This window comes from Triticum aestivum, chromosome 4B, assembly GCF_018294505.1.
Source record: "Triticum aestivum cultivar Chinese Spring chromosome 4B, IWGSC CS RefSeq v2.1, whole genome shotgun sequence".
Taxonomy (NCBI): domain Eukaryota; kingdom Viridiplantae; phylum Streptophyta; class Magnoliopsida; order Poales; family Poaceae; genus Triticum; species Triticum aestivum.
In genome coordinates, this window is record NC_057804.1 from 610,350,120 (window position 1) to 610,422,208 (window position 72,089).

The 72,089-nt window shown below is 47.9% G+C and overlaps 1 long non-coding RNA gene across 2 annotated transcripts; it reads left to right on the top strand.

Moving 5' to 3' along the window:
* Positions 1–29,533: 29,533 nt before the first annotated feature.
* Positions 29,534–32,697, top strand: LOC123093557 (uncharacterized). 2 transcript variants are annotated; one of them, XR_006445404.1, is made up of 5 exons: positions 29,534–29,739; positions 29,815–31,525; positions 31,622–31,848; positions 32,089–32,148; positions 32,236–32,697. It is a non-coding gene; the product is annotated as an uncharacterized lncRNA (long non-coding RNA). The 2 variants fall into 2 exon arrangements; XR_006445405.1 differs by lacking the exon at positions 32,089–32,148.
* Positions 32,698–72,089: the final 39,392 nt, after the last annotated feature.

The window sequence follows — 72,089 nt, forward strand, 5'->3', positions numbered from 1 at the left end:
GTTGGTTGCGAGTAGCTATCGTTTTGTGCAGGTACGAGGGACTTGTGCGTGGCCTCCTACTGGATTGATACCTTGGTTCTCAAAAACTAAAGGAAATACTTATGCTACTTTACTGCATCATCCTCTCCTCTTCAGGGAAATCCAACGCAATGCTCAAGAGGTAGCAGACGCTTGGAGGACGTTATTGGCCACAACAGTTACCCCGAAAACTGAAGATCGGCTTAACGCAGAGGTCACTAAGTTACAGGATCAGATAACGCAGACCAAAGAGGACTTGGCGGCTGAGGAGACCAGGATGGCTGAGGAACGGGCCGCTTTAGATGCTCGGGCGCAGAGGATTCAAGCCGATAATTATCGACTTTTGATGGATCAAAACACCTCGAACAAAGTATTGAGGAGGAAGCATCAGTCTCGCTTGCCGGGGGATTATAATGCAATGAACCTCTTCAGTACGCCAGGGGCAGGAACCAACAACCCGACAGTAGTAAACCGGACTGTCGTGCCAAGGATCGGAGCACCGGATCAACCTCAGATGATGGGTCCACCCCGACAGTAGTAAACCGGACTGTCGTGCCAATGAATAGACAGTAGTTCCTCGGGAGTGTCGTGTCTCATTCCAGCTCTCCGTAATGTGCGGCTTCCCAAGGATTTCAAGGGTCCACACAAGGTGCCTAATTATACTGCCGATCAGCCATCTGAGGCGTGGGTTGAAAGTTATGAGATGGCGATGGAGATGCTGGATGTGGATGAAGCGGCCTGTGCAAAATACTTCACAATGATGTTGGAAGGGACGGCCCGTACATGGTTGAAGAACCTACCAGCTAACTCCATCGAGTCATGGGACCAATTGAAGGCTCGGTTTATAGCAAATTTCAAGGATACATGCAAACAGCTATGTCCATTGTGGATCTGGATGCCTGTGTACAAGGAGAGAACGAGTCAACAACTCATTCGGTGCGCCAGGTTCCAGAAGTTTTGCATTCGTCGGACCGGATTAACGCCAGCCAAGCAATCATAACACTGGAGCGTAACTGCCGGTTTAAGTCATTAAAGATGAAGTTGGGATGGCTCAAGCGTCACTGCAACGACATGGGGACCCTTATGGCAGCCTTGGTCAAATATGCCGATTCTGATAATACCAGGGATCCCGATTCTGATGGGGAGAAACTAGAGAAGGGAAAGAAGAACGGCGGTGCAAAGGGACATCAGCACAACCAAGGGGGCCATGGGAATAATGGTAAGCGCAAAGCAGATAATTCAGATTTTGTGGCTAACACTAATTCACAGTGTCGCAAAGGTAAACCGCCCCAGCGCGGTGGCGGTATGAATCTGGAACGACTATTAAACCAGCCCTGTCCAAAGCATGGGACCAAGGAGGTTCCAGCAACACATCTTTGGAAGGATTGTTTCATTATGAAGGAGTTCAAAAACTCTGATCTCTTCCGGTATGATCAGGGTCCATTAGGCGGTTCAGGTCCAGGTTTTCATGGTGGCAGCGGTTCAAACTCTGGATTTCCGAATAATCAGGGCAACCAAAACAACCAAGGTGGTAATAACCAACAGAATAATCAAGGGAATCAACAGCAGTCAGGTTATCAGAGTCACCCAAAGCAGTTGAATGGCGGGCAGTATCATGTTCACTACTAGTTTGTGCAAGCACGATCAAAAGCTTCACGAGAGGGCAGTTAATGCTGTTGAACCGGCAGTGCCACATTATTTGCGGTGGTCCGAGCAGCCCATTTTGTGGAGCAGAGAGGATCATCCGCCCCGGGTTGACAATTCGGGTCATCTGGCTTTGGTGGTGGCACCTCAGGTGGGAGGTTATAAATTTACCAAAGTAATGATGGATGGAGGGAGCAGTATCAACATCATGTATTATGAGACCTTCCGTCGCATGGGGTTGACAGAGAAGAGTCTTAAACTGTCAAACACTGTTTTTCATGGTGTAGTACCAGGAAAATCGGCGTATCCTGTTGGCAAGATCGCTTTGGAGGTTGTGTTTGGAGATGAGCACGATTCCAGGTCTGAAACATTGACCTTTGAAGTGGTGAAAATCCAGAGCCCATATCATGCACTGTTTGGACGACCGGCTTACACGAAGTTCATGGCAAGGCCCTGCTACATTTATTTACAGCTCAAGATGCCGGGTCATAAGGGGACCATCACAGTCCAGGGAAGACATAAGATCGCTTTGGATTGCGAGGAAGGTGATGCGGCCTACGCTAAATCGGTTTGTGCTACAGAGGAGTTGAAGTTCTATAAGGACAATGTTGATCCGACAGACATGACCCCTCTGAAGAAGCCCACCACTGAGCATGATCCGACCCTGAAGTTCAAACCGGCTGATGAGACTAAACTTGTTGATTTTGTTCCTGGCGATTCATCCAAGCAGTTTAGCATCAGCACTAATCTGGATCCGAAATAGGAAAGCGCGCTCATCGAGTTCATCCGTGAGAACCGGGACATTTTTTCATGGAAGCCTTCTGACATGCCAGGTGTACCAAGGGAACTCGCTGAGAACACTCTCAATATTGATCCCAAGTTCAAACTGGTCAAGCAGTTTCTTCGCCGCTTTAACGAAGAAAGACGCAAGGCTATTAGTGAGGAGGTAGCCCGGCTGTTGGTTGCTGGGTTTATCGTTGAAGTGTTTCACCCTGAGTGGTTGGCTAATCCGGTGCTCGTCCTTAAGAAAAACGACACTTGGCGCATGTGTGTGGACTACACAGATTTGAACAAAGCTTGTCCAGCAGATCCTTTTGCTCTCCCACGCATTGATCAGATTATTGATGTGACGGCGGGTTGTGAGCGTTTAAGTTTCTTGGATGCCTATTCAGGTTATCATTAGATCAAAATGGCGGTTAAGGACCAGGAGAAGACAGCCTTCATCACTCCCTTTGGAGCCTTCTGCTACGTTTCTATGCCCTTTGGGCTCAAGAGTGCCCAGGCGACTTATCAGCGTTGTGTGCAGAATTGTCTTCACACTCAGATTGGGCGCAATGTTCATGCTTACGTGGATGACATTGTAGTAAAATCTAGGAAGAAGGAGACATTGATAGATGATCTCAAGGAGACCTTTGAAAATCTTCGGGTGTATAAGATGATGCTCAATCCGGACAAGTGTGTTTTGGTGTTCTGGCAGGAAAGCTTCTAGGATTTCTGGTGTCCAACAGAGGCATTGAGGCTAATCCGGAAAAGATCAAAGCGATTACGTCTTTGGCTAAACCGGTGTGCATTAATGATGTTCAGCGTCTGGCGGGTCGAATTGCAGCCCTAAGCCGGTTTATTAGCCACTTGGGAGAGAAGGCGATCCCTCTATATCAGAGGTTAAAGAAAACGAACACTTTCATCTGGAGTGATGTGGCTGATGCGGCGTTTGAAGACTTGAAGCGGCAATTGACTGAACCGCCAGTTCTTGCTGCTCCGGTTGACAAGGAGCCTTTGTTATTGTACGTGGCTGCTAATGCCCGTGCCGTCAGTGTGGCCATTGTGGTTGAGCGCAAGGAGGCTGGGAAGCAATATCCGGTTCAACGGCCGGTTTACTATATGAGTGAAGTGCTTATCGAGTCAAAGCAACGATATCCGCATTGGCAGAAGCTGGTATATGGGTTTTTATGGCAAGTCGGAAGCTCAAGCAATAATTTCTAGGCCACCCCATCACAGTGGTTAGTTCTGCTCCTTTGGGTGATATCATTCAGAACAGGGACGCAACTGGCCGCGTTGCAAAATGGGCAATTGAGCTTGGTCCACATGGGTTGAAGTATATGCCTCGAACAACCATCAAGTCTCAGGCGCTTGTTGACTTAATCAATGATTGGACCGAGTTACAGGCACCAGAGGACAAACCGGATAACACATATTGGACTATTCACTTTGATGGATCCAGGCAATTGGAAGGCTCGGGGGCTGGAGTTGTCCTTACTTCCCTCGAGGTGATAAAATTTGTTATGTTCTCCGTTTAATGTTTCCCTGTACTAACAATGCAGCTGAGTACGAGGCTTTACTCCACGGTCTCAGAGTGTCCAAGGAAATGAATTTAAGCCGTGTATGATGTTTTGGAGATTCTGATCTGGTGGCCCAGCAAGTTTCTGGCACTTGGGATTCTAGGGATCCACTCATGGCGGCTTACAGATGTGAGGTGGATATTGTAGCTGGTCATTTGAAAGGTTATCAGGTTGAGCACATTGACCGGCGCAAAAATGAGGCAACAGATGCTTTAAACCGGTTGGGATCTCAGCGTAAACCGATACCACCCAATACCTTTTTAGATATCTTGCATAACCCATCTGTTAAGTTGCCTACAGAGGAGGATTTAGCTGTTCCTGATCCGGAGGCCCAATTGGTAGCCGCTTTACATGTAATTCCAGATTGGACGGTTCCATATTTGGAATATATGAACTTGGGCGAGCTACCAGACGATGAGGTCCTAGCCAGACAGATAGTCTGGCGATCAAAATCCATGGTTATTCACAATGGCGAGTTACACCACTGCAGCGTTTCAGGCGTATTCCAGCGTTGTGTTTCTCCTGAAGAAGGCCAAGAGATTCTATGGGAAATGCATGAAGGGGATTGTGGTCACCATGCCGGTTCAAAGTCCTTGGTGGATAAAGCTTTTCGTCATGGGCTCTATTGGTTGACAGCTCATGTTGATGCTGAGGATCTGGTAAAGCGGTGTGACGCTTGTCAGAATTTTTCATGCCAAGCTCATGTTCTGGCTCAATAGCTACGGATGATTCCCATCACTTGGCCATTTGCTACCTAGGGGCTTGATATGGTGGGACCTTTTAAGCGCTCCAAGGATAAGAAGACCCACATGTTGGTGGCGGTTGACAAGTTCACTAAATGGGTTGAAGCGGAGCCCGTAAGCAAGTGTGATGCAGCTATGGCGGTTCAATTTCTCAAGAAGATTATCTTCCATTTTGGCTTTCCACACAGCATCATCACAGATAATGGCACAAACCTTTCTAAAGGTGAGATGGAGGACTTCTGTCAGAGAGAGCACATCCGGCTTGATATAGCATCCGTGGCGCACCCCCAATCCAATGGTCAAGCTGAGAGAGCCAATCTAGAAATCTTGAAGGGTACCAAGCCTAGGCTCATGGTTCCTTTAAAGCGGACGTCGGGTTGTTGGGTGGAAGAATTACCTTCTGTGTTATGGAGCATCAACACCACCCCCAACAGATCAACGGGTTACACACCTTTCTTTATGGTGTACGGGGCAGAGGCGGTCCTCCCAAGTGATATTCATCATGATTCGTCCCGGGTTGCCAATTATGTTAAAACGGACAATGAGCAAGCACGCCAGGAGGCGTTGGACCTGTAAGATGAAAAACGGGACATGGCTTTGGCTCGCTCGGCGGTTTATCAGCAAGACCTGCGGCGTTATCACAGCCGCCGGGTTAAAACAAGAACCTTTCAAGAAGGCGACTTGGTGCTCCGGCTCATCCAGGATCAGACCGATATGCACAAGTTATCCCCACCTTGGGAAGGGCCCTTTGTGGTCTGCAAGAATCTGCACAACGGATCATACTACCTCATTGACATTCGAGACAACTCACGCAGTTCTGAGGAGGAGACCCGGCGGCCGTGGAACATAGCTCTCCTTCGGCCTTACTACACTTGAGCCATAGGCTTCTCTTATGTACATATTTTGACAACGTATATATTATGATCAATATAATAAACCGGCATCCTTGCTATAAGCAGGGCCTCTGCTGTTTTTCCTCAAATATCTTTTGGTTACATGGGGGCTTCAGCTGACAAAGTGGAGTACTACCTGTTAAACCGGCTATCATGCCACATTACAGCTTGGGAGCTTCACACCCAAGGGGCCAAAGAGAGTCTGGATGCTATGCACAGCTCAAACATAGGCACCCATTGAGCGCATCTCACAAATTTACTTGGGGGCTCTTTATGCACTGCAACAAAGAGTTTGAAAGGACCCTTGTAATATGCTATCAAGCACGGCTTGGAAGCTTGGTGTATCCACCTAAAACCCCGGGTTAACCTGCCTTCATCAAGTAAGCCACTCCTATCTAGGTAATCCTGGCACGACCCGCCGAATGTTTGACAAGTCAATCTTATACAGACCTTGAACTTGTGAAAGTTAAAACGACGATTGGTTAGTTGGAGGTCCATCTTAAAAGGCTTTGCAAAATGGTTTAACTCAGCGACCTGGTAGCCCATGAAAAGCCTCGAATTTGAGCCTGGCAGCCCTTGAAAAGCCTCGACTACATGGTTTTATTTGCTTTTGCCAAGTTTTTCCACTTCTATTGAAATTTATGTTAAACCGGTGTCAGTTGACCCGGTATGGCTTTTCAGTCATTATAATAACCCGGTGTTCGTTAACCCGGCTTGGCTTTCAACTACAAGTTGTCTGACCATATTAATTATCAAACCGGCATTACAAAACCCGGTCTGGCTTTGACTATATGTCGCCAAGTTGATCATCTGGTGTTCATCGTAACCCGACATGAGATATTACATACCAGCATTGCATGGTGAGAGTTATCAATACTCCAGATTTGGGTTTTCACCCTTACTAAAATCAAAGTTGGTAAACCAACTAAGTGATTTGATATCACAGACATCAGGAACGCATGAAATTATCAAAGTGTACTCAAGCACAACAAATATCATGGCGGATCAGCAAAGTCCTGCATCAGTGCCACAGATCAAAGTCTTTTAACTAGCCTATTACAGGCGCTTTGAGGCCCAAAATACTGATTGTTTTTACACAGAGCAAAGTCTGTGATGATAACCGGATTGCCGGTTCAAGACTCATCGCCAGCTTGACGTGATGTTGATGGATCCTCAGGCGTCGGTTCAACCTCCTCCTCCCCACCCAGTGGCTGGAAGTCAATGGTGGTCCAGTCAATCTGGGTTAAAGCTTGAAAGATAGCCTCTTCACTTATAAGATTCGACGGTTCAACTCAGGGGCATAAGTGTGCATACGAATTGGAGGAATAGGATTCTGCACTTCCTTCACAGCAGTGTCAACTCGATGGTTGTTGGCATCGTAGAAGGACCGATGAGAAGTCAAGTTCACTTCTTCAGCCAATTGACTTGCAAATGGATGCATCTCCTTAGTCAGGGCTTTGAGGGCGTCATTATCAAATGTTGATCCATTTTCTTGTTCATCCAGATAGCCCTTGGCGATATCAACTAGATCCAGGTCAGCCATCCATGATTTGGCACGAGTCAGTGCTAACAAAGCACCAGCCCTGGCAGCAGATCGCTTCAACTCCTCTATCTGAGCAGGAGTCATTGAGAGCCTAGCGAAAGTATTCTTGATCAAGATTGGGGTCGGTTTGTTATACGAAGCTACATAGATGACTCGTTGTGCGCCAGTATACAGTTGCTCAATCAATGTGTACGCTGCCTTCAACTTCATCTGCATATCTGCGCCTAGATGAGCAATGCGATTACCTGCAATGGTTTAGGAATTTAATGTTAAACCGGCGGAGTTGAAATACTTCAGAACAGGCTATTATAAAGTACTTACCAAAAATTGCAGCTTTCATGGTGTTCACTTGATGTTTCAGCCCAGTCAGCTCTTCTTCCACCGGTTTAAGAGCTGCTTCGGCGTCTTCAGCCCGCTTCAACAAAACAGCCTTTTCAGTTTCCTAGTTGGTGCGTTCAGTTTTGAAGCCATCCTTCAGTTGTTCCATGGTTGTCAAAGCGCCCTTCAGCTCCTCTTTGGCCTTAGAGGTCTCTTCTTGCTGGGACTTGATGTTTTCTTGAAGATCGGTGATTTGAGATTCTTTGGTATTTATATCGGTCTGCAAAAATCAAAAAAGGACGCTATTAAAATTTCTCTTAAAGTCCCAAGCACATAACAAGTTATACACTTGGCACTTGGGGGCTAATGCGGATTGCTTCCTAAAACGGAGATCTTAAAGTCCCAAGGCTCAAAACAAAGTATTAAGCTTGGCACTTGGGGGCTAATGCATAACTGATCAGTCAAATAACAGGTGAAGGCATTTAATAAGGACAGGGAGTCCCGGTTCATCTTATTAAGGTAAACCGGCCCTTGGGGGCTACTCAGTTGAAGTGTTCTGAATCTTTCAAGTCCCGGTTTATCTTCAAGAGATAAACCGGCCCTTGGGGGCTACAATGGAGGTGGTGTACAGAACAAGGCAAATTTAAAGTGTTTTGAAGATTACCTCATAGCGTTCCTTCATTAAGTTCACCAATCCGGCCTCATAATCCCGGCTTGTGTATAGGCGGTTTAAGTATCCGGAATGGAGCTCGTCGGCACCAAGGTTCATGAAGCTGGATAAATCTGCATTCTCTTTCCCCTTGCCCATAGCAGCAAATTCCTCCTTGGCAGTGTGCTTTGACAAGGCAACTGGGTTGCCAGGGATAGTGAAACCATGACCAGTGATAACAACATCATCATCGCCACCTTTTGAGGGGGTCGGCGGATTGACAGTATTCTTGGCCGGGTTTGGCACGTCTTCGCCCTTGGATGGACTTGGAGGATCAGCATGCGGACTGGCCGGGTTGACTTTTGGCAGTTCAACATAAGTATCCTGACTTTGAGGTGCAGGATCATCAATGGCAATATCAGCATCTCTATTAGCGCCTTCTGAAATTCTGTCCGACTCAACTTCTTCAGTAGGGATAGTGGTTTTTGCTTTCTTACTCAGACGGGCTTTGGCGCTGTAATATGAAAACAAGCGGTCAGTTGGTAAACCGGCGCAAGAAGACCAAGTTAAAGACGATATATTTACCCAGGGACGGTCTTGAGAGGAGGCATTTGAGTGGTGGATGAACCGCCAGATGAAGAATTGGAAGACACCTGGTAATTTGAATCAGACGGATTAAGTGGGTATCGGAAGCAACCCTTCAAAGGATAAAATTTCTTGGGAGAACAAGAAACCTCTGGACGACGCTTCCGGGTTGGTGTATCCGATAAACCGGAGGAAGTGATTTGCTTGCCACTGTGTCGGGTTATGCGACGACCTTCAGTTTGCTATGTCTTCAAAGAAAATTGCGGATCCAAATGAGCAAGCGGGTGAGAGTATTTTACTTTTCGAACGGCGCGGCAAAATCTTTGAACCGGGGCAAGGTCTATATCGGAGGAAAGAGAGATTACCTCTATATGGTCCGCATAACTGGCCTCCGCATCATCCTGGGAATAGTCATTGTCAATAAGGCGTATGAAAAATGAACGGGAGTCAAGTTCTACCGCTGGATCCGACTCATCAACATCTTCTGGCGGATCAGAAGACTCGGCGGTTTTCTTCTTGGCTGCTTTCCTTATGACTTTGCTTTTTGCACGAGGAGCCCTCACCGGTTTGTCTGAAGCTTTCCTCTTCCAGAAAGAATTTGTGGCCTGGAAAAATCAAACAAGGAGTTATCAGAATAATGTTAAAGCGGAGACGGATCAATAAAGGTAGAAAAAGTAAAAAACTTCTTACTGCTGGCAGTTTGTTGGAGGTGTAAAAAGGAGCCAACCGGTCTTGCTGCATTGAGAGATCGATTCATCTAGCATCTTCTTCACAGACTCAGTAACTTCATCATCAGTCATTTCCATCTCATGATACCACTGAGGGTCTTTGACGTTTCCGGTATACTCATGCATCAGACTGGAGCGGCGGCTTAAGGGAAGAATACCCCATGAAACCCAGGATCGAACAAGGTCAATGCCGGTTAAACCGTTTGCTAGAAAGGCCCGGAGCTTAGCAAGTTGAGGTGCGTAAGCTTGTCGTTCTTTGGCTGTGAGTCATGATGGCAGAGGATGGCTGTTGCTGAGCCGGTGAGCACGGTAACCCGGCAGAGGGTTTTCATCAGCAGGTGCAGTGTTCTGATAGTAAAACCAGGTTTGATTCCAGTCCTTTGGATGGCTGTGATGTTTGGCCTGAGGGAAATCAACTTCCTTCCTCTTCTGAATTGATACACCACCAAGTTCAGTATTGGGGCCATCAGAGAATTCGGTCCGGCGGTTTAAATGGAAAAAGTCTCTAAAGAGCTCGACAGTTGGTTCTTCTTGAAGGTAAACTTCGCAGAATACTTGAAAGTTGCATATATTGGACACATAATTTGGTCCAATGTCATGAGGATGGAGTTGGAAACTAGCAAGCACATCCCGGAAAAACTTTGAACCAGGGGGGCTAAAACCCCGGTCTAGATGCTGCATGAATACAATCACTTCCCAGGCTTGAGGTACTGGAGGGCACTCAGGGCCAGGAACTCGCTAATGGAGGACATCTTTTTTGGCTTAAGCGCCGGTTAAAACATACCCATTGAGCTGCGTTTCTGTGATCCAGGAAGGAACCCAGTTGCAAGCGGAGAATTGCTTGGTCATTTTGGAAGGCAAACTGAAAAAGAAGTGCGAAGGCCGGTTTACGATTCAAAGTTGATATGCAAAAACCGATGGTAAACCGGGGAGTTTAATTCAGGTATACACACATGTTAAACGGCTATTGCTACTCAAGTTGGAATGGTGGTTTAAGTGAGGGCTAATGGTACCAGGCGGGTTACAATTTTTCTACAAGTTAAACCGCTATGAGGGAAGCAACAGAGCTGAAATTCACTAAGTGCTGCAGAAATAAGTTTCACACGATGATGATATAATTTCGGATCTACCGTGGTTCAGTAAAGAAACTTTCTGAGTCCTACAATGGCGCTAAGCAGAACAGAGAAGGTCCAGATGGGATTTTTCAGAAATAGCAAGATGCTACAGTATGGCAGATTAAAACTATGGATCTAGCCGCAAAAGAAAACTATAAGGCCTAGCTAAAATCAGTAAAGAGGCTAAGGGAAAGGCAGAGAAGCACTGATGAACACTGACGAACACAAATGAACACGACGCCCTAATGAAGATCTAGGGTTAAGGGAAGAAAATTCACCGGGTTCTCAGGAGCAGCGGAGGAGAGTGCAGATCTCTAGAGCGTTTCAGGTTGATGCAGCGGCCTAGTCGGTGCAGAGTTGAAGGTCGACGGCGGCGGCGGTGCTTGAGCTTGTCGGGTCGTGAGGAGGAAGATGAGGCGAAGAGGCAAGGGGAGAGAACTGAAAGACCCCTCGGCTTTATTTATAAAGGAAGGGGATAAGTGGCAGGCGCGAGAATCGAGGAGGCTGAAGCGGCAAAAGAGGGCACTACTGTCGCCTCAATCTTCGGGATACCATTAATGAAAGGAATCTTTTTAATCTTTTTATACAGAGATGATGTCATGACAACCCACTGCTGTGTCCAGAGGATGACGTCACGACGGTTTAACAAAGTTTACAGGAGAAGACATCATGGCGGTTTACGAGAAATGTAAGAAGATGTCCACGGAATTTTTCTAAGTGTTGAAGATTGACATGAACTGGTTCAAATCAATCTGGGGCCTAATGTTGGGGATATAACTACTGAGTATAAACCGCCCAGGAGGGGCCGGTTCACCTCAACTACATTGAAGCCCATGAAGACTTAGAAGATGGCGCTTTACTGATGAAGCTTACGGCCCAGAGCCCGAGGGCGGATTAGGGCCCATAATTGTAAACCGCCATAGTTGTATAACTTGTATTGTAAGTTAGGAAGGTAGAGACTGAGCCAGACACTTGTATGAGCCAGCCTCGGGACTCCGTAAACCGGCCGGGCGTCAACCTGTGTATATATAGGGATGACCCGGCAGCGGTTCAGGACAAGAAACAACAACTCGAAAGCCAGTCATAGCGTGTTTGCTCCTTGGTAATCAAAACCCCAATAATTCCATCACAACTAGACGTAGGCTTTTACCTTCATCGTAAGGGGTCGAACTAGTATAAAACTCTCGTGTCCTTTGTCCGGTTTAACCCCTTTAAGCTAACCCGTCGCGATGGCTCCACGACTAAGTCCTTTCATGAGGACATCTGACGTGATATTTCCACGACAGGTGCGGTGGACCATGATGGCGGTCAAGGAGATCTGGAGCGGTGGACAAGCCAGTCGCTGAAGCGGCTCCGGTGAAGTGGTGAGTTGGCAGTTGGGGGTTCCAAGGTGCGGAAGGGGTAAAACAGGAATATCACACGGCATGGGGTAAAACAGGAATATCGCAGGGCTAAACTTTCGGGCGCGTGATATTTCTATGTGAGCGGGAAGTTTGAAAGCTTTTGGCGCCTAAAATTATAAGTATTTTGCTCTTGTACGGACGACTATGATATGATGGCCGACAATTTGTTTGTTTTGGATGCAAAAAATGTGCAAGTTTTGAAAATCAATGTCTCCAACTCGAAACTTAGATTGTCCATTCAATTCAAATATGGATCATTGAGCTACTACAAGCAAATACCATCATACGCTCCAATTCAAATGAAATTCCAAATGTGTTTATCCTAAATATGATGACAAAATAAAAAATGTGTATGTGTATGAATAAAGTGGATGATTATAAAGTTTGAACATGCTCGTATGTGTATATCTCTAGGTTTGATATATGAATTTGAAATCACGAAATCCCGGCTTAAAAAATGTACCTCCATCTAAATGAATTACAAAAGCTAATGAGGGAGTCGAATTCTAAAATTCCAATCTTAGATTTGTAATTCTGGTACATCAAGGTATATCATGCATGTTCAAAAGTATCATTATCTCATAGTACAAACTGTGAAACAAATTGATCAACCATGAGTGCACAATATCTCAATTACGCTAAAGTCCCTCAAATATAGACACCTCACTCTTTATCTGAAGTCAACCCCCCACCACACACACACACACATAGAGAAGTCGTTCTCTCCCCCAAACACCAACACACGAGCACATTAACACCCATCTCTCTTCTAAAGTCCGGACCCCAACACAGGTCTCTATCACTTTGTCTCTCGGGCATGCACACATCTCTTCCCTCACTCTCTAGGTCTCCCGCTATCTCTCTTACCCAAGCACACGCACTGTGTCGAGTGTATATTTCCCATACACACAAAACGTCGCCCCCAAACGTCTATCTCCCTAGTCATGTGGTTCTCGCGCACTCACCTCACACACCACCCCCACTTCAAACAAGCACACTTTGTCTCCTTGTGCACCACTCTCCTCTTTCTATCTCTCCCACATGCGGACCGCCCCAGCTCCTTACCTGTATACATATATGTCGTGACTCTTTGCATAGCTCCCTAATGTATAATCATTCTCGATTTCGCACATTGTTCTCTAAACCATCTATTCTAGATCTCTCATGAAGTCCCTATCACACACACGATGACTCGCTTCCCTTGCGTCTCCATTCATAGGCCAATTTCGTACAACATCAACATTGTCTCCCTATCTATACGCCATTTATGGACACAAACGACCCCTCTCGTCCCCTCTCTTCCTCTCTATCTCTCTCCGTCGCTAGATCTATCTTTCTCTCGCTCTCAGACCCCTCTCCAACACACACACTCGATGTCTCTTCCCAATAGTCTGCTCCCCCCGCCCGCACCTATGCTATCCCGCTACTACACATGTCACACCATTCCCCCTTCCCTTATACTAGGTTTACATCATCAGTGGTCTCTCTACTCCACATACACTCTCTCCCTCTCACACACAAACGCGTGCACAAACACACACAGACACGCACAAACACCCATTTATCTGGATCCTCATCTCTCCTCATGTCCGCATGTGTATCTCACACACTCACTCTCTAATTGTTTACATGTGTCTCCACGTTACACAACACAAAGCCCCCATGTACATGTCTTTCTCTATCGTCCACACACATAGACACAAAGAATCTGTTATCATTGCCTCAGTCTCTAACATATCACACACGCACATTGTCTCTCTCTCTCACACACACGCTCAACAAGGGTTCCCCGTGAATAACTTACCGTCTATTCATCAACAGTCGTGGCAGTACGGCGAACATGAGACGTGAAAAAGAATAAATCTACACGTGCTTAGACCACCTAGTATGACTACTAGGACTAGACCAAGCCAAAAAGTGCACCGCCGTCACCCCCTCCTTGTCGGCGACGGGAAAATCTTTGTTTTACACAGTCGAGAAGTCATTGTGCTAAGGCCCCACATGCCGAGGCGTTGAATAGAATGTAGATGCTAGTTCATGGAAGCAAGTATCGATAATACATTTGTATCTCCATACTTATATTTCTTCTCTTATAAAAAACCAAGTTGGTGATGATGGTACGTGTGCCATCTTGCAATATAAACCGTCCGATCTATATCTGACGGATGGAAATTAAACTAAAAGATACCCGCACCCCTCTCCACATTTGCAGACAAGGCCTTCCCTCGTTCATCCTTATCTCCAACAAACCTCATTGTTGAGCAATTAAGAAAGGAAGCCTCTGGAACAAACTGGCCTGGTGGCCGCTGCCGGCGTCGTCAATCCCCATGCCTCCGCGCAGTCCCCCACCAACCACCAACACACCCCACTCCTCTTCACCTTATCTCATATTTCTCGAGATATCATTAGTTTTTACACATGGGATTACTCCCGCAAGGGTCAATCACAACAAGTGTTTTATAAAAAAATGCATCTTGATGTTCCGTGCAATGCACAGATCTTGCTAGTACTCCTAAACAAGACTAAGTTGGTGATGCTGGTGTGTCTGCCATCCGTCGTTTCTGACCATTAGATCTACATCTAACGATTGTGAGGTAAGTTGTTGCTTTTTCTCTCCAACATCGCACTTGTCTACCCATTTGCAGAAAACCCCATAATTAGTATCTTAAAACCAACCACATCCCTCCCTGACCTCACCAAAACAGCCCAAGGAATATATTCTAATTGAAACATAATATATCTCTACTGACATATGTACATCAAAATTATAGTGTTTTGTACCAAGTTTGTGAATAAGTATTATTCTAATTATGATTCGTTGCAACGGACATGAACATTGCTAGTATTTCCAACCATGCATTTTTTCCTAGTATTCCATAGTTTCGAGTTTTCCATCAAGATATTAGTCACTCATGGTTGATATTTACTTTCAATCATGTACACATATGCGCTATGTAACTAGCCTTGCTTATTGGCTTCCAGAGCTTAACTTTCACTCCTACTTACAATATGTAGAGTATTTAACAAAAAACTACCACTTTCAACCAGCCCTAGGAAGAATCTATTGTACAAAAAATAGCAAAAACATACCCAAAATTTCTTAATCCACGCCAAAAACTACTACCTAGTACTCCTACCAATTAGGTTCGTTTAAACCCATTTATGACAGGGTTGGCCCACATGTCCGTGCTGACGAGGCAGCTTAAACCAACACATTTTGTTTGACCGTTGACACGAGGGACCCACATCTTACCTTCTATCCTGTTATTCCCCCTCAAATCATTATTTTTACTGAACATTACTTCAAACAGTACTGATGAGTGTTCGCCGGTGATGAGCGAGTTGGCCGCGGCTCCGCCGGACAGGCCGGACGCCACGCTGTCCTCCGCACGGGTTAGCAGACTGGCTCGAGCATGACTCACGAGTGAGCAAGCCACCGCGCTGGCCTTCGCTCGAGCCAGATGGCTCGCCTTAGCGCCGCGCGCGCGAGCAAGCCGCCGCGCTGCCATGCCAATCTAGCTAGCAAACCTTACAGACAAGCAGCTGGACGGAGCTATCTTGGCTAGCTAGCGACCGCGAGCGCCGGACGGAGCTGGCATCCGGGCTACCGCAACATGGGCTCCGCACCGCCGGCGGTTTTGACCACGACTTCTACCGGCGGCGGTAGCTGCGTCCCATGGCCGAGGATGACTAGGTGGACGGGCCGGAGGTAGGAGGTCACTCGAGGATTTTTGTTGGTAAGAGCATGTACAATGGTTGATAAGGTAGTCTTATCTTAAGTCTGCCACGTATGCAAGTGGTAGTAGTTTCTTGGCATTTTAGTGGTTTCTTGCATTATAGGGGTTTCTTGTAAGGAACAATGTAGGTACTACTAGCGACAAAAGGCGATTCTAGGTTGTGTTGTACTCCAACGAGTACTACTAGTGGTTGCGGGAGTGTATACCTCGTTTTGTGGGTTCGATCTCGGCCGAACGCACGGCGGCCTTTTTTTAAAATAATACTACTACACTTCACTGCGAGCCAATATTTTACACGGGTAGTTTGTGTTTTGAAGTCAAACGGACGTGCGACCCACAATCTGGGTGCCCTGGATAGCCTAGCCACGTGAACGGGTTTTCCTTCCCAGCATCCTGTGGCTCGCGTGCTCGCCTTAGCCGCACCTCGCTTGCAGGTTCCTCATCAGCTAGTAGCATATTTAAACTAGCGCCTCCCAATTAAGCCCGAGGAGCCGGAAAAGCCTGGCGGGGCATTGGGAACTGTGCAATATGGCTCTACACGTAAAGTGCTCTACTACTACTCTATAGCTTGTGGCGTTGCACGCATGGACTTCACTCCATTATCGGCTCTACTATAAAATAAATTCCTATTGATGTGTTTTTTTAAACGGAGGCAAAAGCTTTGCTTCATCTATTCATAAAGAAGGAACTACTAACAAAGTTCGACGAGATCCATTACACCTCCACAAATGGAAGCGAAAAGCCTAGTCTTGCTGTATCAAATAACTCAAATGTTCTGCCCCCGCAGTAACCGTCGCTGATAAACAGGCTACTAGTGTGTGCGTGAGAGGAGCGGCTGAGTAGGCCAGCTACCTGAGAGGAGCGGCTGAATAGAGCACCGAGAGTACCCACTAGGCCACTATGCAGGTGTACTTTCCCTGCATTGATAGTACAACGATGGTTCTAGAGAACAGTAGTACCCTCCACTTCCAACTCTAGCTCCTTGGCCCTGAGATTCAAGAGTTCAAAACGGGCGCACTATATTAGAACTAGACAAGAAGTACAGTACATCGCACTACTAGTTGAGAAAAGTAGTACTAGTACTGCTACAATACGAGTACGTACTCCTCCGTCACATAATGTAAGACGTTTTTTGACACTAGTTGGCGTGTACAAAAATGACAAAAACATACCCAAAATTTCTTAATCCACGCCAAAAACTAATACCTAGTGCCAAAAATTTCTTACTAGTGCTATTATTTATAGTATAATGCAATCCCATAACGTTCCATAATGCTAGTACTGGTAGTAAATAATAGCCTCACTCCTTCGCCGAGGAACGATCTATAGTTGGAAGGGACGAGGCCCTGCAGTTACTACGCTCTTATCTCCTCCTCGCCAGTTCCCCTCCCCCCGAAGAGAAGGTAGTTCGTCGCAGCTCCCATGGATTCGCCAGCCGGTTCTCCTCCTCGTCGGGGCTGGGAGACCTTGGACGACCATCCTCTTGGAGAAATCGCACGCTACTCCGACGTCCTCACCACTGCAAGACTCGATGCTTCCTGCACCAAATTTTTCAAGACGTAGCTTAAACAGGCTTGGGAAAAGGCCATTGCTTGTTGGTCTTCCACGTGTCCTGGAGGAGAAGGTTCTTCTATGGGACAATCCTTCGAATAGTCCACCGCTCCCTGGCCATGGTTGCACATTGACTCCACTAGAGTTGCCGACGTTGAGAGGTAGTCGGATTTTGTCCGATGAGCAGGTCAGTAATGGTGTTCGATCATGTAGTACTTAGTTATTCCATTTCCATCCCATAATTTCTCCGCTGCCGACCGTCTTATATATAGGTATGGGTCAGTGCCAACGAAGATTGGCTTGCATACCTCCGGCCGAATACCACCATCATTTTGCACAACATCCACAGCAGTGCGGCCGTTCCGGTAGACCCCTTCTCCACCATTGGGATTGGCCATCCGGACTGGCTGGGCTTGAATACGTATGATGATGCCTACATGAGATTAAAGAAGATAGCAATTGCGGACCTGTCGACAAAGCGACGCGGCTACGACGATTACTATCTCATCGTGGTGTTCGACATAAGGATTTCCATCAACGCAAGAGGCAGTAATGGCAGAGGCTGGCGCATGTTGGCGGCGGCAGATTTGTACCCCTACACGTTCGAAGACGCCGTGCGCCATCTAGGCCGCATCTTCGCGGTGACAAGCCAGGGGACTTGTTTCATCTGGTTGCCATCCTACGGTAGGGAGATTACAAACGGAATGCACAAACCATCATTTGCATCCCTAACGGTACTCCATTATTTTGCAGGGACCAGTCATCCCCCGATCAAAATAAGATTGCCGATCCTGGATGTGCATTTGCATCCACGATTCGGTCTAACCTGGAACCTTGTAGCTGACTTTGGCATATTGGGATCAACTATCTTAGCAGTCATTATCCATGGTACCACTGATGTGCAACATGGTCACACAATCTACCACGATCAGACCGTCACCGTCTACCCAGGTATTCCATTTTTTAACCCTCTCGCCTTCTCTTTCATTGTTGTACTAGTAGTATACTTAGTAGTACTAGTAGGAGTACTTTTTACCTTGGAGGACGCGTATAGCTAGCTAGGCCCGTGAAGACTTGAACCCACTAGCTTCCACCATTTTTGTTTTTCCATGTCTTACTATCTCATCCATGTAGCCAAGAGTGTGGCTATATATAATAAGCCGGTTATTTTACTTCTTCTATACCGGAGTAGTACTATTTGCTGCACAGTATTACTGACCGCCATATTTGAGCACAACATTATTATGCATGGACCTTGACTATGTACGTCACCATGTGTCCAGATCTGGGATGCCGCGTGTACCAGATGAATGGCATCGAGTTCGACCCCCGTGATGCTACGTGGGTGCCGAGGAACACTCTTGGAGAGTACTCGCTTTTCATCGGGGACAGCTACCCCATTGTGAAGCGGATGCCACCTTCCGTGCACGACACGAAAGGACTGCCGTGCATGAAGCAGGGTTGTGTATTCATTGCGCACCGCTGGATGAACGACATGCTGGGACACGCTATCCCTGATTTATGCCGCTTCAGCTTGGATGAGTCTCCATCGTGTGGAACCGGACTAGAAAGCTGCGAAAATGATTCCCGTTGCCCACCGCTATGGATCGTGCCATCCATGAAGAACACCTGGGACTGGAACCTGGAGGAGGACATGTAGGCCATCTATAACGTGTAAGTGGAGTACGGTAATTGTGAATGGTAGCGCTATGAGTATATGTGGACTAGTTGTGCACAAATTTATCACATGAATTGGAGATGAACTTGTGTGGCATACTGGCATTTGTCCTTTAGAATTTCTTTCTAGTAAATGTGTTATGTGTACGTGCAACTTGTGTGGTTGTTGCACGGGCTCCAACACGCTCTTTGAGAAAAAAAAGGTGGCACAGCTTTGGATATACGTGACATGGCGGCATCATACAGTAGCATCATTCGCTATAGTTGTAGTACACTCCTACTAGGACGACAACTCCTATAAAACCTTGTGCTTGGCTCTATGCCTCTTCAGGAGGTTCAACAGTTTGTACTCGTGTGAACCTTGCACTTGGCTCTTCGCCTCTTCGGAAGGTCCAACAATGATGATACTATAGTACAATATGCTTCTGGCAATCTGACATCGATTGAACTGCTGCACGTCCACCGCGAGGGTGAGGGCGAGGGTGAGGGAGAGGGAGAGGGCGATGTGGTCAAAACCCTCTCCTCGTCCTGCGAACCACCGCGCGCATGGGCGAGGGAGAGGCATAGTAAGCAAGCTTCTCCTCGTTCGGCGAGTTAACGGGACACATGAAAGCAGTACTAGTACTACTACCTACGTCCTGGTTTATAGGTCCCCTTTGTAGTTTGTGTCAAATTTTGACTAAAGATTTAACTAATAAAATGTTAATGCATGTCAAGAAAAATTATCCCATTGGATTCGTATTTGAACATAGTTCTCAAAAATGTAATATTTGGTGACATGCATGAACATTTTGTTAGTTTAATCTATGGTCAAAATTTGGCACTAAATACAATGAGGACCCATAAACCTAGACAGAGGTAGTAGTAGTAGTCCATACTGCGTCCTTTCCGATTAATATGGCTTAATTTGAAACGAGAAAAATACACTTGCGGTCAATGTATGTAATATATATATATATATATATATATATTTTTGCGGTGATTATACGATCACTAGCTCATCGTAGAGCACCGTATTGCACCCTACTGACCGGCCACATAGTTGACGTGGCACTTTGTTGACTGGTTAAATTGTCACCTGGTTTCTGGGTCCCACCTGTCAGTTGGCAGAGCAAAGAAATCAGTTAAACAAAACTTTACGCAGGCGCGACACGAGTCCAACCCTTGCGCGTGAACCGCCCTGGCTGTGTATGTGAGTGCATGCATGTGTACTCCCTCGGTCTTCCAACAAAGAGTGTACATCGGTTGTAAGGCTGGTCATAGTGGAGAGTAACATATACTAGTATCATGCATATGATACTAGTGTATGATACTACATCTATAGTGCATAGTATCATAAAGTAGTATCATAGATGGTCTCATTTATTGCCATGCATGACACATACTCCCTCCTTTCCGGTTTATAGGGCTTATCTCAAAATTTTAGTTTTTCCATTTTATAAGGCTCAATTTAGTTGTTTTCCATCACATGTTCAGATTCCAAGGTGCATTAAATCATTGCATGCAAGTATTAAGAGAAAATTGACCAATGCATGTACTTTATGCATGCATACATTGCAATTTTTTGAGGAAAACAAGAGCATTAATTAGGTGCTTTTGCAATACTACAAAAAGTATTCCACCACTCACCATCTACCTTGATTGGTGAGATTTTTGAATTGAGCCCTATAAACCGGAAAGGAGTGAGTAGTAGCATAACATTTATTGTGTTACAGTATATACCTATGTTTACTACTACTCTCTCTCTCTTCTTTAATTGTTTGCCACATAAGCATGTTTGCGAGTCCCAAGTACATGATACTAGTTATGTTACCCCCACTATGGACAGCCTAAAACAAAGAGTGTAGTATATGATGTACATCTACACTTTCAATGCATTTAGCCTTTAATCTAAATTGATATTGATTGACTAATGCACCAACTTGTGTTGTAGGTATAGGCTACATGTCTATCCTTAATTACAGCATGCAATGGCCTTCATTTAATCTTCTTCTCTCAATGGTCGCATGCACACATAAGTCTGATACTTTTGGGCGTTAATTATGCCCTGGTCAATGTGTAAATCTCTAAATGTAGTACAGTCTTTCACGGACGTAGGGAGTAGGTTGAGCACTTGTGTGTGAGCGTGTGTGTTGCGTCGTGTGCTGTGTGCCGCATGGGTGCGTGAGTGTTGCGTTCGTCCATGTGTACGTGTGAGTGTTGCATGTTGCATGCATGCATGCATGCATGCATGCATGGGGCTTACTCCCTCCCATTAACATGTTCATATTTCAAGCTTCCTCTGTTCCCTCCATATGGTGATACTCCCTATGTTCCCAAATACGGAGTAAAAGCCTCTCTCTGTTCCCAATATGGAGTATTTGTCTTTCTACAGATTTCAACAAGTGACTAGGTACAGAGCAAAATGAGTGAAGTGAGCGTCGAGGCATAGGGATACTATAGAAAGGAAGTCCTCGCGATCCATTATTCCCCATCTCGGTCAAAGAGAACTATTCAACTAGTCTTCGCAGTGAAGTAACAATACACGCTGCAGCAGATGTGACAATACACACTAATTAATAAGCTGAACCAGCGTGTTGGTGTTACTAAATCAGCCTTACCCAGTACTACCATCATGTTTGCCAGTAGAGCACGCTTCTGCAAATACGCCTACGCACCTCTGTCCTCCATTAACTGACATATGGGCCCTCTTGTGGTAGACCCACATGTCATCGGTGTAACTATTTACACTCCGAAGGACGGTATATCCTGGTAGTAGTACTAGTAGAATTTGGATTTAATGCACTTTCTTCCCTATCTTTCACTCTTCTTCCTCCTCTCTTCTTCTTCCGCCTCTCTTCCCCATCGTCGGCCGCACACCATTTACCCCCGCTCACTGCTCGCCTGCCCGCGCCATATTCCATGGTAGCTCACACGTACCATATCCCCCCGCTCACTGCTCGGGCACACGAGGAGAAGCTTCTTCGCTCGCCCGCCCGAATCCACTTCCCCACTGGCTCGCAGGCCCCGAAAACCCCAATGGCAGAACCGACTGACACGCAGAGCCGCGATTGGAATTCCCTCCACGATGTTCTCTTGGAGCAGATCTGTAGTCGTATGGACCTACTCAGCACCGTCCGTCTGGCCGCATGCTCGGTGTCTTTGTACCGTCTACTCGTCTGCAACCGACCGGCTCTTTTCAAGACACCCTGCTTGCTGATGCCCAATCCTCGCAGGTGGCCCAGACACCGACTTGACGATCCTACAGAGGTTGCTGTGGTGCCCCTCGACATGCTACCACTACCCGTCCACCTGTCCTTCATGCGCGGCCAATACTGGGCGGGCATGAAGGCCAACTGGATCGTCCTCATCCACCACTCTGGTAGTCCGTGGCGTCTCGTGGATATCTACACCCAGCGAGAGATCACCCTTCCATCGTTGGATACCGCCGCCGTCGAGCCTCGCGGCCTGCCGGACACTCCTGCCTACTACGCATGAGACGCGTCAAGCTTTTGGCTCGATCTCTGTTTGCAGAAAGTTGTAATCTGCGAAGTGCCCAAACCATCAGAAGACTACATGGATTACAAGCTCATTGCCTTATTCAACATGGGATTAGTCTATCTGGAATCCGGTCGCCATACATGGTTATAGATCATCATCAATCGTGTTGAGGCAACATTTCTGTCTGATGCTATAGTGCACGATGACATCGTTTACGTGGTCGACGCACAGATTGGCTGCCTATACTGGTGGAATCTATCGTCGTGTAATTGTTCTATCTCATCTCATCTTTACCTTATGAATACGACTGCCTGTTCATTTGTTACAAATTTAGAATACATAGCATTTCTATAACCACATCATTACTATATGTTCCTCTCATTTCCTAGATTTTTATGACCACACATGTTATTGTTAGAGTTGATATGAGAACAATTGGCATCTAATGATTGTTAGAATACATATTATGAGCATAACATCATGATTGCTATATGTTACTCTCATTTACAAGATTTTTATAACAACACATGTTATTGCTTAAAGTTGATATGAGAACAGTAGTAGTAAGTGCTATGGTAGAATAAGAGTAGGCGCTATCATAGCTATTTTCCTCTCATTGTTACATGATGTTTGAACCATGACATATTCCCCGAATATGAAAGTCATTGGCTTATTTTTTTAACTTGGGGTATGATTATGACCACAACATTGCAATTCTCTGTCTATGATATGTGTCACTGTTATAATAATCTTAATTCCACACATACTCTGAACATGATTGTTTATTTTTGTCCTTTTGGTCTCCAATTTGAATTGTTGCAGCAGACGCAAATGCGCTGGCCTTCATGATTCCAGGACCTGGAATCGTACCAGCCGGTGGGTGGTGGTTTATCGCTCGTTCAGCTAACGGCGGTCATTTGATGCTCATTCGCACGTACCAAATTGACCAAACCATTAAATCAAACCACATGCAATACAATGCGTGGGGCATTCGTGACATTGATGGCTATGGCTGCTTCATGTTCGAGAAAGATCCCAGCTCCGTTGGGCCAGGCGTATTCAACTGGAGGCAGGTTTACAGCCTCGGCAACCACTCCTTGTTCCTCGGGCTCAATTATCCGATCATCCAACCAATCATCGATCATATCACCGGCGATGATTACCGTGCTATGCAACTTCCATGCGAGGGGGGACTGTGTTTACACATCATACCATGGGTTTCATGAATCACCATATCCAGAGATTCGTCGACACAGATTGTTGCCAGATAATCTTAAGGGTGTGAAAGGCATCAAGCTTCCATGCGATGGATGGCTTTTGCAAACCCGACATGCGGCGATGTGGTTCATGCCAACAACAAATATGCACAACTTGGTTCGTGCTGATATCTAGACTGAGCCATGTATTCTGCTGCTGTAGCATGACTCTCTTTTGTTGGATATTATGTACTGTTGTTAGTTTGAAGCACTCATCTGGTTTGAAGGATAGTAGATACCTTCCTGGGATCAAGTACATCCTAAATCACCTGCGTAGGATGTACTGACAATGATGATGGAGATCCTATGCAGAAGCCATACACACACACACACACACACACACACAAACACAGACGGTCTATTCTGCTAATATTAGCAGAATAACTATTCTGCACACCACTTCCGCACTGCACGCTGAACGCAAGTGCACGTCATTTTTTGAACCAAGTGTGCTACAGTACTCACACGAGTGAACTTCTCGTCGAAAAAAAACTGCACGTGTTATTTTTTCGATACTGTTTTCGCTCTAATTCTTTAACTGTTTATCGGAATGAGGCGTGTAATATACCGTTGAAAAGCTATAGATTAGGCGCAACTTTGACATGTTGAACACTTTTAGAGATTCCACGCGGTTTAAGAGCAGTTTTGAAATTGGCGCGTCCCATGACGAGTGGCAGCGAGCGTTTTTTGGCGATTTCTTCTAAACCGCTCGTTGGAATGAAGCAAACGATATGCCGTTGGATAGATATCGTCGAGGCGCATCTTTTTCATATATAAATGTTTCTCTAATTTGTTACGGTTTAAGAGCAGTTTCAAATTTACTAAATCGTGGAACTTTGTTTTCCAATTTTTTTGAAATTTTCGGTACTGTCTTCACTTCAGTTTTTGAACTGTTTGTTTAAATGAGGCATGTGATACGCCGTTGGAAAGCTACGAACAAGACACAACTTTCATATGTTGAAATGGTTTTGAGATTCCTTACGGTTTTTAGTTAATTTTGAAAATCGTGCGGCTGACTTCGAGAGGCAGCGGCTGTTTTTTCGCGAATTTTTTGCAAACCGCTAGTCAGAATGATTCAAACAATACGCTGTTGGAAAGATATCGACGATACGCAACTCTTTCATGTAGAACACTCTCTCCAATTCTTTACGGTTTAAGAAGAATTTCGAATTTACCGAAATGCGGACACTTTGTTTTTCGCGACACCCAAATCGACGTGAGTACACTAGTGCAGAACCGGGCAATAGCACCGGTTCGTAAGGCCCTTTAGTGCCGGTTCCATAACCGGCACTAAAGTGTGGTCACTAAAGACCCCCCCCCCCTTTAGTACCGGTTCTGCATGAACCGGTGCTAAAGGGAAACCACGTGGCTCGAGCCAGCTTCGGGGGCCTGGAGCCCTTTAGTACCGGTTGGTAACACCAACCGGTACTATAAGGTTTGGGTTTTTTTAGTTTTATGGTTTCTTTTTCATTTAATTTTGTGTTTCCATTTTAATTCTTTTTCGTTTGCTGGTATTTTACGATACTTTACATTGTAAATGTTATGCATATATATATATATATATAAATAGAATTTCTAGTAGAACCAATCATCGAGTTCAACATGATTGTCATGATATTATAAGTGTTCATATATAACACCACAAAAGCAAATCACTTAAGTTCAGAATGAAGAACACGGACATGAAAGGCCAAGTACTAATTAAGAGCAGCATGAAGAACTAGCTAAATCACTCCTGCTAGCTACTCTCTCTCTGGTAAAATAGCATAGAACATGTATAGCTCTCCTGATTGATCATACTGGAGCATGCCTATGAACCTGTCTCCTAATCGTGGGCTGCGCTTCTCATTGCTGCCCCCTAGTACTTCTCTGCGATCATTAACAATTTTCCTCCAATCTTTCACTATTAAGCATTCATCGCTTCTAGAAATCCTGAATGCATTCATGTGCAATGCAGGATATCTTGGCCTTAAGCTAACAATTGACATCTGACCTTTAGTCTCGATCCCCTGAGGCACAACTGTCATCGGGAGTCCCTGTTGAAAAACATCGTATAGTACTTAATTAATATACTCAACAATGAAAGTTTTAAAAAAATATGTATGCAAAATATGCACTGAGGACAAATAGTAAATATCTTACCATCATTCCTAAATAGATGTGACCGTAGTTCAATACCATCACTATTGGTCGCACGTTTTGAGTACTAACATTTCCAAGTGCAGGAAAATTTTTTGTCTTGACAGTATGAAGATCCTCAAGCCATGAAACATAATGACTTATCTCCTCGCAGTTTAGTTCAGCTCCGGGACAGTAGAAGGTCCTGTCTACCAAGCGCCGGACATGTTTGGTTGAATGGAGATAAGCTGTCAATAGAAATTAGTTGTCAGTTATTTTTGAAATAAGCAATATCAAAGACAAAAATATATTTGAGAAGAACTCACATAATGGTAGAACTGGAGGCGTCTGCACATCGACCCATATGTCTCTATTACCTTCAATATCATCTTCCGGACGAATATCAAAGGTGATAACCATATCAGGCTCAAATGCATAAGCCTTGCATAGTGCTTGCCAAGTTTTGCATTCAAAATAGGTGTACGTGTGTGCATTGTATACTTTGACGTTGAAAGTATAACCATCATGCTCAGTTTTCAGGTAAGCTCTCTTTACCTCCATAGTTTCCATATCTTTAAAACCTATCTTATCCAAGACAAAAATTCTTGCATGGCATGGGATGCGCTAGTAGAATAGTGAAAATTAAAAATTATAAGTCAGGCAAATGAAGCATATATAAGTCATGCTTAATTACGAAAACAGACTTGTCCTTGTGACTTACTGTATCGAATTCGAAAGTCTCATCCAGCTTGATGCTGAATCGCCTACCATCAACAAGGAAATTTCTGCCGCACTGGCCGCGCTCGTCTTCACAGTATGTGCACATACCGAAATTTTTTCCGTCGTCAGACGACATTTCCTATGTTCATATTAGGCGAAACATTAAACACTTACTAATTCAATTAATTCAACTAATTCTATTAATTCAACTAAGCATTTACTAAAAATAAACTAGTTATATTAATTCAGTTAGTTCAACTAAGCATTTACTAAAAATAAACTAGTTATATTAATTCTATTAGTTCAACTAAGCATTTACTAAAAATAAACTAGTTCTATATATTAATTCAACTAGTTCAACTAAATATTTACTAAAAATAAACTAGTTCAAATATATATCTAACTATAATATTTTAATTAGATAATCAAATCTCAGATACGACAATTTTTTTACTAAAAATAAACTAGTTATATTAATTATTCAACTAGTTCAAATCTCATATACCTAAATAAATTAGTTCGATAATTTTCTTACTAAAAATAAACTAGTTATATTAATTATTCAACTAGTTCAAATCTCACATACCTAGCTAATTAATATCTAATTAAATTTTCTAAAAAACAGAAAACAGAAAATAGAAAATAAGTAAAAAATGTGTGTGTGTGTGTGTGTGTATGTGTGTAGTGTGTGTATATGTGTGTATGTGTGTGTACGCCGCCCCGTACGCCGCCGCCCCGTACGTACGAGCGGGGGCGCCAGCGTACGGGCCGAGGGCGGCGGCGTACGGGGCGGGGGCGCCGGTGCGCGGGTGCGAGAGACGACGTACGGGACCGCGGCGACGACGACGGACGGCGGCGGCGTTCGCGGCGGCGCGAGACGACGACGACGACGGGCGGAGGCGGGGACAGCGACGATGACGACAGACGACGGGCGACGGGCGGCGACGACGGGATCGAGCGGCGTGCGGCGATGTCAAGAGGTTGAAGACGAAAGTGGGGAGATGTAACTGAAATTTTCGTAAGTGCTATATATATAGGATCACCCTTTAGTACCGGTTGGTGGCACCAACCGGTACTAAAGGCCAACTTTGGCCAGGCCAAGAGGCGGGAAGAGCAGGCCTTTAGTACCGGTTGGTGCCACCAACCGGTACTAAAGGTTGATATGTAGTACCGGTTGGAGCCACCAACCGGTACTAAAGGCCTCGCGCTGCCACCCCGAAGTTTAACCCCACCTCGCCGGGCGAAGGGCAGCCGCATTGGTTTATAAACCCAGCCACGGCTACCTCTTTGAACTCCTCTATATAGCAGGCTTGTGGGCCTAAATTCTGCGTGCTGCCCTGTGAGTCTGCTGGGCCTTTAAGGCCTGTAATTGCACGCCTGTGGCCTAGCAGACCCACAGGGCAGCGCCCCAATTTTTTTTATAGTTTTTTTCTTTTCTGCTTTATTTTCTTCTATTTATTTCTGCGTAGTTTTTTGTATAGTTTTTTCTTTTCTGTTATATTTATTTTCTTCTATTTATTTCTGAGTAGTTTTTCATCTAGTTTGCCAAAATTCAACATTTTCAGAGTTCATTTTGTAGTGATTTTCAATTTCACGGTCATTTTATATAGTTTTTTTCTTTTCAGCTATAGTTTTTTTCCTGCTATTTTTTCTTTTCTGCAAAACGTGATGGTCAAAGTCTGGAGTTATAACCAAAGTTTAAAAAAAAGAAATGCCGATGTGCAATTAGTTTTTTCCATAACAGAAGAAGTCCGGAGTTGTAATAAGTTATTAAATATAAAAAAGAGGTGCAATGCTCGTTAATTTGCTTCAAGCCTTTCAGAATAGTGTAAACTGCACTGCGCATAGCTCCGTGCAGTCTACCATATTCGTAAAGGCTTGAAGCTAAGCAACGTGAGCATTGAGCCTCTTCTTCATCGTCTCTACACTCAGGGCTTATAAACCGCTCCTAATCCCTCTCTCTTCGCGAGGTGGGACTAAAAAACAGCTTACTAAGAAACTGTAGTACTGGTTCATCCATGAACCGGTACTAAAGGTGCTCGTGCGGCCCCAGCTAGCCTTACCTGACACAACCTCATTAGTACCAGTTCGTGGCACGAACCGGTGCTAAAGGTTCACCACGAACCGGTACTAAACAGCTCCTCCCGCCTAGCAGTTGGTGCATACTGAACGCAAAAAATATAAGAGCATTTAGATCATGATCTTACATTTCTTTACAGTCTAAATTGTCAATATGATCTTATAACATCAAAAATACTTTGATCATCAATGATCTTTGTGTGTACAATCTGAATTGTCAATATGAGTCATCAACGATTTATAAACCGATGAAGACTCATATTGCGGCCACAAATTCTACACATAGAGTTCAATGAAGACCAAGTGCTTGTGATAGTTTGAGAAATAACATATTTAAGGTGGTAAAAGGCTTGTTAGGGGAGCGATGTGGGACTAAAAACAGCTTGCCATAACCTCATTAGTACCGGTTCGTGGTACGAACCGGCACTAAATTGTGATGGTGGGGCCATAGCCTGACCGCAGGCTGACACAGCCTCTTTAGTACCGGTTCATGGCATGAACCGGTACTAAAGGTTCGCCACGAACCGGTGCTATTGATCGCCGCCACGAACCGGCACTAATGTACACATTAGTGCCGGCTGAAATTCAAACCGGCACTATTGTGCTTCACATTTGACCATTTTTCTACTAGTGGTACTTCATCCGACTAAAAACCGCACTGCATCGGATGAAAAACCGCACTGCATCAGACCAGTAAGAGAACTACATGGTTTCTTTTTTGTGGGACGTAAATTTTTGAAGACGAGGAAGAAAAACCGCACTGCTTTTAGACTGAACAGTGCACTGCATCACACAGTCAAGTGAACTTCATTCGGACGCGACATTTTTGAACTCGAGCTCATATGCGCTCGATATCTGGGCGGTTGAGTAGCCTCTCGGGATATGATGCATTAAATAATGGGGCGAGACTGGCGAGCGTCTGTAATTGTGGAAAAGAACAAATACATTGAACTGTGGGCCAGGACAGAGACGGAGGGACGGCGGTCGTGGACGTCAGGAACTCGAGCCGTGGCTCAGCTCGTCGGGCTCCTTCCTGATCCGTGGATCAGGATACTTGCTTTTCGTCAACTCTGGCGACGGCGGAGTAAATGCGAGATTGGGGGCGTGTGGGGGGAGGAGGGGTGGTACTCGTCTCCTACCTCGGTATGCTGGATTTGGTTTTCGTTTGATTTTGGATCCCATGGTATCGATCTGCAATTTCCCCCTCTTGCTGCGCAGATCCACAGTGCTTGAGGTTCCGATGGTGCCTTTCCATTACACAGTGAGCGATTTTATTGCCGGAATGGAGCAGCATCAGCCATTTGCCGATTCGTGTGCGGGCCTGCGGGGCGGAGGTGGGAGATCATAGGGAGGGTTCACCACATGCTTCCGAACAATCGGTAGGCGAGATGGACCCACTCCAGGATGGAGCCGCAGGTATGTTCGTACTCATCGCTGGAGTTGAAAATTAATGTTGCAAATCTGAAAAAACTATGTTCGTATGTGTGTGCTTGTCATTAATAGACTAGAGAACAGGTGGGATATCAGATGAGTCATGAGTGTGAGGTTTTACGGATCTAGTGCTTCGTACATTATTGAATGATTCATTCAGCACCTCGTTTTTGCAACACAGACATTCTCTCTTTCAGCCTGATTACACCATAAATTGTGAACTGTAAGAAAGAATGTCTCTCACGCAAAATTGATGGTGGAATCTGAAGAATCTGAGCTTGTATGTGTGTGGCTGCTTGAAAGTACAAGACTATAGTAGAGGGATTCACCAGATGATTGTGAACTGAATGCTTTGTTTGGCACCTCACATATTGTTACACTATGAATTTTGAACTGTAGGAAAGAATTTCTCTGTTGCAAAATCCATGTGTCCAAATCTGAAGATTCAGTATTTATATGTGTGCGATTGCTTGTAATTTTGACACTATGGTCACTATGTGTGTGGTTGCTTGTAATTTTGACACTACGGTACTGGGTGATTGATCAGACGTTTTACAGATTGACTGCTTGTCTAGAGTTGAATGATTCGATTAGTAGCTCCCATTGGTTAAAAAAATATAGAAGATTAGAGCCCTCATTTTGATAGTTCATGGAAAATTTGGTTACAGCAGAAAATGTGACATGTAAGATAGAATCTCGCTGTTAAGAACTTAAGATTCATGTTGCACTGCAATCTGTTTTGGATTACAGTTAGTAAGCCCTATGGAAGTTGTAAACATTAATGAACTTTTATAAAGCACCTATCCATAAGGGAATGGGAGAGATTAATTCCAGCAGTGTCACTGAAGGTGTGTTTGTTGTGGGTACCAGAATGAGACATGGTTCCTGTATTTGCAAAGAAAATGTTTCATGTGCATGGGATTCCATTTCAGATCTAAAATCACGAAGGAAAATAGGGTTGCATTACTCGAATGCCAAGGGAAACAATAACATATAGATTAGATAAATTAGTTGATCAAAGACAGAATGTTACATTAGTTGTACTGTGTCGGTGCCGGATGCAAGCTGAGTATTCCCAAAGGTATGATCGATGAAGAAGAACCGGCGAGTGAGTAGACAAGTGAGTGCGGAATGCAAATGGAGAAGGTGGAGACGATTAGGGAAGGGTACTTGTTAGAAGGAAGGCAAGGCAGGAATGACAGACATATATGTTGCCGCATGTATTGCATCTGCTGAATAGGTAGGAGCTCCTTACTCGGTGCATGGGTATGTCGACCATTCAAAACATGCCTCATGAGGTCTTGTCCTCCCTGGTCCGTGGACCAAGAAACATGCTTTCCATTCATTGCAACCTAAACTGAGTAATTTGCTGGTATGGTGCCTGGTGGAGTTGTCTTCTTCCTCGGGTGCCTGGATCTTTCCATTGGCGAGAGTGGTGACCTTGGCAGCGGACCTCCTGTGCGAGGGAGCTGGAGTTCTTGATACAGCCGATTAAGAGGTGTGGACGTGCGCCATTTTAGCAGTCGTGCATTAGACTTGTGCTTATGTTCGCCACTGTACCATCTAACTCCCAATCCCTGAATTGTTTAAGCAGAACAGAACACTGGTGTTGAAGCCTGGAGAGGTTAATGACAGCAAAATTCCAATGGAGTCGCTGCACTACCCGGTCGTCGAGCACCTGGCGCCTATGAGGGGGTTTAGTGCAGACGGATAGATCTGTGCGGCGGAGGGGGCGGCAGATGCTCAAATTAAAGATTTACCTCAAGTATCTGTGCAATTTATTGGCCAGATCGACCCTAAAGCTCCTGGATGGACGTACAGGTATGTCACTATTCGGAAGTAGTACACTCTTTGGAAACTCGGCATGCTACTCTTTGTACAAATAGATACATGCTAGAAATTCTCAGTGAACAAAATCATATGTAGCTTTCTACATTGCAAATGTGTTTCAGCATGAACAGATTATCATATTAGTATAACAGGTGTAGAGCTACTTTGCATTGAACAAATTGTCGTCGTACTAAAAAGATCATGAAGAGATTGCTGTTTGTGCCTTGACAGTGGGCTGCATTGTAAACCCAGGATGATGTGTGCATTGCCTGGTGTGTTACTAATGATCTGGTAAAAAATTGAGCAGTTTTGACTCAAAAAGGATGAGTACCGGCGAGAGATGCTGACCTTGCTCATTGTCCATGCATTGAATTTTAGGTTTAATTTCTGCAGCATGGGAAGCTGAAGCATACCACCAAAATCAATTTCTGTAACCAGCCACTTCTTGAATTGGTCCAACTCAGCTGAATAACTTTGACAACATGCTTAATGGAGATCCAGGGGCAGTGACTCCTTCATTGTTGATCGGTACACCATTATCAGAAAATGATGGATGTGGGTTGCGATCGATAACTGGGTCAGCAAATCCATCGCCATCTCAACCCCGAGAGTCCAACATGATCACTGTGAATCATAACAAAAAGGAGATCTCAGACTAAATGTCTCTGAGCATCGCTCCGACAGTGATTAGGAATCAGTATAAGTAAAATTAGTTTGTTGTCTAAAGCCACGTATTGTGCCATTTGCTGGGTCACCTGCGGCAGTTTCAAAATCTCTAGTATAATTACTGAATGGTGTACTTCAAAATTAGTTCTGACATATGCATATGCATTGCCAAAATTAGTTCGTACAGAAGATCTGCCAACTGGACGAAATCAATATAAATAAAATCCTTATTATTGCAGCACCAGCGTATAAGCTGTATCTAGCGGACCATACGAAATGCATAACAACATTGCTGATCATGAATGGCTGCAGATTTATAGATGTACGAAAAAATGGGGTGTGGGTGTGAGGAGAGATGCTTAAGTGCACAAATGACTGAAATAGAATCAATGGTGGTGCAGAAAAGAATGTCTGATATTCTAAAAATATATATATGCCTGATGCAGTTCGTGCTGGTAGTTGATCTGCGCTGGGAGCTGGCTAGGAAGCGCTGCGTGCGAAGAACTGGTGGGCAAGCAAATGAGATGAGTGAGGAAACGGAGAAGTATTGAGGAGATAAGGCCGCTAGAGCGTTGGGGATGGTATGGAATTGACGAGAATGTAGGTATACGCATGTTTGAGATGCCGCCTGTACATCATAAGCTGAATACTATACGAAAATAAAAAAACATTAAATGGAACAGGATGTGACAAATAAAATCAGTACATAGCCATTGCACGACAAACTACTACAATTAAGCCGTCATCTGACACGACTAATGTAGAGGTTGGTGTGTCCAAGCAAGGAATGAGCGGCAAGATTTCATCCGGAATGGCTGCCGAGGAAGAAGACATCGGCTATGTGGGCAGGTGTGTCGATCTGATTTTTCCAGTGGTCTGCATGGAAGTGGCGGATCTGATTTTAGCCGGTTAGGAACTGAGGTGAATCGGTTAAGAAGACAATGGGCAGGCGTAGTAAATGGGGTCCAATGCTCCAACGCCTCTGTTAGTCCAGAATCTTGACTTGGACGGCCCATATCGTCCACTGACAACCGGGCCGGTATAAAGTTGCCTGACGGAGTCACATTTGTTGTATGTCAGACGTGGGCCACAAGCCCAGAATAAAATTAAGGATACATAAATTATACATGGACCTATACGTGGTGGGCTGTGGATCTGGAAGCGCCTAGACGGGAGGGATAACGAGCACAGATATGCTCGAGCACAGGACAACACTTTCGACTTCATGATTTCTTTTGTCGAACGTAAATTTTTCTCAGACGAGTTTTTTTTATGAACAAGAGTGGACCGCAGAGACAAGGACAAGTGAACCGCAAACATATATCATAGTGAACCACATTACTATTTTTGTTGTTTCGCTAATTTTTTTGCGCTTTCATGTTCGGCACAAGTGGACAGCATCACTCTCAAAAGTGAACCACATCCGAAAACCAAACGCACTCTAGGTGTTGATTTTAGTCGAGTGAGTTTTGAAACACACGAAATAAATTACACTTCATACAAAGGGGCAATGAGCTGCTACACACAAGTTTAGTGAGCTACTTTTTTTGTCTTCAAACAATTTTGTCAAAGAAGACGAGTGCACTACACGCATATACGCTCTCAACTGCAAGCACATGTCCTCTTCTGCACGCACATGCTCTCTCAATTGCAGCCACTCATGAGATGAAGTGCACTGCATGCGGCACAGTGGTGTTGACCCCGACTTTTCTTCTCGCGTTTGAACCTTGGAAGAAGAATAGCTAGCGCCACTTTGCATGGGGGTTCCCTTGACTTTGGCCATCGACACAATGGCGGGGGTGGTGCTCGTCGTCTGGTGCTCCACGACCATTGTTGAGCACTGCACAAACCCACGCGCCGCACTGCACGCACATGCTGCGGACCGCCCGACCTGAGCTGTAAGAAACGGAAAAACGAGCGGACACCGGAAGCGCACTGCACTGGGCAACCGCACAAGATGAAGTGCACATCCAAAATCTGCAAAAACAAAAAGCAAAAAAAGGCCTTCTGTGAACTGCACCGGCAGAAACTCATGTCCCCGGGGTGCAGTCGCCGTCGTTGACCTTTCTTTGCGCCTTTTGACAAATACACATAATTTTTGTGAAACTAACTGCAGCAAACACGCCAATTTTGCAATGAATTGACAGAAAACACTGTGGGCAGGGTAGCGAGCGGCCAAGATGGAACTTAGCCAAGTTGCAAGGAGAGGAGCTGGATCCGGCCGTGATGTGCGAGGTCAGAGGAGGGGGGTAGCGAACTGCATGGTTGAGGGTAGGAAACTGCTGCGCGCCTGGATCCACACCGGAGATACGAGGCAGCCAGGAAGGCGGCCCCTGCAAGGAGAAGAAGGGCGAAGGAGCTCGGGTGGTTCCTGGCAGCCACGAGCGAAGGAGGAGCATGGATCCCAACCGTGGACTCCACGGGGATCCCTGCGGGCGCAACTGTCCTGCACGGCAGTGCCTCGACGCAGATTTGGAGCACGCTAACTCCGGCGTGGGCCCGCGACAACCAGCAAGGAGGGGCGGCAAAACGGCTTGGATGAGGAGCTCCGACGCGGGGACGCTGTAGGTCGGGCGTGCTGCGGCCGAACCAGCGGCGGCATCGCCCTCCTTGCTCGTTGGCTGGCGGACCACCCGGGCTGCCGCGGCCTGGATCCGGCGGTGAGCTGGCGCATGGGGGTGCCGCGGCCTAAATCCAGTCGCGGTGCGTGGGGCTGTTGTGGCCTGGATCCGGCGGCGGGGGAGGCGCGTGGGGCTGGTGCGACTTGGATCCGCCACGTGGGGAGGCGGTGGCCGGGCAGCGCGTGGGGAGGGGGTGGCCGGGGCAGCCCATCGGGAGGGGGTGGGTGGCCGGCCGGGCGGCGCCCCAGGAGGGGGTGGGTGGCCGGCCAACCGGTGCGTGGTGAGGGGGTAGGTGGATGGCCGAGCGGCGCGTCGGGAGGTGGTGGGTGGCCGGCCCGCCGGGAGGCGCGTGGGGAGGTGGTGGTCGGCGGGCGCCGCGGGGTGGCGTGGATAGTGGGGAGGAAGTGGTCGGGGTGGGTGGGGAGGAAGTGGTGGGGTGGGTGGTTGTTTTTTCTTTCAGGGAGGGCAGGCGGTTGTTTTTAGTGTTAGGTTCGGGGCGGGGCGGGTGTTAGCAGAATAAGGTTTACTGTTATCAGAATAAGGTCTTAAGGGTGTTATCATAATAGACCCACCCTATATATATATATATATATATATATATATATATCAGTTAGGCTTCAAGTGCGTACTTGTTAGTTAAACCTATGTATAAATTGTGACACTAAATACGATTAGTAAGTAGTACAGTAGCAGTACTAGTATACGTTGGTCAAATTATTCATCATGTCCACACATTGAATTGACGTGACAACACGCTCTGCGTGAGGTGACACAAGAATCCCGGCGGCGTGTTCGGGTATTCTGGACTTCAGATTTTGAGTACCACTTATCTGTCGAAATCTTTCATCATTCACTTAAAACAGTCGATTGATCATACATCGAGTACCATATAACTGGAATTACCGATGCAAGTCGAAGAAGGATTGGTCGGTGCTGCCGGCTGGCGTCAAGTTCGATCCCACGGACCAGGAGCTGATCGAGCACCTTGAGGGCAAAGTGAGTGCTGACAGCGCGAGATTTTAGTCTCTCATCGATTTGTTCATACCAACCATCGACAGCGAGCACGACATATGCTACACCTAACCTGAGAAACTTCCAGGTAAGACACTGATCGGCCGTCTACTTGCACAAACATATTCCTTTATTTGTAGCTCTATTTTTCTTTTCAGACGCAGACCTGATGAAGCAATTACAATTTGACAGTTAATAAAAAGTGAAACAAGTGACTGCAACATGCCAAAGATGTTATGAAAATGCCAACTATGTACACTAAAACCTGTATTCCACAATACTGCAGGTATCACACTGAGTGGCCTAAGGAAGCATTTCTTCCAGCGCAATTCCAGGGCGTTCAGAAGGGGCATGTGGACGCGTCGCAAGATACAGTCGGAGTGCCGCATGCACGCGATGTGGCACAAGACCGCAATACCTTGCTGGTGATGGTTAACGGCCGGCAGACAGGCAGCAAACAAGGTTCTGGTGCTGCACACCAACAAGAACTTTGACCAGCAGAGGACCAACTGGGTGATGCACCAGTACCACCTCGGGGACCTGGAGCAAGAGAAGGAGCGGGAGCTGGTCCTCTGCAAGATTTTCTACCAGACGAACACTAGGGCCAGGAGTAAAAAGATTATAAGTTAGTTTGGTATTGGTAGTTGTACTACCTTGTCATCCGCAAGTTGGTATTGTTGTTAACGATCTTTTTGTATGAACTTGCATTTGCTTCCAACCATCATGCCAAGGGTGGACGTGGATATAAAGATGAATCATTTGTTTCGAAACGAATTTTCAGGCACCTGATTTTATTTGATGGGTAGCATAAGCACCTACCATTCGAATTCCCAGTTCTCCAATTTTTTTGAAACAAGTGCATGCACTTATTATCATGACAAAAAAATCCATGCTGCATCCCAGTTATCAGTCTGTACTTGCAGAATTCTCTCGTTTATTGAGCATGTATACTGTTTTTTCAGGTCGAGCAAGTTTCAACTGGGTTGTAGACTGCCCAGGGTTGGTTTTGTTTTTACCAGGCCCAGCCCATGACGACAACGGGGCACAAAGATCCAGCACGTATCTACTGGCCTCTGGCTCGCCAGCGTTAGTTATATTTTGTCTTACAACATCCATAGGCAGTTTTTTTACTGAATCAAACACACAGCCCAGTTCTATTTTCCTCTTGAAACTAATGTCCTACATCCGTTTTCTAATCTCTACCTATAGTTTTACTAGTTCATATACACGTATCATTATACTGAAAACACATAAAATTCCCTTTTCATATTTACATCCTTATTTTTGTTGTTTTTTCCCACCCAACGCTGATTTTTTACCACTGGTTTTCCCTTAAACCAACTCAATTGTCCCACGTCTTATTTGCTTACAGAAACAAAACGATTTTTTGGCAAATCAATAAGTTCTTAAAAAATGTTTATCATTTCGGGATTACAACAGTTCGGACTCCACCAAAATATGCAAAATAAGGTTGATAGCTGGGTCCACGGCCACAACCCAGTTTTTTTGTGACCTGCCAAGTAAGTCGCTTTGTCAGGCTTGTTGGGCTGCAAATCTTTCAAGACGAGGAGAGCTTTCATTCGGCTGGCCGAGAAAATGTCCCATCAGTAATGAGAAATGGGTTGTACATTTTTAAAACACATCAAACCGGCAATTAGTTTTAAATATCTTTTTTTCATTTCGAGATTTTAAATTACATTAATTTTTATGCGTGGAGAATTTGTTGGATTTTATATTGGTATACATTTATTTTTAAAATAAGTTTGAATGTGAGTCAAAATTTCGGGATTAAAAACAGTTCGGATCGCACCGAAATATGCAAAATTTCGTACAATTTTTTAACCGTGGCCACAATATGGGCTGTAATGCTAACAAAAAGAATATGGGCTCCAAAAAAACCTTAAGAATTAGCAAATGGGCTGTAAATTATTAGAAATAAAGACAGATGGGTTGTATGCTGCTTTCCACAGATTTGAGGCTTTCCTAAAAAAAGGTTGACGCACAAGCAGTGACTGTTGGATGTCCATCCAACGGCCGTCGTGCTTCTTCAATCTCTGCTCTTCCTGCTCCAGCCGCTCAAACAAGCACCGACGGGACTGCCTGCTCCCTCCTCCCCATGGCCGCCTGTGCTGCCGCGCAGGCCGCACCGTCCCACCGTTCTCCCATCGTTGGCCTAGCCATCCCTCTACTCACCCACACCTGCTGTTATTCTCCGGCGACGGTAGACGAACCAGTAAACCCTCGTACAGTCATACTCCCCTCCGCGTGGGAAACAACTGCCGAGTCTTCCCTGCCTCCGTGTCGTTCCCTTCCTAGGCCTCGCCGTCGTCCACCGCTCTGGTGCTCTCGCCGCGGCCTCGTCAACGTGGTCAACGACCGACATGCATCTGAAGTGGACTGTATGTGGAGAGGCCGACAGCTGGGTCCACGGCGGCACGCAAGGAAATGCCTCCTTATCACGCGCAAAATAATGATTCCTCCACCTGACATCAGGGACCCATCGAAAGGTCCTCTGTATTTCGCGAAAAAACGTTACCGCCGCTGACAGCTCGAACCCACCAGCTATATCTTCGCACGCAAGGAAGTGCCTCCTTATTACGCACAAAAAAATGAATACTCCCCCTGTTAGCTGGGACCCTGTATAGTGGCAGGCTGACTTGTGGGCCTACTAAGTTGACGGGGACGGAGGGCTTTGTCAACTTAGTCAATATGCACGATTCTAGCTTCAGTGACCGTAGGATGTCCATCCAACGGCCGTAGTGCTTCTTCAACCTCTGGTCTTCTTGCTCCAGCCGCCCAAACCAGCACCGGTCATGCCTCGTGCTCCTGCCTCCAGTGGCCGGCTGCGATGCGGCGGAGGCCTCACCGCCCCATACTACTCCCACCGCTGGCCAGGCCATCCCTCTACTCACCCACACCCCCTGTTAACTGTTATTCTGCGGCGACGGCAGCCTCACACCACATCGAACCAATGAACCCTCGTACTCCTCTACGCGTGGGCATCCACTGCCACGTCTTCCCCGGCTCCGCGTCGTCCCCTTCCTAGGCCTTGCCGTCGTCCACCACCCTGGTGCTCTCAGCGCGGCGTGGTCAACATGGTCAAGGAACGGCTTCCATCGGACGTGGACTGTACATGGAGAGGCTGACAGCTGGGTCCACGGCGGCCGCAAAGAAGTGCCTCCTTATTACGCGCAAAATAATTATTCCTCCACCTAACAGCAGGGACCCACCGGACAGGCCACCGTATTTCACGAAAAAAATGTTTCCCCCCTGACTGCTAGGACCCACCAGCTACACCTTCGCACGCAAGGAAGTGCGTCCGGGCAAAAAAAAACGATTCACCCCCCTGACTGCTAGGACCCACCAGCTACATCTTCGCGCGCAAGGAAGTGCCTGACAGTCGGGACCCACCTGGTCGAAGTATACGTAGCATTGTTATTCTGGCCGCGAATGTGTACGTACATACTGGTGGATGTAGAGGCATGCACGTGTCGTGGTAGAGGCGCGCACGTAGCATGTACACGTACGTACAGCGGCCAGTGCGCAAGAAAAAAAATACGGCCACGTATGTGTACACACGGGCGGGGTCTCGAACACCTACTCGCGCATATATACGTACGGCCAGGGCTCGTGTACATGGCTGGGTCGGAACGGAGAAACAACATCGTCATCATGTTCATGGGGAGCCAACCGGCTGGGTTGGAACGGAATGTTGGAAATATGCCCTAGAGGCAATAATAAAATGGTTATTATTATATTTCTTTGTTCATGATAATAGTCTGTTATTCATGCTATAATTGTGTTATCCGGAAATCGTAATACACTTGTGAATACATAGACCACAACATGTCCCTAGTAAGCCTCTAGTTGACTAGCTCGTTGATCAACAGATAGTCATGGTTTTCTGACTATGGGCATTGGATGTCATTGATAACGGGATCACATCATTAGGAGAATGATGTGATGGACAATACCCAATTCTAAGCATAGCTCAAAGATCGTGTAGTTCGTTTAGCTAGAGCTTTTCCAAATGTAAAGTATCATTTCCTTAGACCCTGAGATTGTGCAACTCCCGGATACCGTAGGTGTGCTTTGGGTGTTCCAAACATCACAACATAACTGGGTGACTATAAAGGTACACTACGGGTATCTCCCAAAGTGTCTGTTGGGTTGGCACGAATCGAGACTGGGATTTGTCACTCCGTATGACGGAGAGGTATCTCTGGGCCCACTCGGTATTGCATCATCATAATGAGCTCAATGTGACCAAGTGTCTGGTCATGGGATCATGCATTATGGTATGAGTAAAGTGACTTGCCGGTAACGAGATTAAACGAGGTATTGGGATACCGACGATCGAATCTCGGGCATGTAACGTACCGATTGACAAAGGGAATTGTATACGGGGTTGCTTGAATCCTCGACATCGTGGTTCATCCGATGAGATCATCGAGGAGCATGTGGGAGCCAACATGGGTATCCAGATCCCGCTGTTGGTTATTGGCCGGAGAGGCATCTCGGTCATGTCTGCATGTCTCCCAAACCCGTAGGGTCTACACACTTAAGGTTCGGTGATGCTAGGGTTATAGAGATATAAGTATGCAGTAACCCGAAAGTTGCTCGGAGTCCCAGATGAGATCCCGGACATCACGAGGAGTTCCGGAATGGTCCAAACGTAAAGAATTATATACAAGAAGTCAAGTTTCGGCCATCGGGAAAGTTTCGGGGGTTACCCGTATTGTACCGGGACCACCGGAAGGGTCCCGGGGGTCCACCGGGTGGGGCCACCTATCCCGGAGGGCCCCATGGGCTGAAGTGGGAGGGGAACCAGCCCCTGGTGGGCTGGTGCGCCCCCCCTTGGCCCCCCCTGCGCCTAGGGTTGGAAACCCTAGGGGTGGGGGCGCCTCCACTTGCCTTGGGGGCAAGCCACCCCCTTGGCCGCCGCCCCCCTTGGAGATCCCATGTCCTAGGGCCGGCGCCCCCCCCAGGGGCCCTATATATAGTGGGGGGAGGGAGGGCAGCTGCACCCAAGTCTCTGGCACCTCCCTCTCCCCACGCAGCACCTCTCCCTCTCGTAGAAGCTTGGCGAAGCATTGCCGAGATCGCTGCTGCATCCACCACCACGTCGTCGTGCTGCTGGATCTTCATCAACCTCTCCTTCCCCCTTGCTGGATCAAGAAGGAGGAGACATCTTCCTCAACCGTACGTGTTTTGAACGCGGAGGTGCCGTCCGTTCGGTGCTAGGATCTCCGGTGATTTGGATCACGACGAGTACGACTCCCTCAACCCCGTTCTCTTGAACGCTTCCGCTCGCGATCTACAAGGGTATGTAGATGCACTCCTCTCTCTCGTTGCTAGATGAACTCATAGATTGATCTTGGTGAAAGCGTAGAATTTTTTTATTTTCTGCAACGTTCCCCAACAGTGGCATCATGAGCTAGGTCTATGTGTAGTTCTCTTTGCACGAGTAGAACACAAATTTGTTGTGGGTGTAGATGTTGTCAACTTTCTTGCCACTACTAGTCTTATTTTGCTTCAGCGGTATTGTGGGATGAAGCGGCCCGGACCGACCTTACACGTACGCTTACGTGAGACAGGTTCCACCGACTGACATGCACTAGTTGCATAAGGTGGCTAGCGGGTGTCTGTCTCTCCCACTTTAGTTGGAGCGGATTCGATGAAAAGGGTTCTTATGAAGGGTAAATAGAAGTTGAAAAATCACGTTGTGGCTTTTACGTAGGTAAGAAAACGTTCTTGCTAGAACCCTATTGTAGCCACGTAAAACATGCAACAACATTTAGAGGACGTCTAACTTGTTTTTGCAGCATGTGATTGTGATGTGATATGGCCAAAAGTTGTGATGAATGATGAATGATATATATGTGATGTATGAGATCATGTTCTTGTAATAGGAATCACGACTTGCATGTCGATGAGTATGACAACCGGCAAGAGCCATAGGAGTTGTCTTAATTATTGTATGACCTGTGTGTCATTGAATCAACGCCATGTAATTACTTTACTTTATTGCTAAACTGTTAGCCATAGTAGTAGATGTAATAGTTGGCGAGCAACTTCATGGAGACACGATGATGGAGATCATGGTGTCTTGCCGGTGACGAAGATGATCATGGAGCCCCGAAGATGGACATCAAAGGAGCAATATGATATTGGCCATATCATGTCACTATTTGATTGCATGTGATGTTTATCATGTTTTTGCATCTTGTTTACTTAGAACGATGGTAGTAAATAAGATGATCCCTCATAATAATTTCAAGAAACTGTTCCCCCTAACTGTGCGCCGTTGCGAAAGTTCGTTGTGTCGAAGCACCACGTGATGCAACGGGTGTAAGACAGATTTACACACGCATAAACACTTAGGTTAACTTGACGAGCCTGGCATGTACAGACATGGCCTTGGAACACAAGAGACCGAAAGGTCGAACATGAGTCGTATGGAAGATACGATCAACATGGAGATGTTCACCGATGATGACTAGTCCGTCTCACGTGATGATCAGACACGGCCTAGTCGACTCGGATCATGTATCACTTAGATGACTAGAGGGATGTCTAATCTGAGTGGGAGTTCATTAAATAATTTGATTAGATGAACTTAATTATCATGAACTTAGTCTAAAATCTTTACAATATGTCTTGTAGATCAAATGGCCCATGTTACCATCAACTTCAACGCGTTCCTACAGAAAACCAACTGAAAGATGATGGCAGCAACTATATGGACTGGGTCCGGAACCTAAGGATCATCCTCATAGCTGCAAAGAAAGATTATGTCTTAGAAGCACCGCTAGGTGAAGCACCCATCCCAGAGAACCAAGACGTTATGAACGCTTGGCAGTCTCGTGCTGATGATTACTCCCTCGTTCAGTGCGGCATGCTTTACAGCTTAGAACCGGGGCTCCAAAAGCGTTTTGAGCAACACGGAGCATATGAGATGTTCGAAGAGCTGACAATGGTTTTCCAGGCTCATGCCCGGGTCGAGAGATATGAAGTCTCCGACAAGTTCTTCAGTTGTAAGATGGAGGAAAATAGTTCTGTCAGTGAGCACATACTCAAAATGTCTGGGTTGCACAACCGCTTGACTCAGCTGGGAGTTAATCTCCCGGATGACGCGGTTATTGACAGAATCCTCCAGTCGCTTCCACCGAGCTACAAGAGCTTTGTGATGAACTTCAATATGCAGGGGATGGAAAAGACCATTCCTGAGGTATATTCAATGCTGAAATCAGCGGAGGTAGAGATCAAGAAGGAACATCAAGTGTTGATGGTGAATAAAACCACTAAGTTCAAGAAAGGCAAGGGTAAGAAGAACTTCAAGAAGGACGGCAAGGGAGTTGCCGCGCCCGGTAAGCCAGTTGCCGGGAAGAAGTCAAAGAATGGACCCAAGCCTGAAACTGAGTGCTTTTATTGCAAGGGAAGCGGACACTGGAAGCGGAACTGCCCCAAATACTTAGCAGACAAGAAGGCCGGCAACACTAAAGGTATATGTGATATACATGTAATTGATGTGTACCTTACCAGTACTCGTAGTAGCTCTTGGGTATTTGATACCGGTGCAGTTGCTCATATTTGTAACTCAAAGCAGGAACTGCGGAATAAACGAAGACTGGCGAAGGACGAGCTGACGATGCGCATCGGGAATGGTTCCAAGGTCGATGTGATCGCCGTCGGCACGCTACCTCTACATTTACCTACGGGGTTAGTGTTAAACCTCAATAATTGTTATTTAGTACCAGCTTTGAGCATGAGCATTGTATCTGGATCTCGTTTAATGCGAGATGGCTACTCATTTAAATCCGAGAATAATGGTTGTTCTATTTATATGAGAGATATGTTTTATGGTCATGCCTCGATGGTCAATGGTTTATTCTTAATGAATCTCGAACATGATGTTACACATATTCATAGCGTGAATACCAAAAGATGTAAGGTTGATAACGATAGTCCCACATACTTGTGGCACTACCGCCTTGGTCACATTAGTGTCAAGCGCATGAAGAAGCTCCATGCTGATGGACTTTTAGAGTCTCTCGATTATGAATCATTTGACACATGCGAACCATGCCTCATGGGCAAAATGACCAAGACTCCGTTCTTCGGAACAATTGAGCGAGCAACCAACTTATTGGAAATCATACATACTGATGTGTGCGGTCCAATGAGCGTTGAGGCTCGCGGAGGATATCATTATGTTCTCACTCTCACTTACGACTTGAGTAGATATGGGTATGTCTACTTGATGAAACACAAGTCTGAGACCTTTGAAAAGTTCAAGGAATTTTAGAATGAGGTAGAGAATCAACGTGACTGTAAAATAAAGTTCTTACGATCAGATCATGGAGGAGAATATATAAGTCACAAATTTGGTACGCACTTAAGGAAATGTGGAATCGTTTCACAACTCACGCCGCCTGGAACACCTCAGCGTAACAGTGTGTCCGAACATCGTAGTCGCACTCTATTGGATATGGTGTGATCTATGATGTCTCTTACCGATTTACCGCTATCTTTTTGGGGATACGCTCTAGAGACAGCTACATTCACTTTAAATAGGGCACCATCTAAATCCGTTGAGACGACACCGTATGAATTATGGTTTGGGAAGAAACCTAAGCTATCGTTTCTAAAAGTTTGGGGATGCGATGCTTATGTCAAGAAACTTCAACCTGAAAAGCTCGAACCCAAGTCGGAAAAATGCGTCTTCATAGGATACCCTAAGGAAACCATTGGGTATACCTTCTACCTCAGATCCGAAGGCAAGATCTTTGTTGCCAAGAACGAGTCCTTTCTGGAGAAAGAGTTTCTCTCGAGAGAACTAAGTGGGAGGAAAGTGTAACTTGATGAAGTACTACCTCTTGAATCGGTGAGTAGCGCAGCTCAGGAAGATGTTCCTGTGGTGCCAGCACCAACTAAAGAGGAAGTTAATGATGATGATCAAGGTACTTCGGATCAAGTTATTACTGAACTTCGTAGGTCCACGAGGACACGTTCCACACCAGAGTGGTATGGCAACCCTGTCCTGGAAATCATGTTGTTAGACAACGGTGAACCTTCGAACTATGAAGAAGCGTTGGCGGGCCCAGATTCCAACAAATGGCTTGAAGCCATGCAATCTGAGATAGGATCCATGTATGAAAATGAAGTATGGACTTTGACAGACTTGCCCGATGATCGGCGAGCGATAGAAAACAAATGGATCTTTAAGAAGAAGACGGACGCGGATGGTAATGTTACCATCTATAAAGCTCTACTTGTCGCTAAGGGTTATCAACAAGTTCAAGGGGTTGACTACGATTAGACATTCTCTCCCGTAGCGAAGCTAAAGTCCGTCCGAATCATGTTAGCAGTTGCCGCAAACTATGATTATGAGATATGGCAAATGGACGTCAAAACGGCATTCCTTAACGGCCATCTTAAGGAAGAACTGTATATGATGCAGCCGGAAGGTTTTGTCGACCCTGAGAATGCTAACAAGGTGTGCAAACTCCAGCGATCCATTTATGGGCTGGTGCAAGCATCTCGGAGTTGGAACATTCGCTTTGATGAGATGATCAAAGCGTTTGGGTTTATGCAGACTTATGGATAAGCCTGCGTTTACAAGAAAGTGAGTGGGAGCGCTATAGCATTTCTCATATTATATGTAGGTGACATACTTTTGATGGGAAATGATATAGAACTCTTGGACAGCATTAAGGCCTACTTGAATAAGTGTTTTTCAATGAAGGACCTTGGAGAAGCTGCTTACATACTAGGCATCAAGATCTATAGGGATAGATCAAGACACCTCATAGGTGTTTCACAAAGCACATACCTTGATAAGATATTGAAGAAGTTCAATATGGATCAGTCTAAGAAGGGGTTCTTGCCTGTGTTACAAGGTGTGAAATTGAGCTCATCTCAATGCCCGACCACGACAGAAGATATAGAAGAGATGAGTGTCATCCCCTATGCCTCAGCCATAGGGTCTATTATGTATGCCATGCTGTGTACCAGACCTGATGTAAGCCTTGCTGTAAGTTTGGTAGGAAAGTACCAAAGTAATCCCGGCAAGGAACACTGGACAACGGTCAAGAATATCCTGAAGTACCTGAAAAGGACTAAGGACATGTTTCTCGTGTATGGAGGTGACGAAGAGCTCGTCGTAAAGGGTTACGTCGACACTAGCTTCGACACAGATCTGGATGACTCTAAGTCACAAACTGGATACGTGTATATTTTGAATGGTGGGGCAGTAAGCTGGTGCAGTTGCAAGCAAAGCGTCATGGTGAGATCTACATGTGAAGTAGAGTACATGGCAGCCTCGGAGGCAGCGCATGAAGCAATCTGGGTGAAGGAGTTCATCACCGACCTAGGAGTCATACCCAATGCGTCGGGGCCGATCAAACTCTTCTGTGACAACACTGGAGCTATTGCACTTGCTAAGGAGCCCAGGTTTCACAAGAAGACCAGGCACATCAAGCGTCGCTTCAACTCCATTTGTGAAAATGTTCAAGATGGAGACATAGATATTTGTAAAGTACATATGGACCTGAATGTAGCAGATCTATTGACTAAACCTCTCCCTAGGGCAAAAACATGATCAACACCAGAATTCCATGGGTGTTCGATTCATCACAATGTAACTAGATGATTGATTCTAGTGCAAGTGGGAGACTATTGGAAATATGCCCTAGAGGCAATAATAAAATGGTTATTATTATATTTCTTTGTTCATGATAATAGTCTATTATTCATGCTATAATTGTGTTATTCGGAAATCATAATACACGTGTGAATACATAGACCACAACTTGTCCCTAGTAAGCCTCTAGTTGACTAGCTCGTTGATCAACAGATAGTCATGGTTTCCTGACTATGGACATTGGATGTCATTGATAACGGGACCACATCATTAGGAGAATGATGTGATGGACAAGACCCAATCCTAAGAATAGCTCAAAGATCGTGTACTTCGTTTAGCTAGAGCTTTTCCAAATGTCAAGTATCATTTCCTTAGACCATGAGATTGTGCAACTCTAGGATACCGTAGGAGTGCTTTGGGTGTGCCAAACGTCACAACATAACTGGGTGACTATAAAGGTACACTACGAGTATCTCCTAAAGTGTCTGTTGGGTTGGCACGAATCGAGACTGGGATTTGTCACTCCGTATGATAGAGAGGTATCTCTGGGCCCACTCGGTAATGCATCATCATAATGAGCTCAATGTTACCAAGTGTCTGGTCAAGGGATCATGCATTATGGTACGAGTAAAGTGACTTGCCGGTAACGAGATTAAACGAGGTATTGGGATACCGACGATCGAATCTCGGGCATGTAACGTACCGATTGACAAAGGGAATTGTATACGAGGTTCCTTGAATCCTCGACATCGTGGTTCATCCGATGAGATCATCGAGGATCATGTGGGAGCCAACATGGGTATCCAGATCCCACTGTTGGTTATTGGCCAGAGAGGCATCTCGGTCATGTTTGCATGTCTCCCGAACCCGTAGGGTCTACACACTTAAGGTTCGGTGACGCTAGGGTTGTAGAGATATAAGTATGCAGTAACCCGAAAGTTGTTCGGAGTCCCGGATGAGATCCCGGACATCACGAGGAGTTCCAAAATGGTCCAGAGGTAAATAATTATATATAGGAAGTCAAGTTTCGGCCATCGGGAAAGTTTCGGGGGTTACCGGTATTGTACCGGGACCACCGGAAGGGTCCGGGGGGTCCACCGGGTGGGGCCACCTATCCCGGAGGGCCCCATGGGCTGAAGTGGGTGGGGAACCAGCCCCTGGTGGGCTGTTGAGGCCCCCCTTGCCCCCCCTGCGCCTAGGGTTGGAAACCCTAGGGGTGGGGGGCGCCTCCACTTGCCTTGGGGGCAAGCCACCCCCTTGGCCGCCGCCCCCCCTTGGAGATCCCATCTCCTAGGCCCGGCACCCCCCAGGGGCCCTATATATAGTGGGGGGAGGGAGGGTAGCCGCACCCAAGTCTCTGGCGCCTCCCTCTCCCCACGCACCACCTCTCCCTCTCGTAGAAGCTTGGCGAAGCCCTGCCGAGATCGCTGCTGCATCCACCACCACGCCGTCGTGCTGCTGAATCTTCATCAACCTCTCCTTCCCCCTTGCTGGATCAAGAAGGAGGAGATGTCTTCCTCAGTCGTACGTGTGTTGAACGCGGAGGTGCCATCCGTTCGGCGCTAGGATCTCCGGTGATTTGGATCACGACGAGTACGACTCCCTCAACCCCGTTCTCTTGAACGCTTCCGCTCGCGATCTACAAGGGTATATAGATGCACTCCTCTCTCTTGTTGCTAGATGAACTCATAGATTGATCTTGGTGAAAGCGTAGAATTTTTTTATTTTCTACAACGTTCCCCAACACGGAATGCATGGTCGTGTTCATCGGGAGGGATTGGACGGAACCGGCGATGGAAATGAGGCCTGGCATACCGCAGAATGGAGGAAACGGCCTTGTGTTCGACTGGACATTGTCGAAACGGGGGTCCTGTTGATCGGGAGGGGTGTGGCGTATCGCAAAACGGAGGAAACGGACCTCCTAAGGTCGAAACGGGGGTCCTGTTGATCGGGAGGGGTGTGGCGTACCGCAAAACAGATGAAACGGACTTGTGTTGGAGCGCTACGGTCGAAACGGGGGTCCTGTTGATCGGGAGGGGTGTGGCATACCGCAAAACGGACGAAATGGACTTGTGTTGGAGCACTACGGTCGAAACGGGGGTCCTGTTCATCGGGAGGGGTGTGGCGTACCGCAAAACGGGACTCCACGGGATACTGTTCATCTCCACCGTCGACCTCCTCCAGCCTCCACGGGCTAATGTTCATCCACCATTGACCTCCTCCGGCCTCCACCTGCGACTGTTCATCCACGGGCTCCTGTTCACCTAGCCTCCACCGCGCGCTACTCCACCGGCTACTGTTCAACCACCCCTCTCCACGGGCTCCTATTCAACCACCCCTCCATGGCCTACTGTTCATCCACCCCTCCACCGTCTACTGTTCATCCAGCCCTCCACGGGGTCATCCTGTTCATCCAGCCCTCCACTCCATGGGGTCATGTTCATCCAGAGGCAACGCCAAGGGTCCTGTTCATCCACTCCCACCGCTCACTGTTCATCCACCCCCTCCCCCCCCGCAACGCTCACTGTACATCCAGAGAGGCAGCATCGATCGACTTCAGTTAGCAGTAGTAGCGAAGGAATCAATCGCTCGGGTTTAGTAACGCGTAGCCTGTAGTGCAATCGCTCGGGTTCAGTTAGAGCCCAACGCCTCGCTCGAGTTCAGTTAGAGCCAACGCCTCGCACACACACGCGTACGTGTACGAGAGAAACGCGCATCGCTCGGCCCCCGACCTCCCACCGTAACCGGGAACTCCCCGAAATTTTCCTCGCCCTCGCTTCTACCATGGTTTTTCCGCCATGGACGGCCCAAAGAATGTCATGCAGCTGCATCCCCGACCCACCCAGGACGAAAAGCCCATTTTCTGTCATGATTTTTTGTCATAGAAGTAGGAGCTCACCACATCTATGATGATACCGGGTTTTGTCACAATTATCGTCATAGAAGTGTCATATGTATGACAGAAAAAAATTTGTTCGGCCCAAAATGACACGAATGTGTCTTTTTTTTGTAGTGTATGGACCCGAAGGTCTGTGGTAAACTACTCACAACTCATCGGAGAGGCTATGGTGTTGATGTAGAAGCCCTCCGTGGTCGATTCCCCCTCCAACGGAGCGCCGACGAAGGCTCCAAGATGGGATCTTGCGGATACAAAAGGTTACGATGGTGGAAATAGCTTTTCGTGGTCGCCCCTGATGTTTTCGGGGTACGTGGGTATATATAGGAGGAAGAAGTACGTCGGTGGACGCCCGAGGGTCCCACGAGATAGGGGGGCACGCCCTCCACCCTCGTTGCCGCCTCGGCAGCTTCTTGACTTGCGCTCCAAGTCCTCTGGATGGCGTGCATTCCAAAAATCACGCTCCCGAAGGTTTCATTCCGTTTGGACTCCGTTTGATATTCCTTTTCTTCGAAACACTGAAATAGGCAAAAAAACAGCAATACGGGCTGGGCCTCCAGTTAGTAGGTTAGTCCCAAAAATGATATAAAAGTGTAAACTAGAGCCCATAAACATCCAAAACAGGTAATATAATAGCATGGAACAATCAAAAATTATAGATACGTTGGAGACGTATCAGGCTTGTTCGGGGCATCTTCGCCCCGACCAGTAGAGCAAAGAGTTGCTCCTCAACCTACTGAACCTACTCAAAATGTTCACTTTGAAATTCCTTCGGGTATGATAGAGAAACTACTAGCCAATCCCTTTGCAGGAGATGGAACATTGCATCCCGGTTTACACCTTATGTTTGTGGATGAAGTTTGTGGATTATTAAAGCTTGCAGGTATTCCCGATGATGTTGTCAAGAGGAAGGTCTTTCCTCTATCTTTGAGTGGAGATGCATTGACATGGTATAGGCTATGTGATGATACGGGATCTTGGAATTATAAATGATTGAAGTTGGAAGTTCACCAGAAGTTCTATCCTATGCATCTTGTTCATCGTGATCGTAATTACATATATAATTTCTGGCCTCATGAAGGAGAAAGCATCGCTCAAGCTTGGGGGAGGCTTAAGTCAATGTTATATTCATGCCCCAATCATGAGCTCTCAAGAGAAATTATTATTCAAAAAATTTATGCTCAGCTTTCTCTCAGTGATCGCACCATGCTCGATACTTCCTATGCTGGTTCTTATATGTTGAAGACTACTGAATTCAAGTGGGATTTATTGGAAAGAATTAAATGCAATTCTGAAGATTGGGGTTTCGACGATGGTAAGGAGTTAGGTATGACACCTAAGTTTGATTGTGTTAAATCTTTTATGGATACCAATGCTTTTCGTGGATTTAGCGCTAAATATGGACTTGACTCTGAGATAGTAGCTTCTTTCTGTGAATCTTTTACTACTCACGTTGATCTCCCTAAGGAGAAGTGGTTTAAATATAATCCTCCCACTGAAGTAAAAGTAGTTGCACCTGTTACAGTTGAATAAAAGACTATCACTTATAATGATCCTATTGTTCATACTACTTATGTTGAGAAACCACCTTTTCCTGTTAGAATGAAGGATCATGCTAAAGCTTCAACTATTGTTCGTAAGAGTAATACTAGAACTTATACACCTCCTGAGCAAATTAAAGTTTGACCTAGTATTGCTATGGTTAAAGATCTCTTGGATGATAATATAGATGGGCATGCTATTTACTTCTGTGGTGAAACCGCTAATATTGCTAAACCAGATGCTAAGATACATATACCTGTTGTAGGCATGCCTATTATTTCTGTTAAAATAGGAGATCATTGTTATCATGGCTTATGTGATATGGGTGGTAGTGCTAGTGCAATACCTATTTCCTTATACGAAGAAATTATGCATGATATTGCACTCGCTGAGTTAGATGGTATTGATGTTACAATTAAGCTTGCCAATAGAGATACTATTTCACCAGTTGGGATTGTTAGAGATGTTGAAGTCTTGTGTGGGAAAGTTAAATACCCTGCTGATTTCCTTGTTCTGGTTTCCCCACAAGACGACTTTTGTCCCATTATATTTCGTAGACCCTTCTTGAATACTGTTAATGCTAGGATCGATTGCGAAAAGGATGTTGTCACCATTGATTTGGATGATATGACTCATGAGTTTAATTTTGCTAAATTTCGTAGACAACCCCGTGATAAAGATTTGTCTAGTAAGGATGAAATTATTGGTCTTGCTTCTATTGCCGTGCCTCCTACTGATCTGTTAGAACAATATTTGCTAGACCATGAAAATGATATGTTTATGAATGAAAGAAGGGAAATAGATAAAGTATTCCTTCAACAGGGTCCTATTCTGAAACACAACTTACCTGTTGAAATCATAGGGGATCCCCCTCCACCCAAGGGTGATCCCGTGTTTGAGCTCAAACTTTACCTAGTAATCTTAAATATGCTTATCTTGATGAAAAGAAGATATATCCTATTATTATTAGTGCTAACCTTTCAGAGCAAGAAGAGGAAAGATTATTGAAAAGTCTGAAGAAGCACCGTGCTGCTATTGGATATACTCTGGATGATCTTAAGGGCATTAGTCCCACTCTATGCCAACATAAAATTAAATTGGGCGAAGGTTCCAAACCAGTTAGAGATCATCAACGACGATTAAATCCTAAGATGAAGGAAGTGGTAAGAAAGGAGATACTAAAGCTCCTTGAGGCAGGTATAATTTATCCCGTTGCTGATAGTGATTGGGTAAGTCATGTCCATTGCGTTCCTAAGAAGGGAGGTATTATTGTTGTCCGTAATGATAAATATGAATTGATTCCGCAAAGAATTATTACAGGTTATAGGATGGTAATTGATTTCCGTAAATTAAATAAAGCTACTAAGAAAGATCATTACCCTTTACCTTTTATTGATCAAATGCTACAAAGACTGTCCAAACATACACATTTCTTCTTTCTAGATGGTTATTATGGTTTCTCTCAAATACCTGTGCCAGCGGAAGACCAATCAAAAACTAATTTTACTTGCCCTTTCGGTACTTTTGCTTATAGACTTATGCCTTTTGGTTTATGTAATGCACCTGCTACCTTTCAAAGATGCATGATGGCTATATTCTCTGACTTTTGTGAAAAGATTTGTGAGGTATTCACGGATGACTTCTCCGTTTATGGATCCTCTTTTGATGATTGCTTGAGCAACCTTGATCGAGTTTTGCAGAGATGTGAAGACACTAGTCTCGTCTTGAATTGGGAAAGTGCCACTTTATGGTTAATGAAGGCATTGTCTTGGGGCACAAAATTTCTGAGAAAGGTATTGAAGTTGATAAAGCTAAAGTTGATGCTATTGAAAAGATGCCATGTCCCAAGGACATTAATGGTATAAGAAGTTTCCTTGGTCATGCCGGTTTTTATAGGAGGTTCATTAAGGACTTTTCTAAAATCTCTAGGCCTCTGACTAATTTATTGCAAAAGATATTCCTTTTGTCTTTGATGATGATTGTGAAGAAGCATTTGAAATACTTAAGAAGGCTTTGATCACTGCACCTATCATTCAGCCACCTGATTGGAATTTACCCTTTGAAATTATGTGTGATGCTAGCGATTATGCTGTAGGTGTTGTTCTGGGGCAAAGAGTTGATAAGAAATTAAATGTTATCCAGTATGCTAGTAAAACTCTTGATACTGCCTAGAGAAATTATGCTACTATTGAAAAAGAATTCTTTGCAGTTGTATTTGCATGTGATAAGTTCACACCTTATATTGTTGATTCTAAAGTAACTATTCACACTGATCATGCTGCTATTAAATATCTTATGGAAAAGAAAGATGCTAAATCTAGACTTATTAGATGGGTCCTCTTGCTCCAAGAATTTGATTTGCATATTATTGATAGAAAGGGAGCTGAGAACCCTGTTGCAGACAATTTGTCTAGGTTAGAGAATGTTCTTGATGACCCACTACCTATTGATGATAGCTTCCCTGATGAACAATTAGCGGTCATTAATGCTTCTCGTACTGCTCCATGGTATGCTGATTATGCTAATCACATTGTTGCTAAATTTATACCACCTAGTTTCACATACCAGCAAAAGAAAAAGTTGTTTTATGATTTAAGACATTACTTCTGGGATGACCCACACCTTTATAAAGAAGGAGTAGATGGTGTTATTAGACGTTGTGTACCTGAGCATGAACAGGAATAGATCCTACTCAAGTGTCACTCCGAACCATATGGAGGACACCACGCTGGAGATAGAACTACACATAAGGTATTGCAATCTGGTTTTTATTGGCCTACTCTCTTCAAAGATGCCCGTAAGTTTGTCTTGTCTTGTGATGAATGCCAAAGAATTGGTAATATTAGTCGACGTCAAGAAATGCCTGTGAATTATTCTCTTGTTATTGAACCATTTGATGTTTGGGGCTTTGATTATATGGGAACTTATCCTGCCTCTAATGGATACACACATATTTTAGTTGCTGTTGATTACGTTACTAAGTGGGTAGAAGCTATTCCAACTAGTAGTGCTGATCATAACACCTCTATTAAGATGCTTAAAGAAGTTATTTTTCCAAGGGTTGGAGTCCCTAGATATCTTATGACTGATGGTGGTTCACATTTTAATCATGGTGCTTTCCATAAAATGCTTGCTAAATATGATCTTAATCATAGAATTGCATCTCGTTATCACCCACAGTCCAGTGGTCAAGTAGAATTGAGTAATAAAGAGCTCAAATTAATTTTGCAAAAGACTGTTAATAGATCTAGAAAGAATTGGTCCAAGAAACTTGATGATGCATTATGGGCCTATAGAACTGCATATAAAAATCCTATGGGTATGTCTCCGTATAAGATAGTTTATGAAAAAGCGTGTCACTTACCTCTTGCACTTGAACATAAGGCATATTTGTCGGATTTCGGGTTCCGGCAGACCCTCTAGATTCGAACACTGGGGTGCGCGCGGAGATCTCGCCCTCTACCTACCTGCACCTCACCGCCTCGCTATGATCTAAGCAATCAAAGGAACAACACAAGAGACACAGAGTTTATACTGGTTCAGGCCACCATTGTGGTGTAATACCCTACTCCAGTGTGTGGTGTGGTGGATTGCCTCTTGGGCTGATGATGAACAATACAAGGAAGAACAGCCTCGCGAGGGTCTGTTCTTGGCTAGTGCGATGAACTACTAGGGGGAGTTCAGTCGCTCTCTCTATTGGTTTCCTGGTGATGGCCAGATACCTCTACCTTGTGGTGGCTAGTCCTATTTATAGGAAAAGGCCCTGGGACTCTTCCCAAATATTGAGCGGGAAGGGCGCCAACAATTGGCCATTTAGAAGGGGAACATCTAGTACACTTATCCTGACTAAAGTTGGTCCTCGCCTGCCAAAGGCTCTGGTGGTGACACCGGCTTGGGCTCCACGATGACCTCCATCCTGCCATTCTGCTGGTCTTGGTCTTGTTGCACCGAAATGGCTGCCTTTGCTTCATACTCTTGCCTGCGCTTGCTCCCTATACACCAAAGAGGAAAGTAGGACAACGCATGGGCTGGCGCCCGCCTGGCGCCCTTGGTCGTCATGGCTTGCGTCATGGGCACCTCGTGAGGTACCCCGCCTTGATCTCTCCGCCTCCTCGCGAGCCAGCCCGACGAGGCCGTGCCTGAGGAGGCTCCCTGTCATCCGCCCCGCGAGGCTTGGCCCCTCGCGAGGGTCTTGAGCTCGGGCTGATGAAGATGGGCCATGCTGGGCTGCCCCTTGAGCCACGCCCCAGGCCGCAGGCAGGCAAGTCTGGGGACCCCCGTTCCCAGAACGCCGACAGTAGCCCCCGGGCCCAAGGCGCGCCCGGACTTGGCTGAGCAGAGAGGCGAAGGGGCAAGTGCAAAGCGCCGTGGGCCCTAATAGCCTGCGGCCTCGGGCACCGCGTGGCGGTTGGTTGGACGTGGGTGCCTCAGCAACTGCGTGAATCGACAAAAGAGTGGCATCTGCCTAGGCTTTGCTTCCCTTGCTCCCTCCGGTCATTGCCCAGATCCCCTTTCTTGCGCCCTTCCTTTCTGCCTCTAAAATCTTCAGATCTACATCAACCCCTTGGACTCGCCGAACGTGTCGGAGGCGAGCCTTGCTCGGATGCGCCGGATGGTGGCAGCGCAAGGCATCGACGGGGCAAAGGTGTTCAAGGCCGGCTCCGCCCTTCCTGAGGCCCGAGTGAGAACCTTCTATGCGCTCTTCGTAAGCGCCATTGCTGCCGGTCTGGTGCCTCCCTTTTCTAGGTTTTTCTTCTCTGTCCTCCGCCATTACGACCTGCAAGCTATGCATCTCCACCCCAACTCTGTTCTTCTTCTGGCGATCTTCGCCTACTATTGTGAGGCTCACGTTGAAGTGCAGCCCTCGGTGGCCTTGCTGCGCCACTACTTCTCCCTCCGGCCCTCTCGTGGTGCCATCTCCGCGTGCGCGAGCTTTGTCGTGTATGGCGGCTCCAACACCATCTCGAAGCCCGGGAAGAGGATTGAGGGCTTCAGGAGCAAGTGGGTCATGGTAGATACTGGGCGCATCCACCCTTGGCTGATTCTGCCCATGGAGCAGCCCACGAGCTCCGATGATTGGTCTCACGCGGAACTCGTGGACCCCCGCACGAAGCCGGTGTTGGAGAAGATGGACGCAGATCTGAGGCCGGGCAACATGGCGGCAGCGAAGCTGACTGGTGCGTCGCTCCTGAGGGAGTTCCTGGAGCGCCAGGTGGCCCCGCTTTGTAAGTACTCACTCCCACTGTGGAGGCCCTGCCTAAGCCCCGCAGTCTTGGCTGATGAAGACCTGGCCACGGTCCTCCAATCTTTGGTCGGAGGAGACGTGGCGAGGCTGGAGGGCGCCCCTGTACCCCTGTTTCTTCAAGATGATTGGGAGAAGGTGGTGGACTCGATGCCCGTCTTCAATGTGGACGGTCCCATGCCCACGGAGGCTCCCAAGGACCCGGCGGCCCAGGCGACGGTGAACGTGTCCTCCGGCAACTCCAGCCTAGAGGAGGAAGAAGAGGAGCGGGAAGGTGGGCCTGACTCTGAGGCTACCGACTGGGAGTCGAGAGCGCCCCTCCCCCGGTGCAGGTCCCACGCTCTCCGCCTCCTGCCGAGCGACGACGAGGATGACAACGAGCGAGGCGGCGAGAGCTCGCCCCCGATCCGGAAGAAGGACAGGACTGGGCTGGTCCTCCTCGGGTCTGCCCCGGCTCCAAGGCGATCCGTAGACGTGCCTCCTGCTTCCGAGCCTCTCGAGGCTGATCCCAGCAGCCGGCTCTCGGGCTTCAAGTATGGCCGGAGGTTGCTCGAGCTTGCGAGCAGCGAACAGTAAGTGCTTGATTCTTGTTTTATTCCTTGCTTTGTCATTGAGGCTTGATGTCTGTATCTCTTGGCTAGGCTGGCGCCTGCGGCGAAGAAACTGAAGGGAGCTCCTCAGGTTCCGTCCGGGGCAGCGCCTCTGCCCACGAAAGAAGGTGGCTGCAAGGCACGGGCCTCTCCTGCCCGGTTGTCCTCATGAGGCCTGGTGTAGCTGGCTGGGGCGAGCTCAGCCCCCATGGCCCAAGCGACTCCTGAGGTATCTTTGCCGGATGCCATCGCCACAGCTGTTGGGGCGCAGCAGGTCCCGCCTCAGGATGCTGTGGTTACGCTACCGTCCTCTCCTCCTACTCCACCAACTGATGTCTCTCCGACTCCTTCCACCGTCTTGGATCGTGCTACTGCCGAACTGGACCGGCTGCGACAAGATCTTCTGGGCGCCGACCCTCGCTTGGTGGCCGGGCGCTTGGAGCTGGCTTCTGGCTGGATTCGCTCTGACGCTTCGATCCGAGCGGCGCTGGTTCAGGCCTCGACGACCTGCGACGAGGAGAAGCAGGCCATCCTTGGGGCGAAGGCCGCTCGCGACGCCGCCTTGGGGGAGGCGGCTGATGCCCGAGGTCGCTGCAAGGCGCTGGAGAGCGAACTGTAGGGCCTGTGGGACCAGCTTGCCGAGGAGGTCCGCATCCGCCAAGAGAAGGAAGAGGACATGAAGGCTCGCGAGGCGGCCATCAAGGACCAAGACGCCAAGCTTAACAAGCGTCGTGACCGCCTGGGCGCACTGGAGCAGGAGTTGGAGGTGTGGAAGATCGAGCTGGACGGCAAGGCGCGGGTCCTTGCCGAGGACTGCGAGGCCTTCACGGAGATGGAGGTGAAGGCTCGCGGCTTGCTGAAGTCGCTTGACAACAGCGGCCTGGAAAGCCAGCTGGCCGGCGCCGAGGACAGCCCTGCCAAGCTGCTCCCCTTCCTGTTCCGTGCTCTTTAAGATGTCACCCTTGGCCTTGGCCCTACGGCTGAGGCCGAGGCGCGTGTCCTGTCTTCCGCAGCGCTGATGCGGGTCCTTACCCATGTCTACCTTCGCGATCCCAACGTCGACCTCGATAGCCTGCTGGAGCCAGCGAGCGGCGAGCTTGCCGCTGCCCTGCTGAGGCCGTGAAGGGTCGTGCAGAGGCCCTGCTGTCGAAGTTCCGGGCCTTCAGCACTAAGCCGAAGCGAGGCGCTGCCGGTCCTGCGGCTCCACGAGGCGAACCCGCTCTGCGCAGCTCCGCCGCCAACAAATGACTCCATCATGGCTCCTGTCCTGCTTTCAGCTTCTGCAACATGCATCATGCCTCGGGGAGGCGTTTAAACTTTTGTTTGGTGTCATGATAACAGTTATGGACTGTAATATTTGCTTTTGAATTACTTGAAATTTGCGCTCTTCCTACTTGCTTATGTTCTACACCGGCAGAGCCCGGCCCCGTGCATATCTCAGCCGCCCTTAGCCCCGACCGGAAACCAGGACGGGACCAAGGAGTGAGGGGCTACGTGACAAGTTAGGCTCCTGAGTCGCGATGCTCAGGAGTCCCCGTTGGCGCACGAACAACAACTAGGGAGGTGAGATGTGTGGGTGAATTTACCACTCTACGTCTACAGAGCCCTGCACCGCGCATACCTCAACCGCCGTTAGCCTTTCGGAACTAAGGAGTGAGGGGCTACATGACCAGTTAGGATCCTGAGTCACGATGCTCAGGAGTCCCCCTTGACGCTCAAATGGCCTTCATACCTTGGCTCCGCTCAGGGAGAGATGCGCGACGAACCAGGCCCAAGGGGCCTGGCTGGGTGGCGTACGTCTGGGCGTGACCCAGGCGCAGCCCCCGTGCCCAGCCCCCTCGCGCGGCACTCCTGAGGGGAGGCATTGCGATGAGACCAAACACTGAGCTCTGGGCTCCCTGAGGTTGATGCGGCCAGGGGCCACCCTTAGTTGTTTATCACCAGCGTGGAGCATAACGCTTCCATATGTGTACGGGCATAGCCGCTCCTCGGCAGTGTCGTCAGCCAGCGCGGAGCATGGTGCTTCCACTGGTGCGTGGGAGGGGGCTCCCCTCCGGAGGGAGCCCCTGGGGTGTGTACAGCCCCGCCCTGACATGTGGCCGGCACGGTAGGGCATGAGGAGGTGTATCTGGGCACCCGTGAGCCAGCGCGGGACTCACGGGGCCCTACCTCAAGGCGGGTTGCGCCTGGCACTGGGCCTTAACTTGTGATGTGTTCCTGCAAATTTGGCTAGATGCCGATGCTCTACATCCTCGGGTCCCGGCCCTCGAGCAAGTCTCAGCCGTCGCTGGTTTGCCAGGGCGCGATGCCGTGGACAAAGCCAGAGGGTGAGGGTTGGAGAGCCAGTAGGAGCCCTGAGTCGCGATGCTCAGGTACCCCCCCTTTAACGCGCAAGCTTGGTTACATGTCGACGCTCTACGTCCTCGGGTCCCGGCCCTCGAGCGAGTCTCAGCCGTCGCTGGTTTGCCAGGGCACGATGCCATGGACAAAGCCAGAGGGTGAGGGCTGGAGAGCCAGTAGGAGCCCTGAGTCGCGATGCTCAGGTACCCCCCCTTTAACGCGCAAGCTTGGTTAGATGTCGACGCTCTACATCCTCGGGTCCCGGCCCTCGAGCGAGTCTCAGCCGTCGCTGGTTTGCCAAGGCGCGATGCCGTGGACAAAGCCAGAGGGTGAGGGCTGGAGAGCCAGTAGGAGCCGTGAGTCGCGATGCTCAGGTACGCCCCCCCTTTAACGCGCAAGCTTGGTTAGATGTCGACGCTCTACGTCCTCGGGTCCCGGCCCTCGAGCGAGTCTCAGCCGTCGCTGGTTTGCCAGGGCGCGATGCCGTGGACAAAGCCAGAGGGTGAGGGCTGGAGAGCCAGTAGGAGCCCTGAGTCGCGATGCTCAGGTACCCCCCCCCCTTTAACGCGCAAGCTTGGTTAGATGTCGATGCTCTACGTTCTCGGGTCCCGGCCCTTGAGCGAGTCTCAGCCGTTGCTGGTTTGCCAGGGCGCGATGCCGTGGACAAAGCCAGAGGGTGAGGGCTGGAGAGCCAGTAGGAGCCCTGAGTCGCGATGCTCAGGTACCCCCCCTTTAACGCGCAAGCAGCCGACATGAAGGAAGAAGAGGTGCCACGGACAGGCATCAAATAACAAGCATGATGGGTCGAATGCATGGCCCGAAAATAAACGCAAGAGGGGTACACGCCGCTGGGTCTGACCCGAGCGACTTGGGGATGATGCAGCCCGAGGGGCGCCCCCAACAAGGTAAGCTAAAAACATGAACAAAAGGGATACACGCCGTAGGGACGAACGGACCCACGCGGCCTGGGAATGATGCAGCCCTGAGGGCGCTCCCAGCTGGAAACAAAACTTGAAAGATGTCACCTGATAGTGTTAACGACGAAGGGGTGTTGAAGTAGCAGACGTAGCGGGTTGCGGGAGCCGATCTTCACGAGCCCCCAGGCCCAGGAGCCTCGGGAGGCTCCGGAGGCGCTGGTGGCTCCTCGCGAACCATCTCCATCTCCGCCAGGACTGCAGAACGCCTGGCCTCCTGAGCCTCCAGGATGCTCCTCATGAGGCGCTGGCGCACTGCAGCCGCGTTCGGCAAGCCGTAGGGCATACGAACGTAGATGTGGGGTGGGCCTTCGCAGAGCCCCATGCGTGAGGGCGAGAAGCGCTCCTGAGAGGCAACTCGGTTGAGCCCTAGGATGTCGATGCAGACGCGCAGCCCGCCATCCTCACCTGGATGGGGAGCTGTGGCGGGAAAGCGGCGGCTGCCACTCATGACTCTTGACTCTTGCAACTCCTGCGTGATCTGACTGACGAACTCCTGAGGGTTTGGCCTTCCTTGCTTTGCTCCTTCCTAAGGAAAACGTGTTTTGAAACACGCCTCCAAGTGGTGCCCAAGCGCCTCCCTTGTGACCTTAGCAAGGTTGGTGGCCCTCCAGGGGGGGGAGCCCCCGAGCCTTGCTTGAGGAGGGCACCGGGCGCGCCTCCCTATGCGACAAAAGGAGGTGCCCCCTGAGCAGGCGCAGACCCTGAGGGGCCTGCCTCCTGAGGGGTCGGGCCTGGCGATGTCTTCTTCTTCTTGGGGGCGGTCTCAGGGAGCCTCCCGCTCCCGCGATCTGGGTCTTCAAGTGATGCGGCCTGAAAAGCTCGTTCCAGGGAGCACACTGCGTCTCTTTCTTCACAAGGCACCGTAATGACTCCGCCACTTCCTGGCATCTTGAGGACGTTGTAGCCGTGATGAGTCACGGCCATGAACTTGGCGAGAGCCGGGTACCCAAGGATGGCGTTGTATGGCAGGCGAATGTGGGCGACGTCGAAGTCGATGGGCTCGGTGCGGTAGTTGTTGCACGCCTCGAAGGTGACAGGGAGGCGGACCTGCCCAATTGGAACCGTGGAGCCATCGGTGACTCCGGAGAAAGGCTTGGTTGGCTGAAGCTGATCATAAGGCACTTGGAGATTGTTGAATGTCTCTACGGACAGGACGTTGAGCCCTGCCCCACCATCGATGAGGGTCCTGGTGACTTGCACATTGCTGATGACTTGGGAGCAAAGCATTGCGAGGACTCCAGCTGTGGCCGCGCACTTGAGCTAATCAGCTGAGCTGAACGTGATGGTGCACGCCGACCTCCTGAGGGGGCGCGTGGCCTCAAGCTTGGGGAGGACTGCATTCACTTCGCAGGCGAACTTCTTGAAGATGCGTTGAGAGGCTGGGGCTTGAGCTCCGCCCAGGATGCAGGCGATCGCGCGCGGCTCCTGGAAGTCCCCAGCCTCCTCGTCCTGATGATGGTCCTCGTTTCTCCTTGGCTGTGGAGGCAGTGGAGGGAGGCCTGCATTTCCTTGCGGGCGATCCTTGCGAGGCTGATCCCTCCAATCTTCCTCACGAGGATGATCCTGCTAGCGATCCTCGTGAGGTCGGTCGCGCCACCCTTGGCAAGGGCCGCGGTCTTCCCAGCATCCTGCGTTCCTTCCTCCTCCTCGGACATAGCCACGATCGTTGCGGTTGGGGCATTGGCCGGCCCTTCCTTCTCGCACGGCTCGGAGCTCTTGACATTCGTTTGTGTTGTGGGTGTGGAGGTCGTGGTACACATAATACCGGCTGCCCTTGAAAGACTCGGGCTGATCTCTGCCCTGCTTGGTGTCTGGTTCTGCCGCAAGCACGGCAGCCCCCTTGCGCTTCATGTCCTTGGCCTTGGATTTCTTCTCTTCTAGGTTTGTGGCTGGCAGCTCGAGGAGGGAAAGGCGCCCTTCCTCAGCCCTGGCGCACTTGGTTGCCAAGTTGAACAACTCCAAGGAAGTGCACAGATCTTCATGCATCACCAGCTCCTCCTTCATCTTGACGCCACGCACGCCGTCGGAGAAGGCTGAGATGATTGCCTCCTCGTTCACCTTGGGAATCTTGAGACGTGCGTTGTTGAAGCGCTGGATGTACTTCTGCAGCTCCCCTGGTTGCTGCTTGATGCGTCGCATGTCCCTCACAGCAGGTGGCCGGTCGCGAGTACCTTGGAAGTTGGCGATGAAACGGGTGCGCATCTCGTCCTAGGAGGAGATCGTGCCTGCAACCAAGTTCAGGAGCCAGGTGCGGGCCCCGTCCTTGAGTGCCATGGGAAACCAGTTTGCCATGACCTTCTCATCCCCGTTGGCGGCTTCGATGCCCAGCTCGTAGAGCTGTAGGAACTCCACAGGGTCGGCCGTGCCATCGTAGCGAGGAGGCAAGTCTGGCTTGAACTTGCAGGGCCACGCGACGCTGCGCAGCTCGGCGATGAAGGCGCGACAGCCTGGTGTGGCCACGGGAGGCCTCTGGTAACGAGGAGCTTAGTCTTGCGGGCCCCCATGCGCTGCGCGGGGTCTTGGCGTGCTGGAACAGGAGCGTGGTCGCGACGGGCCGGAGCAGGGAGCACTCGGGCAGCTTCTTGGGGACGAGGGGCCTCTTGGCAGCTCCTCTCTTGCTGTGCTAGTGCCGGACGGAGCGGGTTTCGTCTAGGGGCCACGCGCCTTGAGGGGGAGGCGGCTAAGGCGCCCCCGGAGCTTCATTGCCCGTGCAGGGCGGGGCGCGGTGCAGCGAGAAGGACGGCGCGGGGGAGCCCCCTGCGGCGCGGACGAGCTCGGCGACGCGGTCGAGCCATTATTCGTAGACTTCATCGACTGGGAGGTAGCGCAGGAGCTCGTTTGCTGCGATGAGCGCAGGTCGAGCCTCCATGGCCGCGCGGGGCGCGCGGGACGAAGAACCAGCCGGGGCGAGCGAGGGAGTAGCAGTGCGACCGTCTCGCCTCATGGATGGATGCTGGGACGATGCTTGCTGCTCGTTCCCTGCCGGGCCGGTGGCGGCATTGACGGCAGGCGACGGGGAACGATGGGGGTGGCTGCCGACGGGGGCCGTCTGGGCGACGCGGGAAGCGAGAGCGGCTCGGCGCTCGGCGCGGGCCCGACGAGCGTCTGACATGGACGCGATGGTCGGTGAAGAACAGGGCGGCGGAAGACGAATTTCCGGCGCACCCCTACCTGGTGCGCCAAATGTTGGATTTCGGGCCGGCAGACCCTCTAGATTCGAACACTGGGGTGCGCGCGGAGATCTCGCCCTCTACCTACCTGCACCTCACCGCCTTGCTATGATCTAAGCAATCAAAGGAACAACACAAGAGACACATAGTTTATACTGGTTCAGGCCACCATTGTGGTCTAATACCCTACTCCAGTGTGTGGTGTGGTGGATTGCCTCTTGGGCTGATGATGAACAATACAAGGAAGAACAGCCTCGCGAGGGTCTGTTCTTGGCTAGTGCGATGAACTACTAGGGGGAGTTCAGTCGCTCTCTCTATTGGTTTCCTGGTGATGGCCGGATACCTCTACCTTGTGGTGGCTAGTCCTATTTATAGGCAAAGGCCATGGGCCTCTTCCCAAATATTGAGCGGGAAGGGCACCAACAATTGGCCATTTTGAAGGGGAACATCTAGTACACTTATCCTGACTAAAGTTGGTCCTCGCCTAACAAAGGCTCTGGTGGTGACGCTGGCTTGGGCTCCACGATGACCTCCATCCTGCCGTTCTGCTGGTCTTGGTCTTGTTGCCCCGAAATGGCTGCCTTAGCTTGATACTCTTGCCTGCGCTTGCTCCCTATACACCAAAGAGGAAAGAAGGACACCGCGTGGGCTAGCGCCCGCCTGGCGCCCTTGGTCGTCATGGCTTGCGTCATGGGCACCTCGTGAGGTACCCCGCCTTGATCTCTCCGCCTCCTCGCGAGCCAGCCTGACGAGGCCGTGCCTGAGGAGGCTCCCTGTCGTCCGCCCCGCGAGGCTTGGCCCCTCGCGAGGGTCTTGAGCTCGGGCTGATGAAGATGGGCCATGCTGGGCCGCCCCTTGAGCCACGCCGCAGGCCGCAGGCAGGCAAGTCTGGGGACCCCCGTTCCCAGAACGCCGACAGTAGCCCCCGGGCCCAAGGCGCGCCCGGACTTGGCTGAGCAGAGAGGCGAAGGGGCAAGTGCGAAGCACCGCGGGCCCTAACAGCCTGCGGCCTCGGGCGCCGCGTGGCGGTTGGTTGGATGTGGGTGCCTCAGCAACTGCGTGAATCGACAAAAGAGCGGCATCTGCCTAGGCTTTGCTTCCCTTGCTCCCTCCGGTCATTGCCCAGATCCCCTTTCTTGCGCCCTTCCTTTCTGCCTCCGAAATCTTCAGATCTACTTCGACCGCACGCCCTAGCAGGACATGGCGCCTCACCAGACCCCGGCCGAATCTTGGTACTCGCCCGCCTTGGACTCGCCGAAAGTGTCGGAGGCGAGCCTTGCCCGGATGCGCCGGATGGTGGCGGCGCAAGGCATCGACGGGGCGAAGGTGTTCAAGGCCGGCTCCGCCCTTCCTGAGGCCCGAGGGAGCACCATCTATCCGCTCTTTGTAAGCGCCATTGCGCCGGTCTGGTGCCTCCCTTTTCTGAGTTTTTCTTCTCTGTCCTCCGCCATTACGATATGCAAGCTCTGCATCTCCACCCCAACTCTGTTCTTCTTCTGGCGATCTTCGCTACTATTGTGAGGCTCACGTCGGAGTGCACCCCTCAATGGCCTTGCTGCGCCACTACTTCTCCCTCCGGCCCTCTCGTGGTGCCATCTCCGCGTGCGCGAGCTTTGTCGCGTATGGCGGCTCCAACGCCATCTCGAAGCCCGGGAAGAGGATTGAGGGCTTCAGGAGCAAGTGGGTCATGGTAGATGCTGGGCGCATCCACCCTCGGCTGATTCTACCCACGGAGCAGCCCACGAGCTCCGATGATTGGTCTCGTGCGGAACTCGTGGACCCCCGCGCAAAGCCGGTTTTGGAGAAGATGGATGCAGATCTGAGGCCGGGCAACATGGCGGCAGCAAAGCTGACTGGTGCGTCGCTCCTAAGGGAGATCCTGGAGCGCCAGGTGGCCCCGCTTCATAAGTACTCACTCCCACTATGGAGGCCCCGCCTGAGCTCCGCAGTCTTGGCCGACGAAGACCTGGTCGCGGTCCTCTAATCTTTGGTCGGAGGAGACGTGGCGAGGCCGGAGGGCGCCCCTGTACCCCTGTTTCTTCGAGATGATTGGGAGAAGGTGGTGGACTCCATGCCCGTCTTCAATGGGGTCGGGCCCGTGCCCATGGAGCCTCCCGAGGACCCTGCGGCCCAGGCGACGGTGAACGTGTCCTCCGGCGAATCCAGCGAAGAGGAGGAAGAAGAGGAGCGGGAAGGTGGGCCTGACTCCGAGGCTACCGACGGGGAGTCGAGAGCGCCCCTCCCCCGGCGCAGGTCCCGCGCTCTCCGCCTCCTGCTGAGCGACAACGAGGATGACAGTGAGAGAGGCGGCGAGAGCTCGCCCCTGATCCGGAAGAAGGACAGGACTGGGCTGGTCTCCCTGGGGTCTGCCCCGGCTCCGAGGCGATCCGCACACGTGCCTCCTGCTTCCGAGACTCTCGAGGCTGATCCCAGAAGCCGGCTCTCGGGCTTCAAGTACGGCCGGAGGTTGCTCGAGCTCGCGAGCAGCGACCAGTAAGTGCTTGATTCTTGTTTTATTCCTTGCTTTGTCATTGAGGCTTGATGTCTGTATCTCTTGGCTAGGCTGGCGCCTGCGGCGAAGAAACTAAAGGGGGCTCCTAAGGTTCCATCCGGGGCTGCGCCTCTGCCCACGAAAGAAGGTGGCTGCAAGGCACGGGCCTCTCCTGCCCGGTCGTCCTCGCGAGGCCTGGTGGAGCTGGCTGGGGCGAGCTCAGCCCCATGGCCCAAGCGACTCCTGAGGTATCCTTGCCTGATGCCATCGCCACAGTTGTTGGGGCGCAGCAGGTCCCGCCTCAGGATGCTGAAGAGGTCTATCGTTCTGGTGCCATAAAAATCAACAACTTCGAAGGCACAAGTCCGAGGGTGGTGAACGGTCAAAGAATCAAACATTATATCTCAGGTAATCCTATAAATGTTGAAACTAATATTATTGAAACCGTAACCCCGGAGGAATACATAAGGGACACTTTCCAGAACGTTTCAGACTCCGAAAAGTAATAGGTATGTGGTACGGTAAGTAAACCGACTCCAAAACAATTCTAATGGCAATTTTCTTCTGTTTTGGAATATTAAAAAATTTATGGAAGCAAGAAGTAATCGGGGAAGGACACGAGGCCTCCACGAGGGTGGAGGGCGCGCCCACCCTTACTGGGCGCGCCCCCTGTCTCGTGGGCACCTCATGTGCCTCCCGGACTCCGTTTTCTTGCACGTTACTTCTTTTGGTCGGTAAAAATTCATTATATAATTTCCTGAAAGTTTTGACCTCCGTATCACGCAAAAATCTTCTGTTTTCGTTTCAAGTTGTTTCTGTCACAAATTTGAGCAACATGTCAAACCAGGATTCAGAGGGAGAAAGCTATGTGGCTGATTACCTTGCAGACCCTAAAGTCTACGGGGACTTGGATCATTGTGGCTGGACCACTGAGGAGGAGGAAGACTATGAGCCTAAGGGAAATGAGGAGACGAGTTCAGATGAAGATGAAGTCCCGTTACCTCAACCTGGGGATATGCACGTGGAGTTTAAAAAGTCAAGCCTCCCTGATAGGGCAAAGAAGCCCAAGATCGAGTTTATCCCTTTTCGCCTCTTGCAGGAAAACAAACAGGAGCTATGCAAAAGAATATTAAGCCTTGAGCGGTAGATCGATGATCTAAGGGAGCAAAATTCCATTCTCAAGCGTAAGCTGAGAAGCAAGCCTACATCATCAACAATTCCTTCTTCACCATCTCAGAGGACATAATCACATGGGTATGGGCACTCCCCTTGGCAACTGCCAAGCTTGGGGAGGTGCCCCGGTATCGTATCACCATCACACTCTTATCTTTACCGTTTTATTTAGTTCGATCCTTTTGGTAATATCTAGATCTAGTAGAATAAAGTTTTGGTATGAATCATCTTTGAGTTTTTCTTTGTGATCCTTCTATGTAATCGAGTCCATGAGCTATCTATAATAAAGATTAGTGTTGAGTCAAGGGCTTTGCTATCTTGCCATGATCTTAAGAAAATAAAAAGAAATAAAATACTTCATATTGATCTTATGGATAGTAATGACTTCACATATAGAAAGTATGAGACTTAAAAGTTGTTGAGAGTTGACAAACATAGCTTTGGTCATCGTTGCAATTAATAGGAAGTAATAAGGAAAGAGAGGTTTTCACATATAAATATACTATCTTGGACATCTTTTATAATTGTGGGCACTCATTAAAGTATGACATGCTAAAGAGTTGATGTTGGACAAGGAAGACAACGTAATGGTTTATGTTTTCTCACATCCCAGTTAAAGTATATTGTCATGGATCGTCCAACATGTTGAGCTTGCCTTTCCCCCTCATGCTAGCCAAATTCCTTGCACCAAGTAGAGATACTACTTGTGCTTCCAAATATCCTTAAACCCAGTTTTGCCATGAGAGTCCACCATATCTACCTATGGATTGAGTAAGATCCTTCAAGTAAGTTGTCATCGGTGCAGGCAATAAAAATTGCTCTCTAAATATGCATGACTTATTAGTGCAGAGAAAATAAGCTTTATACGATCTTGTTATGGAAGCAATAAAAGTGACGGACTGCATAATAAAGGTCCATATACAAGTGGTTATATAAAGTGACGTTCTTTTGTACTAAGATTTTGTGTATCCAACCATAAAAGCGCATGACAACCTCTGCTTCCCTCTACGAAGGGCCATGGGGGCCTATCTTTTGTACTAAGAAGGTGGCTGCAAGGCACGGGCCTCTCCTGCCCGGTCGTCCTCGCGAGGCCTGGTGGAGCTGGCTGGGGCGAGCTCAGCCCCCATGGCCCAAGTGACTCCTGAGGTATCCTTGCCAGATGCCATCGCCACAGTTGTTGGGGCGCAGCAGGTCCCGCCTCAGGATGCTGAAGAGGTCTATCATTCTGGTGCCATAAAAATCAACAACTTCGAAGGCACAAGTCCGAGGGTGGTGAACGGTCAAAGAATCAAACATTATATCTCAGGTAATCCTATAAATGTTGAAACTAATATTATTGAAACCGTAACCCCGGAGGAATACATAAGGGACACTTTCCAGAACGTTTCAGACTCCGAAAAGTAATAGGTATGTGGTACGGTAAGTAAACCGACTCCAAAACAATTCTAATGGCAATTTTCTTCTGTTTTGGAATATTAAAAAATTTATGGAAGCAAGAAGTAATCGGGGAAGGACACGAGGCCTCCACGAGGGTGGAGGGCGCGCCCACCCTTACTGGGCGCGCCCCCTGTCTCGTGGGCACCTCATGTGCCTCCCGGACTCCGTTTTCTTGCACGTTACTTCTTTTGGTCGGTAAAAATTCATTATATAATTTCCTGAAAGTTTTGACCTCCGTATCACGCAAAAATCTTCTGTTTTCGTTTCAAGTTGTTTCTGTCACAAATTTGAGCAACATGTCAAACCAGGATTCAGAGGGAGAAAGCTATGTGGCTGATTACCTTGCAGACCCTAAAGTCTACGGGGACTTGGATCATTGTGGCTGGACCACTGAGGAGGAGGAAGACTATGAGCCTAAGGGAAATGAGGAGACGAGTTCAGATGAAGACGAAGTCCCGTTACCTCAACCTGGGGATATGCACGTGGAGTTTAAAAAGTCAAGCCTCCCTGATAGGGCAAAGAAGCCCAAGATCGAGTTTATCCCTTTTCGCCTCTTGCAGGAAAACAAACAGGAGCTATGCAAAAGAATATTAAGCCTTGAGCGGGAGATCGATGATCTAAGGGAGCAAAATTCCATTCTCAAGCGTAAGCTGAGAAGCAAGCCTACATCATCAACAATTCCTTCTTCACCATCTCAGAGGACATAATCACATGGGTATGGGCACTCCCCTTGGCAACTGCCAAGCTTGGGGAGGTGCCCCGGTATCGTATCACCATCACACTCTTATCTTTACCGTTTTATTTAGTTCGATCCTTTTGGTAATATCTAGATCTAGTAGAATAAAGTTTTGGTATGAATCATCTTTGAGTTTTTCTTTGTGATCCTTCTATGTAATCGAGTCCATGAGCTATCTATAATAAAGATTAGTGTTGATTCAAGGGCTTTGCTATCTTGCCATGATCTTAAGAAATAAAAAGAAATAAAATACTTCATATTGATCTTATGGATAGTAATGACTTCACATATAGAAAGTATGAGACTTAAAAGTTGTTGAGAGTTGACAAACATAGCTTTGGTCATCATTGCAATTAATAGGAAGTAATAAGGAAAGAGAGGTTTTCACATATAAATATACTATCTTGGACATCTTTATAATTATGGCACTCATTAAAGTATGACATGCTAAAGAGTTGATGTTGGACAAGGAAGACAACGTAATGGTTTATGTTTTCTCACATCCCAGTTAAAGTATATTGTCATGGATCATCCAACATGTTGAGCTTGCCTTTCCCCCTCATGCTAGCCAAATTCCTTGCACCAAGTAGAGATACTACTTGTGCTTCCAAATATCCTTAAACCCAGTTTTGCCATGAGAGTCCACCATATCTACCTATGGATTGAGTAAGATCCTTCAAGTAAGTTGTCATCGGTGCAGGCAATAAAAATTGCTCTCTAAATATGCATGACTTATTAGTGCAGAGAAAATAAGCTTTATACGATCTTGTTATGGAAGCAATAAAAGTGACGGACTGCATAATAAAGGTCCATATACAAGTGGCTATATAAAGTGACGTTCTTTTGTACTAAGATTTTGTGTATCCAACCATAAAAGCGCATGACAACCTCTGCTTCCCTCTACGAAGGGCCTATCTTTTACTTTATGTCTTTTACTTTATGCAAGAGTCAAGGTGATCTTCACCTTTCCCTTTTTCATTTTATCATTTGGCAAGCACCTCGTGTTGGAAAGATCCTGATACATATATCCAATTGGATGTTCGTTAGAATGAACTATTATTGTTGACATCACCCAAAGGTGAATAGTTGGGAGGCGAAATTATAAGCCCCTATCTTTCTCAGTGTCCGATTAAAACTCCGTAACCATAAATATTGCGTGAGTGTTAGCAATTGTAGAAGACTATATGATAGTTGAGTATGTGGACTTGCTGAAAAGCTCTATTCTTGACTCTTTCTGATGTTATGATAAATTACAATTGCTTCAATGACTGAGATTATAGTTTGTTAGTTTTCAATGAAGTTTCTGAACCATACTTGACATTGTGAATAGATCGTTACTTGAGAATAAGAAATCATATGACAAAATCTATATATGTTGCTGTTATAAGAAGGATCATGATGCTCTCATGTCCGTATTTTACTTTTATCTACACCTCTATCTCTAAACATGTGGACATATTTTTCGATATCAGCTTCCGCTTGAGGACAAGCGAGGTCTATGCTTGGGGGAGTTGATACGTCCATTTTGCATCATGCTTTTATATCAATATTTATTGCATTATGGGCTGTTATTACACGTTATGTCACAATATTTATGGCTATTCTCTCTTATTTTACAAGGTTTATCATGAAGAGGGAGGATGACGACAGCTGGGATTCTGGCTGGAAAAGGACCTGCAACTCCACGAAAGTCATTTTTGGATTTAATAAGAATTATTGGGAAAAGAAAGTACTGGAGGGGACCCACACCCTGGCCAGGAGGGTGGGGGGCGTGCCCCCCTACTGGGCGCGCCCCCTGTTTCCTGGGCTCCCTGGTGGCCCTCCGGTGCCCATCTTCTGCTATATGAGGTCTTTTACCCTGGAAAAAATCATAAGCACGCTCACGAGATGAAACTCCACCGCCACGAGGCAGAACCTTGGCAGAACCAATCTAGGGCTCCGGCGGAGTTGTTCTATTGGGGAAACTTCCCCCCGGGAGGGGGAAATCATCACCATCGTCATCATCAACGATCCTCTCATCGGGAGGGGGTCAATCTCCATCAACATCTTCACCAGCACCATCTCCTCTCAAACCCTAGTCCATCTCTTGTATCCAATCTTGTATCCAAAACCACAAATTGGTACCTGTGGGTTGCTAGTAGTGTTGATTACTCCTTGTAGTTGATGCTAATTGGTTTACTTGGTGGAAGATCATTTGTTCATATCCTTTATGCATATTAATACTCCTCTGATTATTAACATGAATATGCTTTGTGAGTAGTTCCGTTTGTTCCTGAGGACATGGGTGAAGTCTTGCTATTAGTAGTCATGTGAATTTGGTATTCGTTCGATATTTTGATGAGATGTATGTTGTCTCTCCTCTAGTGGTGTTATGTGAACGTCGATTACATGACACTTCACCATTATTTGGGCCTAGAGGAAGGCATTGGGAAGTAATAAGTAGATGATGGGTTGCTAGAGTGACAGAAGCTTAAACCCTAGTTTATGCGTTGCTTCGTAAGGGGCTCATTTGGATCCACTAGTTTCATGCTATGGTTAGGTTTAACTTAATACTTATTTTGTAGTTGCGGATGCTTGCAATAGGGATTAATCATAAGTGGGATGCTTGTCCAAGAAAGGGCAGTACCCAAGCACCGGTCCACCCACATGTCAAATTATCAAAGTAACGAACGCGAATCATATGAGCGTGATGAAA